General features: G+C 38.9%; 2 protein-coding genes across 4 annotated transcripts in view; one reads left to right on the forward strand and one right to left on the reverse strand.

Annotated features, from left to right (window-relative positions):
- atrnl1a (attractin-like 1a) overlaps positions 1-715 on the forward strand; it is a 410,176-nt gene extending 409,461 nt beyond the window's left edge. For all 3 annotated transcript variants that reach the window (XM_012872822.3, XM_021321643.2, XM_036126662.1), the window contains one exon: positions 559-715. In XM_012872822.3, the coding sequence (XP_012728276.2) occupies positions 559-680 (122 nt within the window). In that variant the 3' untranslated portion in view covers positions 681-715. The remainder of the gene's footprint in view (positions 1-558) is intronic.
- A 20,735-nt stretch (positions 716-21,450) lies between these two features.
- On the reverse strand, positions 21,451-58,799 carry LOC105933297 (GDNF family receptor alpha-1-like; the record flags this gene model as incomplete). Its single annotated transcript, XM_036126255.1, is given in 7 exon segments — positions 21,451-26,019; positions 29,364-29,405; positions 35,621-35,802; positions 50,448-50,582; positions 51,286-51,395; positions 55,128-55,300; positions 58,621-58,799. Coding segments are annotated over 7 exon segments (962 nt in total), but the record flags the coding sequence as incomplete, so codon positions are not given.
- Positions 58,800-62,619: the final 3,820 nt, after the last annotated feature.

Raw genomic sequence — 62,619 nt, forward strand, 5'->3', positions numbered from 1 at the left:
TCCAATTGATTCAAGGATCTCAGCAGAGAGAAAATAACATAAAAACAGCAAAGCTTGTGGGCAAAAAGATAGATATGTCTTGTTTTAAGATTCTTCTTTTGAAGTAAGAAAGAAAGTAGTTTTCATATAGAACATACAGACTTAAAACCACTATATGGAGAGTCAGACCGGGACTGGATTATTCTTCACTCACTAGTGCTCTTTCTCAATCCAATCTAAATGGAGACGAGGCAGGAACAGTCTGTGGGCTCATCAGCTGTGGAGTTTAAAGCACAGTTTGTGATTTAAAATCATTTTACTCTCTTTGTGAAAGCATCGGTTCTCTTATTTCTTTTGCTAAAACATTGTTCAAATCAAATTTCTTCTTGCGAACCAAACATCGTGTTTCGTCAAGTCGCATTAGCAATGCTGCGCCACTGCAAGTGAATGTCCAAATCTTTATGTTTCCACGTAATACGAAATTGACAACATGTTTGTGTTTTTATACCTAAAGGCTAAAAGCTCGTAAACAGAAACACAGGAATATTTTATTTGTTTTTCTTTTCTTCTGTATTGCAGGTATTGCCATAGCGAGTGCCCTGGTGGATACATCTCAGCAGCGGGTAGTGGACTTTAAAGAACGAGGCCTCGGTCTGAAACATCGCAAACACATCATACACCATCAGGGTACCTGTGTATGAAAGAGGTGACCCCCCCCCCCACCACCACCACCACCACCACCACCACCACCTGAGGGGTTAGCTTCGGACTATCTGCTACAGAATATTGATAAGAACGTGAGAATAGACTGGAACTCCTGGATTATTGGGATAAAATGTACTTTCTGTCCCTTTTTCCCTGCTATGGTTACATCTATTTATGCAAGAAAGGGCAGTTATTGTTTGTTTTTTTATCAGTAAACCAAACTAGATGTCTCAAGAGCTTTGGTGAAATGGTAAAAACCCTCCTTGACTCTTTGGAGCTTTATTAGAAGACAAAATAAACTGACATGATGAGGATTTTTAAAGTCCATTATTATTGTTGAAGAACTGCATTTTTTTTAAATCTGGGTTCATGGATGTAATTGTTGGAATTCCTCTCCTGTTTGATCTACATGTGTTATGTTTTTTTTTCTTTTCCATTTTCAAGTTGTAGATTTTGATAACTGCTCAGGTCCTCTGTGATCGAGAGGCTCCATGTGAATGCACTGAGACTGAAACGCTTTATCCATCCTCCCTCTGAGGGATTCTTTTATGCAAACATGAAGCAACGGAACCGGGCGTTTCTGTCAACTAAACCACTGATGACATTCACGTGACTTTTCATTTATCACTGTGAAGCAACACACAGCTTTCTCCTTTATGTTTATTTGATTTTAACATATCAAGACATTAACTATTTATTAATTATGCAAAATTCAATGTAAACAATTGAGCAGGTTTTACAATTGCACTTTTTTTACTTACAATCTAAAACTGATTTTATGGAATCTGTACAGTTTACCTTTTATGCTCGAACCCTCTGCCTCTTTATCAACTTCATAAATAAATGTTGTATGCAAATCCCAGCAGGATTTGTATGATGTCAAAGTTTTTTTTGTTGTTGTTTTTTTTAACGAAGCTTGTTTAGCTTCCATTTAATGTTATAAAGTCACTTAAGAACTGCAGAAATGCTGTAAAGTTACACCTGTATTGTCTGGATGTAATTTTGCACCGGATTGTTGCTGAGAATTGGATTTACAAATGGCAGCTCACAGAACTGTTTTTGTCCATCTGAGCAAAAAAGAAAAGAAAAGAAAACTAAATTAAAACCTTTTGAAGCTTCTTTGTATCTGAATTTGATGTTATGTGTGCAGTTTCAACACTTTTGACAACCAAATGTCTGAGTTACTGTTGTCATAATGGCAAAAGACAAACTCAACCTGCAACTGGATGAACTAAAACTAAACACTGGGTAAGTCCAACACACACAACAAGGCAACACGGGATATGTAGACCCCAAGAAAGAGATATGACATTTTCACTACTGGGGCCAAACTAAAGCTCCCTCCCTTCCTAAATAGCAATGTTTTAATAAGTCGAATCAGAAATGAATAAACCTTTCCACTTTTAACGAGTTCATTGGGTTTTACGCTCGCCTATTCACAATGACAGAAACCATTGCAAAGGATTTTTGTGTAAGAAGCTGGAAAGAAGGTTTCATGAACCTCAAACTCTTTTAAAGAATCACTGTTCACTAGAATTATCCAGTTCAGGTTGTATTTTAGATTTTCAACTAGAAATGATACAGCCAAAACCCATTTAAAAATGCACGGCAGCCCCTTAGTTTTGTGCTGACAGTTAGCAGGCATTGACATCAGCATTGACTTTTGACTTTAGCATTATCAACTTTAGCATCAGTAATTCTGAGGATCTTCAAAAATAATTGAATCTTGTGTAATTTATCTTGTACAGATTAACCAATATGGTCCCATATAAAAGGTTTAAACGTGCTGGAGGCATCTTACGTGCTTTAGTACCTAAGGGCGGCCAGCCACTTGATCTACAGTATTTGTCAATTCTTTCAGGTCAACAGGTCAACAGGTCCACCCAACGACTACTTCTATTCCCACTTCCAAATATAAGTCTCAAACCAGTTTATGGCACGCACATTCACATCCAGGGCCCAAAATAATAACTCACCGTTACTTCAAATGAACTCTTTTATACTTGGGCACCGGATAGCAGTAGTCAGGTGTTAAATACAGTGATGGGAAAATGTTTTTGCCCCCCTTGGGATTATTATTTTATTTATTTTTTTGCATGTTGGTCAAACTTAACTTAGCTGTAGTGCGGCAAGAGCTCCTGCTGGCATGGAGGAGGTGAACAGCAGCAAGAAGGAGTCAGAGCAGGAACCATATATGAGGAAAAAACACACCTGCAGGTTCTGAGGTTGTGCTAGTGGTGGCGTGGCCTGGGATGGTATAAAAATTCCCAGCCTGAATCATTATCCCAGTCTGCCGATGGATGGATGGATGGATGGATGAATGGATGGATGGATGGATGGAAGGAGTAACATCTATCCATAAAACTTTAACAGCCTGCCTGCTTCTGTTTTCTTTATGGATGGAATGGAAAAAAGTGAGCTATGGCTGTAATGATTAACTAGAGATCCAATGTGGTTTGCATGATCAGCAAAAAAAAAAACAATGATTCTTTGCATCTTCCAACAAAAGTCTAAGAAAAAGAATTCCTCTTGTTGGACTTATTCTTTTTTAGGAATGTCGATATGCATCATAGACAGCTGAGGTAGGTCTACATTCTAGAAACAAGGAGATTTTTTTTTTCCACTGCTATTTTCTTTTTCTACAAATTCCATCATCTCATTTCCATCTAAAGCCAGAAAGAACGCCCACCTGTTCAACATGCTGAAACTGAAGAAAACTGTTCTTACTTTTACAAAAAAAGAACAAACAGTTTATCTGGAAAATGAAAAAAAAAATTCCACCATTTTGTCTCCATTGTCGCTGTAAAGAAACCGGTGAAACAACACTCTTTGTCTAAGTCCATGCATTTATGTTCCCAGTGCTGCATACAACCACGTTAACGCTTACTTTAAAATACTGGTCAATAAACACCGTTTTACACGTTGTTTGCCTGACTTTTGCTTTTAACTCCTTCCTTTAAAGGCATCGGATTCCTCGGAGCATTAGTTGAGGTCAACACAGCTGCTGTCACCACCATTAGTGACCAGGAGGAGATAAGTGCTCCTTGTTGCGCTCCCAGCTCTCTGTATTTTCTCCTCAAGATAAAAAGGCTGCCTTTTTTTTAACATTAAGTGGATTGCTGGCAACTTAGCTCTGCTCGATACCTGCAAGTAAGTGGAAGCAGGAAGTCCTCCCCTTTCATCACCATCTTAGATGTTTTTGGAGCAGTCCAGAAGATAAAAGAAGCTGTATGTTTTAGTAGCAACGTCGATGGAAGGAGTTCAATGAAGGAGCACAAAGGACTAATACGCGGACACTAAATGGGAAGAAGGGGAAAAAGGGAACCCTGACTCAATAAAGTGAAGACATTGTCCTATTAGAATAAAGCTACCTCATGTCCATCAGGGCCTGCAAAGCTTTCCTCTTTGGATTTTCATGTTGCCATTGCTGAGGTTTGACGGACTTTAATCGTCTCAAGCTCTACATGGGGTTTATACCATGTTGCTGCATGTTTGTGCGCTATGGATTGTTATTCATTTTGAAGCCTACAAAATCGATAATTTTTCATTAACGTGCTTTTTTTGTTCCAATCCTGTGATGAACTAACCTGACTCGTAGCTGTATGTCGCTCCGCCTAGCTTCACTCACATACATCTGGGACATCTCCCATAGAAAGTGATTTCTTCAACCAATTTTATTGTCTGGCCAATCAGGACGCAGGGCTGCAATTTCATAGATGTGACGTAGTGGAGATGCGACCGTGACGTGAGACTGTTTTGATAGCAATGGCGGCTCTTTGAGGAAGCAAGCAAATAACATTGATGCTGCTATTTCTTCCGTGTTGTCCAATCTACCTAATATTGTTTCATTAAAAGAACATCAGAGAACGCCTCTGAAGGCTTTTGATGGTGGAAACCATGTTTTCGCCCTTCTCCCGACTGGATTTGGCAAGTTTTGTTTTCCGGGGCGCGTCCGCGTCTGCAGCAGTTAGTGATTAGCACGAACCATGTTAGGAGGCCTTTAGTCCTCAACGCGGTCGCTTTGCCGCCTGTCTTCCCCCCTCATCCTGTCAGCTCACTGTCAATAAAATGCGTGCCACTAGAGCCACAAACACATTAAAAAAAAAGTTTTGTTTTTTCCTGCGTCGCTCTTACAGCGTCACGGGTTGGCTTCGGTGTGACTGGTTGAAATAGCACGTCGATAAAGATGACAGACAAGTGGCTTATCCAATCATATGCAAGGAGTTTTGATAAGGCCCAGCCTTCAATAAAGGCAATTCCTATGGTGGTGTCCCAGATGTATGTGAGTGGAGCTAGGCGGATCGACATATAGCTGGCAGAGTCAAGTTAGTGATGAACATACTATTACTAACAACTGAGCTCTCTCTAGTGTTACACTGAAGGAGTTTTAATATGTTCTAACTCAATGGTCTTCAACCTTGGTCCTCAGGACCCGCTGTCCTGCATGTTTTAAGCATTTCCCTGCCTCCTCACACCTGACTTAAACACACTGGTGGGGAAGAGGCCTCTGTAGCCCTTGAAGGCTGCTGAGGAGGTAATGCTATCATTTGGTTCAGGTTTGCTGGAGCCGAGTCCGATCTAAAACATGTAGGAAAATTCCTGTTTGAAAACATACAGAGAATTGAACGTGGAAATGTTTGCCCAAGTGCGATGACTACGAGCAATACTGTTGTCTTCATCCTCAAGGCTTTTCTGATGTCTTCATCACTTGGGATGGCCACATCGATCACAACGGCTGTCCTCTGCTGCTTATCAACGATCACATTGTGTGGTTGATTGGCCATTAACATTGTGTCTGTATCTGGAAGTCCCACAGGATCTTAGCTCAGTCATTCTCTATTACCTTGGGAGGTGACTCCCATTTTGACTTTTTATTATGCGTGTTGGTCAATAAACTCTGTGCTTTAAGAGAGCTGATGGACACTTATGCAGCTACTTAACTTTTTTTGAAAGAGAAACTGAGTTTCTGAGACTGGTAAAGAAGATAGACGGAGCTGACCGAATCTCCAAGAGCGGAACTGCGGCTTCCTCAGTGTTCCACTGTGGATTACATGTTGATGCGGCCGCGGGACAGGTTTCATATTTTGTATCAGAAGCGCTGACGAAGCAACCGGCAAACTTTTTTGAACATTCATTAACCGAAAACGATGCAGAACGCTTTGGGCTCGCAGCTGAAGAGCGTTAACATGAACGCATTGTGCAATTTCCTAACTGCTGCTGTACAGCACTGCACTATGGGAAAAAAATTACCAGGACACTGAACTTGTTTCCAATTCTGTATCAGGACAAGAAACTCTTCTCTGTGACTTTTGTTTTTCCTCTGTGGTTGCCATTTCACCATGAATAAAAAGCTGACTTACGCTATGCAGCTTTAAAAAGGTGTGGTTTTTCCTTAAATGTGAAAATAAGATGATGTAAATGTATTAACATGTAATTAATTTTACTGATTGTATAGACAGCCATCTTGAGGTATTTAGCAGCCCTTGCAACTGCTAACCTGGGAGTTCCTAGAGCTCCTGAAACTACACAAGACAGGCTTATAAATGCAGCAATTGTACGCATCACAAGTAAACCCAACCACAAAGTTCTAGTATTCCAGCTGTTTTATGTCTGGCGTCAGGTTACATATTATGCACACTGTCACTGTTTGTTAGGAGATCAACTCTTTCCCATGATTGCTTGTGAGCAAGCTTCAAACTTCTCCTAAGTGCATATAAGATCCATTGGTCTTAGTTGGAGGTGATTGCTAAGGGCCTCATTTAACCTTAGCTTGGCCCTGAGTCTAGACGTCAGTGGCTGTTTTTATCATGAACAACATGGAAAGCTGCTTGGGGCAATGTTAGAATATATAACACATAAGCACTACTGAAAAAGTGAGTCTTTTCATCTGAACAGCTCAGCGTGATCGAAGACCAACCGTTATTAATTAAATAAACCAATCTGCAGCAACTTTAAGAGCCTCGTATCAGAACATTTACTCACGTCAATCAACTCTGCGGTCACCTCTGAGCCTCGGCAGGTTCAGCGTCCGCTTCAGTGAACACCGACGGTCGTACTGTATTCCCAGCAACATTCTAGTCTTTTCCCTCTTCTAATCATATTTATTTACGCTTTTTTTCACTGGACCTTGGACCATTCCTCATTGTTTCTTCGGGAGATGCTAATAGCCGTTAGCCGTAAAATAACTCTCAAACATGCCACCTGAGAAATGTCAGTTTACCTTTCTGTATCTGAAATGTGTCTAATTTGCTCATTTATGCCACTGCTACATACGGAGAAAGGGGCTTTCTCAACATTTGTCTAAAAGAAGAAACAAATAAATGTCCAATGTCCTTTATACATTGTTTTTAGAACTAAAATTGATCAGACATGGTAACAGAGCTCCTTTTACATGCATCCTCTATATCTCTCGGCTGTCCTCACAGCCTCGTCCTCCTTTAACTCATCTCCCTCTGGTTGAGGACTCGGGGTCAGATGAGCCACGTCCTCGTGATTGATGCCCCGTCCAGACCTCAATCTTTATGCCATTATGGGCCAATTGTGGTGGGTTAATTTGGGCCACAGTATGAGGACAACTGACCCAAGTCAGATGGACGGGGGGGGCTCGGGAGCACAGGACTACAAAGCATACAACTGTCCTCCACCCCTCCTTCGCAAACACAATGAAACCTGCCTCAGCGAGTGTGAAGAATGACGGCCCTGTCAGTGATGCCCTCTATGTAATCCCAGCATGCACTGCCTGGTCATCAGGGGCCTTCTCCGCTGACAAAGACGCCTGCTGTCCTTTTCCTTTCTGCGTATGAAGAAGGATGTGAAGGATAAAGTAAAGAAGGGGAAGCCTGCGTTACATTGTCAAGTCCAGATTTAACCAAAGAGAAGTTCCAAAGAAGTTTCCAAACAGAAGGAAACATTTTGCTTAACAGTAATCTGTTATAATTCTCATGTTTGGGTTGGCAGTAGGAGTATTAAGATACATCCATCGCATGAGATGATGCACAATACTGGGTTCATGAGTAGAGACAATGTTTAGGCAATGTATTAATATTTTTTTTTTTTTACAAAGAGGACTAAAGCATTGAAAGATTTAAAAGCTTTGTACATGTAAAAAAATGGGGTAACGGTTTTCTAAGTTTCTTACTGTGTTTCCAAGATTGTTAATTGTACAGTGATCCAGTTTAGGTCTAATCATTGTAAGTCTATTTTCTACTAGAAATGGGAAAACGCAGCACATAGTACTTAAAAAAATTGTGAATGATTCCTTTAGTTTGGTGTTGGAGAGCAGTTAGCTGCTACAGTACGTTTGGTGTTGTTTGCAGCTAACGCACAGCCAGTCTCTGTATTACCACACTGATTAAAAGTTGTTGCTCTCTTACTCTGGTTCCATTTCTTTTTCTAACCAAAATGCTCTGGATCTGACCTACAGTCACCACTGCAAGCATTTCATTTGAAATCCTGCCAAAGTTATATATATTTTTTTATGTCAGTATTGTTTCATCGTGTTTTATTTCTACTGTTTCTTACTGCTTTCCTAATGGCTACACTTCACTTCTGTTTTCGTTTATTTGATTAAATATCGCAAACGTTAATTAGCAAAGGGAGCTGTTGTTTACGACAGGGGTGAACTTTTAATGGGTTAGGGGATGGCTGAATAACCAACTTGTTTTACAAAGAAACACTTGCTTAAAATTAGACCAACCCTGTTGCTTTATATTCATGGCTCCTAATGTGCCAGGGAAGTACTTCTAAGGCAGGATTTAAATAAGACACGTTGACTGATGTCCGTACTTAATTAAAGGCATCTAAAGTGTCATGGGGTGACTGAAGAGGGAACTAAGTTTAGAGTGTATGTTACGCGTCCCAACAGTGGTACCGTGGTAACAAAATTAACAAGTGTGTAAAAAATACAGAAAAGCGCAATGAACAAATGATGAGTAGAGGTTTTCATCCAACCTGTTTATTTATACAAACATTTCCCTGAGCTTCAGTTACCTTACTTCAGCTTCTGATAACTGAAATGTTAGTGCAATAACATGTCCATACGTTCCATCGTCTTCAAATAAACTTACTCATGCAATCCCCATTTCCAGTCTTGTATCACATGACCACCAACCCAGCGCTGAACAGCCAGCGCAGCGTGCTGCGTTGAACGCTTCCTAACTGCGTCATCAGTAGAGAAAACTGTGTCACCTCCGGGGTGCTATCTGGTAGATATGTGCCAATCTTTGGGTTGGTGCTATCTAAGTGTGTCATTCAGCTCCTACGTCAAGCCGGTCACTCCACTGACCCAGCTGATATCTTACCAATGCTGCTCGCATTTCTGATGCTATTTCCCCACACAATTAAAACAGCGTGTAAAGTCCATTAGAAAAATAAGAAATTTATCCTAATTTTGACAAACAACAAAAAAGAGTGGTCACGTAATCATTTTAGGTGTACCACAACTTAGGGTCATGGAGCACAGGTGAAAAACAGGTGATGTAACCGAACAACTGAAGAGCAATCATTCATTTAGCTTCAGCTGACTGGGCAAACGAGTTGATCGTAAATCCACCAGAATGAATTCCAAACTCCGAGGTCTGGAAAAGGAGATGAACAGACCATCACTGATGCTGCTGAAAAAAATAACAGCATGTCCCACAATCCCAAAGATTGCTCCACTCTTGGTACACATGAATTCACAGCCACATGCCTAGAGGTGATAAACTCTTTTTTTAGGGATCTGAGTTATTCTGAGTCACTCACTAAAGGAACTTGGTTTGCTTGAGGTACTATTTTGTCTCTGACATCCCCCAAATAAAGCATGGCTACAGTGGATTGTAGGGGGTGTACAGATTTATCTGCCTTACATTCTCGATCCCTGATTCAGTGCAAATATTCAAATTATTCACCTAGGTAATTCTGGGACAAGAGACTTTTAGATGCTACTGCAGGTAAGATAAACTATTTGTTTTTCTCTGTATTTTTTTCAAAACAAATATGTATACTCTTTTTCAATATTCAGTGGAAAATGCTTTATTGGCATTACACAATTCAAACCCAGCTTTTTTCCATCTGTCCACTGATTTGTTTTTGAGCTCCAATTCTTTGAGGTTGGAAGGCCGCCATGCCATCACCCTAATCTATAGCTCCCTCCACAGATTCACAGATTGCTGGGCCCCTTCAAAGAATCAATATGACTTCCATCCAGAGGAAACAAAATATTATTTTCAATTTAAATCTTCTCAGGGTGTGAATGGTTTTGGGTCTACCTGTTAATCATTTCTTTGTGCTAGCAGCAGTCACAGAGAAAAAAAAATTAGTCAGATTCAAACAAGTGACAAAGCAAAAGAATAATGAATATTACAATAAAAACATGCCTTAAAAAGAAAACAAATGGCTAGAAAGGGCTTGATTTTCAAAATGTTACAAAGCATAACTGGAAACTGTCACGTTCTGGTTTATGTTTAAGGTATTTTGCCCTCCTTCCTTAGGTTCTCTGGTTGCTTTGAGTTTTGTCTTGTCTAGGTTCTTGTTTACGGTTAGTTTATCCTGTTTTGTCATCAGTTTTAGTCTTAGCTTTATTTTCTGTTTTAGGTTTGTACTTCAGGGTTGTTTTGTTCTTTATTAGATTGTGTGTGTGTAGTTTGTTTCTGTCAGCTATTTATATTTGTCTGATCTGTTCTTGTTTTGAGCCTCAGCACTGATGTCTGGTCTAATTACTTATTCTGCACACCTGCCTAACTCCACCCCTGCTGCAATCACTTCTCACCGGTTTCACCTGCTTCCACCTCCATATAAACTGTTGAGACCAGACATCAGTGCCAGGTCGTCTGTTTGAGTATGGGTGAGTCTCCTGCTGCAAGTTTCTGTTCATTGGTTTAATTTTGGATTTTTGACCCCTTGTCCCCAGAGATCTGAGCCACCCTGTTTCTGTCTGTTCCTGCCTTGTCTGCCCAACTGGACTGTTTGTTTCTCTGCCCTTTCTGGTTTTTGGATTTTGTTAATAAATATTATTTTACTGAACCTCTGCTGGTCTGGCTGAATTCTGGGTCCTCTGCTCCGATTCGTGACAGAAACGTTGTCTTTGTGAACACATGAAACCATTTGCCAGAAACCCTTACAACACTGACTGTACAAAAGTACAAAATGCGTGATTTCTTTTCAAAACAAATTAATTTAGCCATTTTTACAATGCCGGAGATATTTCACAAACATCTACAAAGATTCTTCTTTGTAGAGGAGGAGAGGTTCTCCGTTTTGTTTTGAAAGGGGGCGGTGGTTGGTTTAAATGTACATTTTAGGCACAATTATAAAAATACTTTACTGTTATACCTGCAAAAAAAATAACAAATCAGTATTAATTTCAGAATTTGATTCAAGCACTAGAGAATAAACATGAGAAATGGCTGTTCTACTACCACCGTCTCAGAACTCCTGTTATACTTTCAGCAAAAATATCAATTCCTGACTTTCTGCTTCCCGTCAGTTTGGTAAACCTTCAGTGAGAGATATAAACCACCTGCGTTATTAAACTGTGATTATAAAGAACAAAAGACGATTACAACAAGAACATCCATTAGTATTCATAACCTCTTTGTCACTGTGACATGAAATGGCTGCACAGGAGTTTACAGCGCTGCTCAGCAATTCCCCGTTGAAGCATTAATAGTTGTTAATTCATGCTGGTGTCAGGAGAACCAATGTGTTTATGTGAAGTTTTATGGTCTCCTCTTATAAACTGTCCATTAATGAATAGAGCGCAGGTATTGATGAACAATAAAAATATATCAGGAAGCTTGTTATGAGACAGAGCGGATGAGACCTCGGGATGGCGGTCAATTGTAATGACAAGTCTGCTTCTGGTTTATTCCGGTTGTTATTCAAATGCACTCATTGCCTTGACGCTGGAGTCGAGGTGTTTACGGTGTCGCAAATCTTTTTCATATGTTCAAGGATGCAGCCCCACGGAAGTAACCGCAAACCATAATGAGCAAAAACATTAATGATCTGTTAGTTCTTCGTCAAACAATCCCCTGTAAGGTATGCAGCCTCACTGTGCAATTCAAACAGTCAGAAGCTGCAATCTCAGGTTTTCTCTATGCATGAAGACAATGACCCGTCCAGTTAAAAGGCATGTTTATTCATACAGGTGGAATTCAGAAACTCTGAATCATGAACATTATTCACTATCTAGGAATGAATCTGACTGGAGAGTAGAGTAAGAGGAAACCTGTTGTGTTTTTTTTTTTGCATGAATTACTGCATCAGTGCGGTGTGGCATGGAGGCATTCAGCCATGACATGATGAAAAGCTCTGCTTGCTTTAACGTCAGCCCTGATCACGTCCGCATTGCTGGCTCTGGAGATCCCGCTCAACTTTCACAGTTGTGACACATTTTTTAAAAGACTGGGCTAGCAGACTGGTTTTTGATTGATGACTGCGACCGGGGATCACACAGAAACTCCATTGAGAGCGACTGTAGGGACGAATATCCCACTAGGTGGTAGCAATAAGAAATATTCTCAGAGTTTGGCCAGGTTATATTTCTCTGTTCTTTGTTCTACTCATGTTGAGAGTTTATAAAATGTCTTTGAATGACTGCAAATGTTGGTTTGGACATTTGGGAGCGGAACCCATCTGATGCCAGCTCCACCTCACAAAATTCAAACATCTTTGCATCATAATTCTTGGGACTTTGGTTTTATGCTTTGCTTTATTTATGGGATTTGTCATTCTTTGCTTCTCATGTTCACTTCATGCCTTAGTTTTATGATTCCTTGTGATGGTGAAATGAAGGTTTCTGAAGCCTTTAGAAGCTTGTATTGGAAAAAAAGGTTAATTGCTCAAAGTTCTTGTTTTGTTGTATTTGGTGGTCAAAATAAAAGCAGCTAGAACGTGCAATTCAAAAACAGCTGCTTCATTATGAGTGCACACATTATGGTGTTCAATTGATAATTTCTATTTGATAATTTCTCTCATAACGCGCCATTATTGTGGTGCTTTGTACATGGTTCTGTTTGGATGGAAAAAGAATGTTATGCCTGTTTTTTTAATAAATATTTTTGATGAGTTGACATGAGGGCCGCACATTTTCTCGTTACGTTTTTTTTTCTTTTCTAGATCCCATCTTTTTTTTTTTGAAAAGTGACGTATGCACATTTCAGAACCGATTTTGTGCACACACGAGATTTATAAATAAGACCCCCTGTCTGTGTTGGGAACAGCGGAAGTCGATGAGGTTTCCAATCAAAGTAATCAAGAAAATCTATAACTTGGTCAAAAACGACATAGGGTAGGCAAGGAACGCTAAACATCTACTCACCCAAAGGCTTTCAAATATTCTAGCAACACGAGGCTGAGGGATCCTGGAATATAAAGGCAGGTAAACAGGTGCAGGCGGTAAACTTGATTGAGCTGTGGAGCAGAGCTTACAGGTGCATAAAATTATTCATAATTATCATGGTGCTGAAGAAGAGCGGGAAAGCAGGCAGACAGGCAGGCCATAATCATAACAAAATCTCACTTTTCCCAAGATGATGGTCGAAATAATGGATCATTACTTTTTCCTCCAGTTGTGACATCCAATGCTGGCTCCTGCATCTCTTCCTTCTCAGCTCGCGGGGAATATCAAGTCGTTCAGTGGGAGGCCGCACTGTGGCGCTACCAAGAGCTGTGCCTTAGCTATGTCAAGTTATGTACAAATGTCATAAAACATAATAACATTTCTGTCCACGAAACATTCAGCTTCATAATATCTACCAGCAGCGTTAGTGGTAACCATTGAGCTTTACTAAAGAATTCTTTCTTTTAAAAACTAAACTCACACTTGAAGGTAAAATTACTAACTAATGATGATTAAATGTTGCAGGTTTCATATTTATTGAATCTGGCCATATTGTATTATGGAAGAAGTTACATGCAGTTGGGGTTGAATCTGAATTTGATGGTTTTGGATAGAGTTACATTAGAATAAACTGAATTCTACATATTTAAGAAGAATTTGGTCAAGTTTTGTATAATGCTTTGAAATGATTTACTCTGACCTGATGCTATATAACTCATCTGAACTAACCTGACCAAAAACAGCCTCATTAACTAAAGTTAATGTGCTTCATTTGTTCTGCTCAACACATGCAGCCAGCTGGATTACCATGTATTGTGAGACTACTCAATACCGCAGGGATCAATGCCATATAATCTCACTGTAGCGTTACAGTCACAGACGGACAATGAATTTTTATTCATTGTCTACTATAAATAGTTATGTGCTGTGAGTAAAATTGAGGAATTTGAAAAGAAGAGCTTTCAGATTAACTGGGGCCCTCAGGTTATTTATAAACCCCAGCAGAAGCAAAAAACCCTTTGACCCAAACTGTGATTATGCAACACATTGGTTGAAGCAAATCACAAAAATCAAGAGACTTTTGAAAACTGATGACTGTCTGTAAGATGTAGTTTGAGAATGACACTTGTCTAAAGTTAGGAATGAAACACACAGGAATGATAAAAATATATTTAGTTTTACAGAACCAAATCTTATTTTTTTAACATACAGAAAAAAGATTAAGTGGATGTATTAAAAAAGAACAATCAGCTGCCTTTTTCATTTTTTTTTTTTTACTAAAAGAAGAGATGCCTACCTGCACTGAAGTTTCAAGATTGCACACTGGCAAACACTAAAGTAAGCAAAATGAACATTAATGACCCTTAATAGGCTGCGTCTCTGCAAGCACTTCGCTACCTGCTTATTTTTTCAATAGCTTTCTTCACTGCCCCCAGGGTTTAATTTTACATATTTGTGTGACACTATTAGGTTCATTTTCCAGTGTGGAGGAAAACTGTGGCCATGTTGGGCTATGTTTAGTTTACTTGACCTAACATTTGCCCTTGCTAGTGAAACAACATAAGATTTATCTGAAAGGTAGTAAATAGAGTTTTGGAGCCTCTCCGTGGCTCTGTACAGGTAAAAAAGACTTAAGAATCCATGGCACAGCTTTCGAAATCTCCCACTGAGAAGCGATGCAGATTGACCAATAATGACTCCAACACTGACTGAGACCAAAAGAAGCTCTCTATAGATGTACTGCAAGTTAACTTGTGTTAACAGAAGGCGATATAGACACCTGGGGTCCGTTCTTCGTACGTTGCTTAAAACATCCGAGATCAAATGACACATCCAAGATGATTTCATCCGGCTAATCATGATCCGGCTAAGTGGGTTCTTCAAACACACCTGTTGTTTACGATTAGTATGGCTGGATTGAGTTATCTGAGACAACTGCGCGTTCATGCGTTTGTTTAAAAGGGGAAATGTATCGATAGTAGAAACAATGATCAGCAGTGCTGCTATTGGCTGTTCAGCATGGCCAAAGAACGCCCACAGTTTTTCTCCCAGCAGAACACGAGCTTTTAATGGAAGGTTATGCCGAATTTGAGTCATTAATTAAAACACCTCAAAATCTGTTAAAGCCAGGAGAGAGGGCTGGCAAAAAGCAGCAGACAAATTAATGCGTAAATACTGTCCATGGTAGAAGTTTCTAACACTTTCTACGGCATGAATTTTTGCCTTTTAATAATTTGATATTTACTTTGTTCTTTTATATCAGAGCCTCCACGGGACCCACTAGAACATGGAGACAAGTAAAAGTGAAATACAAAAATATTCTACAAAATGGTAGCCTTTAATTATTACACTTTATTTTAAAAAGGCACTTGTTATGTCAAAAGATCCAAATTTCAGTGTCATTCCTTAGACGCTGGAAGTAAAGGACACGTGCAAACTGGGAATTTTACCAAAAAAAAACTTTATCCATAAAAAACGAAAATCTTCCTTTTCCAAGTCATACACAGTTTACACGGTAAAACTGTATTGCTCCGTGTCTAAATAATCCATCCATAGTTTTTTCTAATACAATATACGGCTCGACAGGAAGCAAGCCTTTCAAAGTAAACTAAACTTCACAATAAAATGGCCCGAACAAATCTTCTTAATGAATATGATAAAAATAAAAAGCAAACTATCATACAAATAACTTAAATATTTTAGATTTATGGCTCCAACACCACTTTTTCCTCTTTAAAAGCCACTGTTAAATGATGTGTTTGTCTGTTTATAACAGCCACGAAAAAAATAAATAAATCTCTCTACAATTACACTGTTGCGCTGCGCTAAAGGATCCTGTCTATTGCGCAATATGCGATTAATTCGAAAAACTCTGCAAATTATTCTTCCACCTTCCGCAACAGGTTGCTGTCGTAAAAATGGACATGGCTACGGCAGACTTCCCTATCTCCTCCGCTTCTAAAGCTGCGATCTAATACTGTTTACATGAAATAAGCCTGCTCTGGAGCAGGCTTAAGCTGGCGCACATGTTGCTATGACAACAAGTGCAGGAAGTCTTTCGAAGAACCAAACGATCCAAGATCATGCCAAATCGTCAACAATGAAATCCTGCTAACTGAGTTAGCGACGTACGAAGAACGGACCCCTGGAGACATCTGAAAGTAAATACTTTCAGATGGAGAGAGAAGACGAAACTTCTCTGATTGCCCCCGACAGATATAATTTTATGCTGATGTGGATTCAATAAGTGGGCTATAAGGAAATATGTCTATAAATAAGGTTACATTTTGCAACATTTGGTTTCTAAAGTTGTTTTCAAAATTTAAGTTTATGGTGTGTTCTTTCTGACAAAGCTACTCTGGACTGAAATGCATTTTAGTTAGTGACTGTATAATTTAACCAGTTTATTTCCAGACAAGAATAACAACTGAGCAATGACTCAGTTGGAACAGGTGTTAAACCATCGCCGCATACTTTAGCGAACTCCTGTTTTATAAAATGGTTACACTGAACTGAAACAAAGCAGTGCTCTGTATTAGAGCAGGAGGACATGCAGTACAGATGATGGATGAGTCAGATAATGAATGACGATGAGAAGAAAAAATAAACCCTCAAATGTCAGACTAATCTTCTGGCATTTGATGGAGACGCACACGTCAGATCATTTTTTTTTTCATTTTCATCCATAAAGCTAAAAATGTGTTTGCAGATGTCCTTTTCTGACACACAGAACCTAGAAGAACAGCTTCAGGTCCAGCTTTTGCCCCTTCAATGAGTCCAAAGGGCCCTACAGTAACTTGCTACCGTTATCAGGCTTTAAGCTCTGCAGGTTGTCAATTTTAACAACAATTCAACAACATATGATTTGGTATGTTAAAGCTTTTTACTTTTTTCACAAAGAGAAGACAAAATATGCAGGAGAAGAGGAGAGAGTTGCACATGTTAAGTTGTCTGTCACATGAACACAACAGGCTTCACCAAACCTGGATACAGAACTAAATATGAACGCATGTTTGCTGCACTGCAGCTGGTGCACCAATATTTAACACTTCTAAACTGGTTTAAACTACAAAAAATTGAATCGGATTCAGCCACCAACAAGAAATCTGTGGACAAAAAACAAATCTGCTGAGTCTCTTTAGGTTCAGCATGTGTTCAATTTTTATTTCATCACCTGTTGGAAGGCTGAGAAAGGAGCTTCTGGGCTTTTTATGTCATAAAAATGTCCAGATTTATTTATTTTTTTAACAATGCTAACAAAACAAAACAAAAACAGCTTGATCTTTGGACCAATTTTTAAACAATATGAATTCATAATATTTAAACACCTAAATTATTAAAAGTAAATTATGCAATTTGTTTAGGCATATGTTTCTGCAGAATTTTCTGTGCATAATTTAGGATGCTGTTCTTGTCTTAATTTTGATCCGGAATGCTTGATCTAACGGTCATATGCAAATTGTGAATGGATTTATATTTTTCAATTTTGCTAAGGTGACTAATTATAGGTTAGGTATATGGTCCATTTGTTTGCTAAAACAAAATGACAGCTTGTCAACCAAAATTTGCCTCCTTATTAGAATTGGTATCTGAGAATGACGGGATTTAACTCAAACATAACTGTTCCAGCTGCACAGTAAGGAGCTCACAGACAAGGCTAAGTACTATTAGCATCACAAGCTGATAGCTATGCACCTCTTCACATTTTATGCATTCAAATACTCAAGGAACATGTTATCGAAAGGCTGTTGAATAGGACTACATAAGCAACATGTTTAAAGCAGCACCATGTAAATATTATCTTAATTTCAGATGTATCATATGATTTTTCAGGTCAAATATAGTTGCTTCATGTGTTCTGCTTTACTCAAAAAAACACCTATGTAACTTGAGAGGGTCAGATCTGTCGCTAAATGGGTAACCAAGAAGTGGCTTTCTAGGTGACATGACCCATTCTAGGTTAGGCTGAGCACAGATTGCCGTTATAACAAAAGAAAACAGATATGAGACTTACTGGACATATCCTTCATTCTCTGTTGTAGGATTTAATCTGACTTTTCAATCAGTTTATCCAAACTGGTCTGCTATCAGGGAGATTGTTTAATTTTGAGATAGTGCATTGTTGCCAGGGGCCTTTCCAAACACTAATCCTGGAAGTTACAGGTATAGGGCCTCTAGTGGCTAAAAGTTAAATGGTGCTACTTTAAGGTCTCAAAAAAAAAATTGTAAAAGTAAATCTGAGATTTAAGTATGAGGCAGCCATTTTGTCTCTGGTAGAGACAGGGTACATCACACTGGATAAGAAGAAAAAAATGATGTTCTCGCATGGATGAGTTGGCAGAGGCAGGTATAGGTAAGCAGGTGAACAGGTGACCAGAGTTGAATGTAATTAGTGGCAACAGGTGGAAATGATCTAGAATAGGGTGGTGGCTGGAGGGAGACTGATCTGATTGGATAGTGGCTGGTGGCTGAGAGGTGACAGGCTAAATAAGAAGTCCAGATAAGTCAAAAGGCAAAATAAACAAAACCCCACATCTTAACAGGTAAAAGTCGGGGCAAAGAGCTGAGAGGAACGAATTCCAGCGTCAATGACCAGTTTCCAAAGGAAATCCTTGATCGAAGGCGCGTTTTATTCCCAGTAAGGAAGAAATACATGGCAGAGGGCACCAGGGCTACTGTGGCTGTAGATGAGCTTTATGTTAATGGACAGCTGTTCAGGGATCAGGAGGTCACTCTGTGGCTCTATTAGCAACACAACAGGTGAATTTACAGCATGTGACACTTGTTAAAAGAGAATACAGCTGAACACAGTGACATATTAAATGTATGCACAGCTTAGGAGGACGTTAGCATGGTAAGTAGGTTTGTCACGGCTGGGTCTCTTTCCTAGGTCTCTTGTTCTTCCAGGCTCAGAGACAGAAAGTGCATGAGATCCAACCGTTAGATGATTGTTCAACAGCTTTGCTGTCACCTTCTATAAAGAAACTAAAGCATGGATAATTATAGGCGTATGCAGTAACAGATGAGTGCACCCAACTTTGATGGCTGAGTCCGGGTGTAAAGACGGGGAGCAACAAGCCCGCTACTTTATCCATGCATGTGTCTGTATTCTGTTTTAACTGTCTGCGTGTGTTTGTCACGGCTGGGTCTTTGTTATGGATCATCACCCTTTTTCTTTCACCCCTTCTCGCTCTCTGCACCTTCTTAGTTCTTACTTTATCTTATTCATCTGCTTCTTTTCTGATGATCAGACAACCACAAGTACTTTATATGATGTCCCCTGTGTCTATGTATATCGATATATATTTCTGTGGAGAAATGCACTTTCCAACTTCAGCTTTCCACTTATGGTGAATCTAAAATTTGTGACATGGAATGTGCATGGAGCTAGCACCAGAGAGAAAAAGTTGAAAATGTTTAACCAGCTTAAAAGATTAAAGGCAGATGTTGTCTTATTGCAAGAAATTCATAAATCAGCGACAACTGAAAAATTATCTTTACACACCTGAGTTCCCTAATGTGTTTGCTGCCTGCTATAACTCTAGACAAAGAGGAGCTGCTAATTTAATCCACAAAAACGTTAGTTTAACAATATTAGGCAGAATTATAGCTCCTGAGGGTAGATTCATAATAATAAAAATATCTATTCATAACCAGAAGTTATGTATTGTCAGTATATATGGCCCAAATAGTGATTAACCCTCATTCTTTCACAAACTCTGCAGTGCTCTGTGCACTGTGAATGTGACTGTCTACCTGGTTTTCTGTTGTCTTTATGTCAGGTTGGGACTGCCCCCTCTCCTGTGACTTCCTAGGTCTCTACTAGGTGGGGAGCCCATCCCCCTAGTCCTGCTCCCCTCGCTGGCTGGTGCCTAGACCCGCTGGTGGGTTGGGGGTCCTCTGTGTCCGGGACTGGGTGTTTGCGTTGTGCTGGTTCACTTCTGGCGGCTGCTTCGTGGGACCTGGGTGGGGCATCTGGGTCTCTGGGCTCATTGATGGATCCACTCCGGCATACCTGGCTGCCGGCAGAGCCTGTGGGCTCATCGCTGAGCTTCAGCAGTGTGGTGATTAGGGGTTTCCTCAGGCTCCTCTCTGCTCTTCCCTGGGATGGGGGAAGCAGCTTTCCCTGTGTTTGTCCCCCTTTCGGGCATCTGTGGTCTTGGTTTCCTCAGAGTCTGCCTCGGCACTCTGGGGGGACTGGTCTTTGGCTTCTCACAACCACTTTTGAGAATTTGTCTTATGGGTAAACCTTACATATGCAAGTGCACTCTCGCAAACACCTACATCTCCTTGGATTCAGATGCTTACAGATTCACTTTTATACAGAAAACCCCTATTATTAGCTTAGCTGTCACTTTATACATCTCCTATTAAATAATAGTGTATTTTTCAGTGATGTTATCAAGGCATTGGTTGTTTGAACCTGCAATACTTTATCGGTTTGTTTTGCTTTTTGCTTATCTCTCTTTGCAGGTGAAGAAGCAGACTCCACGGATATTATCATGTTCTCCCCTTTTCTGCTCTATTTTTTTCACCTTTTCTCCCTTTTTAGCATTCTCATCTTTTTCTCTTCTTTCTTTCTCATCTACCTTTCCATTTGTGTGTCCATTGAACATGAAATAGTCCCAAAGTAAAATCCAATGAAGTTTTATGCATATATACATCAAACGGAGTACTATAATGAAAGCAGTAATGCTCCAATTGTGAAAGTAAAATCTGTTGGGCTCTCTTTGGCATTAAGACAGCCTTTCTTAATGCTACACTGCCAGACAAGACAGGTAAAAAACAACAACAACCTATATATGTATCAGCATCTGTTCCAGGATATCAAATGGAAAAAGAAACACTACAATACACATCCACTTAGCTGCTTGTTTGTGAGAATACTTTTTATCAATTATAAAGGTTTTCAGAAAGATTTTATGTTGTACATCTTTTGTTTTATAGGAAACAAACAAAATCTGAACCCTGAGTGAAAAAAGGGAAAAAATATGGGGGTGTGAGACAAATTTTGGTTTTATTTATTTTCTGTACTTTTAGACTGATGGAAGATTTGAACATTTATGGGATTTTAAAATGTTCAAAACAGCACTTTGAATTCATATGGCGCATTTTTAATCATATTGGCCATTTTACACTAGAGCCACATTTGATTCGGTTACACTCAGATTCTTAATTGAAATGTACTTCGTTTGGTAACTTGGGATTAGGCGTCTTGCCCAGGGGCACATCAAAATGTGAGGGGATTGGAAACAGGCATCAAACTCACAATTGTGTCATGGTAAAACATATTACTCTTCCCGCAGTTTTGAGAAACAAACATGGAAAGTCTCCAAAATCTCTGGAAATGATTAACCCTCACATCTTATTGGACTGTATATGTCACCTCTACGTGTCTTTCAATCAGTCTCTAGTGAAATATAAAGAAAAAACATCACACACAATTTGAGTGAAGTAACAGTTTTTAATTAGAAGTTTTGTACAATAAATTTTACATTTTCACAAGCTAGGAAGTTAATGATGCCGGACAGTCAAGGGAGTCATCGTCTTGAAAGTAGCAACTTCTGGTCATTCCAGGCGACGGATGGGATGGTGATAAACAGCAAACATGTTTAGCCATCTTCAGTTAATCAGCTCCTCAGAGCTCAGATGAACCATTTTTAAAAATAGTTTAATCTTACCTTCCATAATCTGGGAGGATACATTAGGATTCATATAGAAAATAAAAGAAACCTTCTCAGAATTGTTTCTGAGTGAGAAGTTTAACATGGGACAGCTTTTTTGCTCAATATTTTCCATCCAAACTTCTCACCATCACCTTATGAGGAGTCTCCATGTTAAATCTGGGTACACTATGGAATGGTCTTCTATTGATTTACTCCCTTTTTAACATCAAAGTTTTTCCTTTTGCCCATCATCATGAATGTAATTAGTTGAAACCAAAAATAATTACAATATCGGCCTGAAGCAGGCATAGAAAACACAGGGTCCGTCTCATTCCCTTCAGCTCATCGAAATAAAAACAAATCAGTAAATAAAAGATAGAAAAATAAGTGTCAATCTCAGCCAGAAAGAAATGAACTGCTCATTCCAGCAACTTCATAAATGGGATTTATCATACAAACAATATGTTTTAACTACAAGGAGAGGGTTTTCCTCTTTCTCAGATGCAGTAATATTCCATAATCATATACATAAAGAGAGAAATATACATTAAGGTTGGCATACAAAAAAAAAAAAAAAAAAAACGATATCCTGGCTTATGTCTTCTACTCTAAGCTGGATTTGAAAGTTGAAATAGTTCACAATGCTCCAAAATAGAATATTATTAGACATTAACTTGCCTGATTCAAATGTTTCAGCCAAGTACATACAGTGCATATACCGTGTTTATGCTCGGTAAATAACATTGAGGTTCTACTATACATTAGCTGTGGTCTGAGAAGCTACACGAACCTAAGCAGCGAGTCTTAAATGCTCCCGTCGTAGTTTGACCGGTTGAAGAGAGAAGCTCAACATGCCGAGGTGACATCCTGGTCACAAGCTGGGCGGAGGTCTGACATGGAAAAGGTTCGATTTCCTCTGGGAGGAATCAGAGACTGTGTGTGTGTTCTGCAGAGTTCCAAAAAGGTGCCGCCACTTAAAGCGCTGCTTGTGATGACGTGATGCTTTTCAAATAGATTTCTCTTTTTAAACGTCCTGCAAATCTCATGTTAACGACACAAGTTGACAAAAAGAAAACGGAGGATGAAGGTGAAAGTTTACTAGTTGCTCAGCTCCAGCTAAAGGCAGCGACAGACCAGTCAAAGCTCAGCAGATGTAACCGGGTAAGATGGAAGAATGCTTTGGTTATAAGGGCTGTTTTATTCATGTGGTTGGTCATTTCCTGATTGGCAGGATGTTGTTTTTCTGCAGTCAATACAAATTCATACATTAATATGCTTTTTCACGAACTGAGCCAAGGATAAAATGTTCCATCAAAAAACATAATTAACACAATAATATTATAGATCATCCTCTATGTTTTGGTCTCAATACTGAATGAATAGTGTGTAGAACCACTAACTTCCCTACTGCCGTGTAAACTGGACAATGGTATTGTTTTCTCAACAACAAAAAATGTATTCTGGTGTCTCAGAGTATTTGCATTGTTAGCGTCTAAGTGAAGTTTCTAAGCAGGAAACAGCTACTAAATTTAAAATGCCTATAATTGAAACGCACCTTAACTTTGCAGAGGGATTGCACCGTGTAAAAATCAATCTTTATGCTAAAAAGACTTGAAACCTAATCTGAGTGAGCTCAAAGTGACTTTTACAGAGACACGTACTGAGCAGACTACAGTGTAGTCATCAAACGTTTTGCCATTTAGATACGGTTCCTAATGAGCCTTGTTACCTTGCTACAAGTCTTCACACCCCTTGAACCTATGCCCACTGTGATTTACAGAGGCGGCAGCATCATGCTTTGGGAATGCTTTTCTTTAGCAGCGAATAATGGACATTAATCCAGAGATAGAGGTTCACTTTTAAGCAAAATAATCTAGGGCTATTAAAATGGTGGCATTAACTATTTGCATAATTTTATACATTTTTTTACTTTGCTGCATTAAAATAATTCGAAAATTCACTTCTGCATTGCTGTACGCTTCCATTTGTTCAGTCAAGCTAGTGATGAAAAGGATCATTCATCTGCAGGGCAAACGTTAAGGTCCAGAATGGAGACATTGAAAAACCAGAAAGCAACGACGCAAAGCCTGTTAAATATGTCCTCTCATATGTCCCTCTCACGTGCGATCATTGGACTTCTGCTACCAATGATAATATGATATACTGAGCGCCAGTATGCACAGGCAGGTGCCCAGCACATCTAGGCTGTCACACAAGAATGGACGACGGAGAAAAAGTTTACAGCACTTGGGACAGACAGTGCTTGAAACATGACAGCAGCTGGAACAACACGACAGCAGCTGCAAGACTTCCATGTAAACATCTGCCTTACACTGCACACGCTTTACAGTGAGCAGTCACTGTGACTGAGTGACAGTGGATGACGCTGTTTTAACCAAATGTCAAACACAGCCAATCTACTGTTTTATTTCACAGCTTTTCAAAAGTATATCAAAGGTAAAAAACAACATTAAAAGTAATTTTTTGTTGAGCTGATGGCTTAATTGATGAGCTAAATTATCTATTAAAAGCTGACTCGAAATGTTTTAACAGATTTGTGAGTAATTTGTACGTTTTATGACAACTACACAATGAATAGGCCTGTTAGAAAATGGATGGATGGATAGTAAATTTTATTTAACAGATTAATAGCCCTATAATAAACCCAAACATACTAGCTAAGGGTGAAAATGGAATGGTTTAGATCAAATAATGTTTTAGAGTGGCCTAGTTGAAAATCCAATCCAAGTCAAATTAAGAATCTTTGACCAAACTGAAGAATTACTGTTTGCAGATGCTCCACAACCAACTAAACTGAGCTTAGGCCATTCGGAAAAACTGAAGAAGAAATTAATTCTGTTAAAACCGGGTATACTTTTTCTTGACTTCACAATTATGCATGACTATGTGCCTGTCTGTCACATGACATACAGTAATGTTTACTGGTGTAATGTGGAAAAATGTTAAATAGTTCAAGGGGTGGAACTACTTTTTGCAAGGCACCGTAAAAACTGGTTATGGTCATTATTTGACCAGAGAAAATATAACACCGCCTAACAAACTGAGATTCTGGTCGGAAATCCTTGTTTGTTGTGTTTCCCAGTTTGCACAGGGTGTGGGGCTGAAAGCTTTCATTAAATGGTCAATTAAAACGCTCTGAGACAGTAAGGAAGCGCAGACTTTTGGGGGGGATTAAGGCAAGAGAGTCGGACATGGTTGACAACTTTAAGCCTATTTATTTGGCATCTCTTGTTCTCCCAGGCTCAGAGACAGAAAGTGCATGCGATCCAACCGTTAGATGATTGTTCAGCAGCTTTGCTGTCACCTTCTATAAAGAAACTAAAGCATGGAGAATTATAGGCATATGCAGTAACAGATGAGTGCACCCAACTTTGACCAATGGCTGAGTCCAGGTGTAAAGACGGGGAGCAACAGGCCCGCTACTTTATCCATGCATGTGTCCGTATTCTGCTTTAACTGTCTGCGTGTGTAATGTGTGTAATGCTTGTGGGACTTTGCCATGTGTGCTTATATCAGATGACATTAGTGTTCAGTATGAGCTACAGTAAAGACATATTGGGCACGAATGATAAAACTCTTGGGATGTCTTTAAGCAGGTAATGTGCATTGGAATCTGTCATTAAGCTCATAAAAATGTAAAATACCAGAGCACATCATTATCAAAACATACACAAACCACATAAGAGACTGAACAACACCAAAAAGGCTGCCCGAGTGATAAGTTGTAGCTTTTACTGAACGTACTGTGACTCTTAAGCAAACAATCCCACCGATAGCCTCAACACACAAACAGACATGGGTGAAACTTCAATGGACAACTCTGAAAACGGATTTTAATTTACATTGTGTTCCAAGGGTCTTTGCTTGTCCATTAGTGAATCGTGGTCCTCAGAGTATTTTTGTCACATCTGCCTGCACAAGCAGTTTCATAGTGGCTTTGAATCCACATGTCTAACTAACAGCCAAAATGAAGTTAAAACGCCTAATAATTCACCCTTTAAGCACTAAGCCGCAATGCAAAAACAACAGATGGGGGGAAAAAAGTGTAAATCAAAAGATCCAGGGTCAACCAAAGTACAACAGAAGTTACTGGGGGGGAAAAAAAGGATATCATTTCTTGTTTTGCTTTCTTTTATACAAATATGAGTTTCTTAGTCCATAATTTGTAGATTTTAAGGAGCAGGGCTACAAGTAGCCTCGTGCTCCAAAGTAGAGCAGCAGGGGCAGCAGGGAGGTGACGCCCACGGACTGTCTGCAGACGGCTGAGTCTCTCAGGATGGCGTTGGATGCGCTTGGACCATCTACCTTCGGAGCCTGTGGATCAGACTACAAGCAAAGATAGCAAATGTTTAATGATTCTGAAGGACTCATGATGCAAAAAACTTCAGTCAGCATCTAAGTCCTAATAGAGTAATACTGGCTACTGACGAATGGGAGGCCTACTTTTGTTCTGTTAGTTTTACCATAGATCCTTCCACATGTATGCTGTATAGACAGGAGCATTGGCCACTATTTGATGTGTATTTGTGTTTTCACTTTATACAATGTAGTGTTTCGATGTGTTTATGATGTTTTTCCTGTTTTCATGATGTAAAGCACTTTGAACCACTTTGCTGCTGAAATGTGCCATACAAATAAACTTCACTTGTGTCCCCTAGAAGTATTGTGAGCAACTGCTAACAGGACTTTCGTTCTTGCAATAATGGCTTTCTTTACAGGCGCTCTTACATAACGTGGAAAGATTGTTCCGCCTGAGCTGCAGATCTCTGGCCCTCATCTAGAGTTAAAACAGTCCTTAAATACTCTCCTTTTGTGGTCAGGTCAGCCTAGGTGGAATTTTGAAAGGTATGCATCAATGTCCTTCCAATGCTCAGTTAAGTCCTAACGCATGTCTGTCTATCTTATACAATACAGAGAAAGCAGTGTAACATTGTGGTTGCAACAGGAAGCTGGATAGTGGTGCAGTGATTAGTTGCCTACTGTTGCCGTGCAGCTAAAACATTCCGGGTTCAAATCCCACCTGGGCTTTAAGCATGTTCTCCCTGTGCATGCGTGGGTTCTCTCTGTGTTCTTCTGTGTTCTTCTTCAAAAAAACATGCTAGTTTAATTAGTCTCTGTATAGTCTCTAATGTATGAGTTAATAGGCATAGTTGTTGCTTGTGTGCCCAATGAATGCTGGCAACTTGTCCAGGGTGTACCAAATCTCTCGCCTGATTCGAACCTAGATATAACACAGAGCAATCGGTTCGGTGGGACAATCAGTAAAACGTTTTCTAGTTAAGGAAAACCCAACTATTTGGATTGGGTCATTAACTTTGCAGCAATCCCTCCTCTTGAATAAGCAGGTTGTAGCAGTGCATATGTGTTTGCATCAAGCCTTTATCCTCGCAGCAATCCCTCATACAGAGCATGCATGTGAAAGAGGAAATGAAATCTCTCTTTTATCAAGAAGGAACGCCCAGCAGAACCAGAGTCAGTGTGGGCATCCATTTCCTGTGAATGCCAGAACACTTGTTTAATATTTCCTAGTGAGTAAAACTAACTGCAGTGAAAGTTGTGTGTCCAAAGGTAAGCAGTGCACCTGGCCTGCATGTTCACACTGCGGAATTAAACCAGCAACTGCAACCATGGAAGCCACTGAAAATCATCTGGTGCCCATGTCCCAGACTTTGCATCAGACGTTGGTCAAAACTAAAAACAATAACATAAAAGCTGGACACATTGAATTCTGTGCATCCAATGAAAAACCTATTTAATTTAGTTCTGTGCCTAAATTTTATTAAATGTAATTTAATACATTTTGAGACATATTTTTATAGGTAATAATCTCACTCAAACAACCTGCTTTTGCAAACATCACCGCTACATACTTCACAAAATGATCAAAGTTTGTTTTCATAACTAAAAAAGGACTTTTAGTCAAAAATTGGTCCAAATCCATTGATTTCTTGGCTGATAAAAACTTGTTTTTATCAGTTTAAGCATCAATATTGTACCGTTGAAGTAATCTTTTTTTTACTCCCATTTACTAAAATGTTTTTTATGTGCCAGCATTTATTTTAATCATGTGATTATTTTTTCGCCCTGTTGCTGTATTCATCAGAGTTGATCTTCTGAGTTACACTGATGTTAATGTAAACGTAGGCTTTGGTATAAATTCATAACTTTTTATTATCCAGTCATTGTGCTACAGTTTAAGTGCTGATGATTCATAATGTTTTTAGATTATTGCGCAAAGCACACATTATTTAATTACATACATCCTAATTAGAAGAGTTTACATCACATCCAAATCTAACTTTCCTTGGGTTATTGTCAAAACAAAATTCAAGCTTACTTTAGTTTAACTCCCAAAGTACAGGAGAAGTTAAGTTCATCTTAAATATTCAACAATTTGGAGTCAGATACATGAAAGAGCAGCAGATGTAGCTGAAGTCATTGCATTCTAGTGTTACCAGCCCCGCATCAAAAATCATCTGTTCTATAGGAACTTAGTGTTAATAAATTTGCAACTGAAAGAATAATAATAAGGACTGTTTACAGGCCACTGCCTTAAGACACTGCAGTTATTATAGTTTGTGTTGTAGAAAAATTATACGAAATATTGTATATTTAGTTTTTTCCCCTCAAAATAAATGTAGAAGTGACGCATTTATTCTAAACTCTAAAGAAGTTTCAGCAAGTTTTTTTTTTTTTTTTTAGAAATGGCTTAATCACACTTTTATTCAGATATAGGCTTAAAGGTTTACATTACACGTTGACCTAATCTAATACATTTATCCAGTGTGACAGAAGTACAAGGAAAGGTTGTTTCTGTAACTATAACAGCATGATGTGAAATAAAGTCATATGTGAAGGTATTTGAATTTGCATGGGCCACCATCCAGAAGTATGTGTGTGTTCTGCTTCACTGCTTATAATGCTGCGAGCCAACGGCTGGGTCATCTCCCAGCGACCCGGTTCTGCCTCCACTAAATGTCAGTCCAGTGCATAACAGTGGCTTATTATTGCAGAATGACATTTACAGTGAACTTTAAAAGCCAAGAGATAAGCAACGATCCCATTTCAGCCTCAAAGGAACTACAAAGACCAAGAGTTTACAGAGGAGGCAGGAAAGATTGCTCTGGCAATCACAGTCAGAGGAAGGTCAGACACCTCCAGCAGTGAGGTCGGATTGGACCCTGTGATGATTTGATCACTCAGCCGATTGCTTGGTATTCCTAAATAAAACTGTTTTCCTGAAGAAAAGGCTGAAACTGTTAGATATTTCATGTGTTCAGGGTTTCTAAGTGGTAGGCTTTGGCAGCGTTCTAAAATTTAGGGACAAAAATATGTCAATTTCAAACAAAAAATAGGCTCTAAATATTGTATCTTATAAGAAATGATCACAAGATCCAAACTGGCCAACAGAGGTACTTGTGTAGCATTACTTTCATCCTATATTATCCAAATATTTCAGTATCGTAAATGAACATACTTTTTTTAAACTCTTTTAATAGCATGATAATTTTTAATTTTAAGTTAAACTTAAAATTATAGAGCAATAAAACAACAAATCTTCAAAATAGGATTCTTGTTGGCAATACAACTCGCTAAGATTTTAGTTATTTGGTGCTACACTTATTTTCCAATTTATTCAGAATGTATGAATTCATAGGCAATGATCTTACCGAACAGACGTCAACAGTGGCGTTTGAATGCAGCTTCTGAGCCTGCAATGAGACAAAAGACAAAAAAATAAGATTCATAATCCAAATACAATGTAGAGTTAAGTCCCAAATTATTAACAATCCTGAAAGACACCTAAAATAACCTTTAAACTTTACATGTTTCTTCTGACTGAATGTAAGATTTGTGTTTTAAAGTCCCGCCTTGTCTCTGATAGAGAATCTGTGGAGAAAACTAAACAACAAAATGTGTCATCTGCACCAGCTGCGATAAACAGCTTAAATGTTAATGATGTTTAAAGGCTGGTGTGTCATAACGATAAAGTGTGTTGAGTGCAGACTGCAAATATACCACAGCTAGAGGAAATGTCTTTGTTTCAACCTATAATTGCCTAAACGAATCTGGACAAAGGGAACATTTCACATTGACATAACAGGTAAGAAACATAATCACTGCTCAAAACAGTTCTGCACCTGGAAGGAGTCCAATCCAGGTGTGAAGTGGTACAAATGCAGATGTTGCCCAAATGCCCGTAAGTCAGTCAAAATGGTGATCGTGTTTACCAGTCATAGAGGACGCCTTGCAGACAAATTATTGCCCAGTGATTCATGATGAGTCCTCAGACAGCGAGACGTATCATCTGTATAGAGAAAGTCTGCTGCCTTTTTCTGTTACCATGGCTGTTTTCAGATTTACATTGAAGCTTTTTTAATTTTAAGTTTGTGTAAAAACAAACCAGTGACAAATCTATCGTTATCTATTGTCTAACATATTTTGATAGAATGTTTTACATGTCGCTCAGCCCTGCCTCAACCATTAGTTTATGTTTCCATTAAAAGAACTGCTGGATGCAATCATCCAATAACAACACATGCTAGTTCTGAATCACCAGTGTTGACCAACGTTTGAGCAGTCAGTGCCATTGAAGGGAGAGGATCAAACTTACTAGAAATGTAGGGAAATCTGGCCTGCAATTCTTTGGAGAATTTACATACAACATTTTACAAATAAAATATTCAGATTCTAATATGGAGCAATATCAACTACAAGAAATCATATAGTAATGTCATGGCACCTTTAAAGTAATTGGTGTTGGAAAGGTTTATTGAGGCTGGCCTGTAGAAATTAGGTGGCATTGACGAGGGCAGCAAAACTGTTTCCTGCCATCTACAGACATATCTCTCTGTGACAGCTGTTGCCGTCAACAGACAATGGAACAACAGGACAATGGAAAGTCGAAGAGATTACAGCACCTGGATCATCATTGATTGATAATATGTGACTGCACTGTAACTCTACCTATTCCTAAAGCAAAAACCAGGAAACCTTAATAGGACTATACTTTATTGCCAGGGTCTGTTCTTAAATGACTTGAATTGGAAATTTAAAAAATCCTGATCAGGGCATCCTGATGTTACATCACTACACCGCTGACATCTTATCCCCTCACCAGGCAGAGGCCTGGTACAGTCCTTTAGCAAAGCAGCGCCCACAGAGGCACAACCTCTGCGACTATGGACAGCTTGCATCATGTTTGGTCCTCAGGTCAGACTGATAAAGGTCCTCCCGATCTCTCCTCAGTAGAACATCTGTGGACCAGCTCAGACGTCAACTCTGACTCAGTGCCCATCTGCCGGATCTCGAGCGTCAATTACAACAGTTATGGGCTGACTCAGTTCCGCATCACACCACTGTCTACATCCAGGATGGGATGGATTGCATGTCCTTCCGACAGCAGTGGGCCTGCAACGCCAAAGCCATTATCCATCTGATCTGATATTACATTGGTTGCGATGCAAACTGTGCAGTTCTGTTTTATGTCCACATGGAGTTTAGGGTCCTTAAATGTTTTGTCAGTTAGAAGGACTGAAATCATCTTGGCTTTCTACCTAAAATGCACTTTGATGATATTGTGATAAATTCCTCTCAGCTATTCCCCATGAATCTCATTAAACGGAAAATGTATGAACCCTCTTAATCCTGTACAATACACAAGAGTAATGTTCCGTATCCACCATCACAAGCACCTGAAGAATAGCTTTACGAGCTATCCTGCATTACTCCTAGATTTATATTAGAATGAAATTGTTTGCTATTACAAATATGCAACTTTAATTTCTTTTTGGGATATAATGAAAACTTTCCCTTATACTTCAACTGCAGGTTGCCATCTACCACTGTTACCTCCCCTTCGTTACATAAAGGTCACACTGTATCTTACATCTGTTCTCCGCCTGGATGGAGATCACGGAGTGAGCAATCATCCAACAAAGAAGTAATTCCTTCAGATCATTGGTCGTGAGAATGAAAGCAGAACATAGAGCAGGATTCATGGTGGGTAGAGCATAACTTGTACAACTTCTAATAGGTTGCTGCAGATATTGGACCGCCTCTAACTGTTACTGTTTGCTGCTTAAGAACCTATACTTACCTTTTTCCCCATAAAAGGAATTTCTGAAGATATAATAACTTAAACAATTGGTAAGAATTTGGATGGCCATATAGGTTAATTAATTACTGCCCCAGGAGACCATTTCCCCAGGCCCTTTTTCTACTTTATTTGTTAGAAAAAAAGTAAACTTTCATTATGGAGCAAAGAATAAGGACGAATTGGATCCTTTTTCTCTTTCCTGCATATTGCATCAACCTTCCTATTCTAAATTTACATCCACAAAATCAATAAGACTATGTGGGAGGAATGCCTGTTCTTCCCAACAGAGGATTGCTGTCATTTAATTTAATGACTTTTCATATTCTTTCAACAACTTCTTTATGGTTAGCTCCAACTCAGTCTCCAAACTGCAGTAAAAATACAAAAAGATTTTTTTTGTTGCATTAACACTTTAATGACTAATATTGCCTAGGTAGACGTTGACAGCTGAGAAAAATGTTAATGTGAATTGGAGAGATAAAAAACATGAAATGCTGCTATTTTTTATGTATTGTGTGTAATGTACACACAAACAATACAGAAAATGTAAATATAAATATACCAGATAACCAGCAGATTTAAAATGCGGGTTTTTGAGCTAAAATCATAAGAGCTCCACATAACTTTAAAAAACGGTTGAGTCTGATGACTTGGTGTGCAGTTTTGTGCAGTAAACGCCAGATAATTTGAATTGTCCTGTTACTGAAATTTGCTATTCAAATAACTTGACTTGCCTTGCTTATTTAGTGCTGTGGTTTCAAACTTCAGTCCTTGAGAGCCTTAAGGTATCCCACAATCCTTTGCGTGACATGACGTATCTACACAGCCCTCTCACGTAAATCAATGAAAATGTCCGTAGAGAACATTTTCTAAAGTGTTCAAACCTGATGTACTGTTCCCTATTTTGCCAGGTTGCAAACACAAATATATAAAATACAAGGGTACATAATCTGCTTGATGAAATATCAAAAAGTTGAACCTTATTTGACCAAAGCACGTAGCACAAAGTCAAGGCTCAACAGTAAGACAGAAAATACTTTTTCTTACTTTGATGTAGACATAATCTAATGATTGTTATGGAGACACGGGGAGCTCAAGATTCCAGTCTTTGCTGCAGCTGCCTAGCATTAAGCTGTGTACTTCTTATTTATTTACTTCCTCCCTTACCCTCCTTCAAATCCTGCCTTATTTGTTACAGTTGATTTTGTCCTAAACTTTGTAATGAGTGAGCAGAGTGGCTGGCTGAATGTCATGTCATTTATTCATACTGCGGGAAAACAGAGAGCCACTGATTTCTAATCAGAAAACCCTGGAAACTGATCAAAATACAGTAATTTACCTTTTTCTTCATTCATAACCTTTATTTTTACGGATGTGTCTCATTGAAAGACACAGTCTCATTTTCATCATAGACCTGATCCCTGGTAATGTTACTGTAAGAATGGTTATGGGCACAACTTTGGGTGAGCGTTGCAGTAAAATGGTTTGTTTTGGTCGCTAACTAAACATAACGAGCAGTATTTTTCATGTAACTGGTTAAACGTTAAGCAATTTTTTTATGTCTGTTTCAAAAATGGCACGGTTACCAACCTGTCCCTACACAGCTGCTGCACGTCCGAGTATTAATGACTACTGCGTCCTCACTGTAAATGGATGAGGCTGGACTCATGGCTTCAGCAAGTGTGTGTTAAACATGTGCTCAAAGTGAAACAGGATAACATGTCATTGCTGTTTGGGTTTTGGATAACAAAAGGCAACGAATCAAGACAAATGTGTCTGACACATCTAAATATGAAGTGACCACAGGGGGCCCTTCTTCTTAGCAACTTTTAGTTGGTCAACAGTAAGCCAACAGAGGAAGTTTGTTAATGAAAGAGCAGAATGTTGGCCCATATCTGGTGAAGTGTGGTGCTTAGGCTCTGACCGGACTTAATATGTGCTTTAAGGCAAAAGAGGATGAACCTGGCTAGCTTCAATAAAACACAACCAACTTGTTTACAGGAAGTTGCTGATGCACTAAAAAATTTAATTAAAATATTTGATGATTTACACCAAGTTCTCAAGTGGTGTTCTACGTTCATATTTCCATTTATGTGGCAGCAGGAAATGATTGACAGATTTGTGCATTCAGTTTTTATCTCATCAGACAATAAATTCAAAACATGTTACTGGTTCCGCAGGTTCTTGACCCGATAAAGAACTATTATACCATCTCTCACATGCTAATGTCTACTTGAATACTTGAGCTTCCATGGACATGCTCATTTAGACATTCATGCATATTAAAGTTCTTTAACTGTAAGTATTTCTGTTGACTTTGCTTTTGAAAAGCCAACGTTTTTTATAACTATCTTTATGAGTATAGCAGATTAAAACTCAAAGAATCTTAATTGTCTTTAAGTAGGATGAAAGTCTTAAAACCTAGATATTCCAGGAAATATGTGTTTTTTTTCTTGAAATACATGAATATATTTACATGTTTTCAAAATATCTGATCATACACAACCACCAAACTGTCTGGAGAACAAAGATTTAAAGGTCAGCGGATTAAAATACATATACAGGCCTCATGTTTGTGCGCTCCAGATATGCTTAATTTTGACCATTCTATAAAAGTCACATTAGCATGAGGTATACATATTTATCCATAGCAGTTCCTACTTGCATAAAACAAAAAAGATATTTTCATGAAACTACATTCGATGACTGGTTCTAATGGATAAAAGAAGATGATGGCAGATTTAGTGTTTTCCTGTTTCCTCTAACCTAGCCGGCATCTTCCAGTTTTGTCAGATATATCTGACGTTGTTAAAAAAGAATGATGCATTCACCACCTTTCTTGTATCACCCTGACAGAGGTTTTTTTTTCTTTTTATTGGAACATCTAGGATATTTATCCTAATGAGTTGACAGACATTTGCTCTTTATTGGGCTCCTCTGTTAAAAGATCCCAAATAGGAATTTTGTGATTCTCAAAGAAGAAAAACACAAGCTGTCCCTTTAATGCAAAAGCAAACACGCCTTGTGAAGTTGGCTGGACACTTGTTGGCTTTTGGAGTCCCGGGTTAATTATTAGCGTGTGTGTTATGTTTGTGAAAACAAGGAGAGATCAACAAGGAAGCTCGACTTTCTGACAGGTCCGTCCCCGGAGTGCATCGGTTCTGACAACATTGCTCTTGATGTTGGCATATGAAGCGCTTAAGCGCAGCAGCAGCTCTCTCTGACTTGTGGCTGGCACGCTATCAGAGCAGCGCGCTGGAAGCACGCACGCATCACTGCACCACCAAAGCTCATTATCAGGACGGACAGTGTTGGCGTGTGTCACTGAGAGCACTGGTTTATATTTGTACGTGCAAGGCTGGTGACTCTAAACGAGTCCATCTGCTCACTGTATGGTTGCACAATGGCTCTTTCCACAAATCAAAGAGACTTTAAGCGTTCCAAGGAAAAGTCATTCAGGAAACCAAGCAAAACATCTGAATCTGTCTTTTGATCCATCAGAGCGAAGCGGCTAAATAACAACAGTAACTACACATGTATGCTGTGAAGGTTTTAGGAAATTACACTTTAGAAAGTTGGAAATGTTACATATGTAAAGGCTTTAAAATTTAATCTAGAGTTAATGCTCAGACCCATTTAATGACTTTTTACATATGCCAACACACATGGCAAGGTCAGAGATAAAACGTGAACATATATGCTTGTAAGATGTTTTTTTTTTTTTTTAAGTTCATCACATTGACCAATCAGATACAACCAAAACCAGCTTTAACTATTGAGCAATCAGAGCTGTCTCCTCAGACTCCAGCTTTAACCCCCTTGTCTCACCTGTAAGTTGCCACAGAAGTGGTAGAGGCTGGAGTCAGCATTAATGTGGTTGTCTATGTTGTTGGAGTTGCGGTCACGGTTTCTTTGGTAGGGTGTGGTGATGGAGGTGGTGGTCTGGATGGGGGATATTGGCGGCCACATCCCGATGTCTGTTCCATTCCCAAAGGCCTGGATGGCGTTACCTACGGAAGAAATGGCAGCAAGAAAACCCAGTCATCAATATGGCGATCTGAAAAGTTTATCCCTCCGCTGCAACTGTCTCTAGTTACTTTGGATCACTTTAGATGAGTCAGTGCTAGATAAGCTGAGCTGGTAAAGCAGACGTCCAGCGCATCAGGATTTCTATGGCGTCAGTTTAGCACCAACCTGAGTCATATCGCGGATCCCGAGCTTGTTATTCCCCATGTTCAAATAAAACTTTATGTTGCAACCACAATTAAAGGAGAGTTAGAAGGTACTTAGGTTTTGTTATCACTTCCTTACATTATAAATTCACCACACCGTCAAAAACCTCAGTGCTGATGTGACTTTTTACCATTAGAGTCCATTAGCGGCCCTATTAATAGGCTACTGTGGCTTTGATGTACAACACAAACGCACACATCAGAAGAATAGCTGAGCTTTACAGAGCTGCTGTTTGAATATAATGATATGCGTCCCTCTAACAGTGAATTATGACCCTGATGCTGCAGTAAAGGAGGGGCGGGTTGATCTGCATAACAGGTCTGTAACCCCACAAAAATGTTCATACATACAGTACATATGTCAAATGTCGTGCAATCGCGTCTAATGAGGAATTGTATCTTGCCGTTAATTTGTCCAAAGATAAGTGAACGCTGTTCTAAGTGTAATCGTTTAATTTTTATTCTGTGACCTGCAAAAATGCAACGATAATGCTGTGTACAACCCCCCCCCCCCCCCAAAAAAAAAAAACTGTAATCAAATAAAAAGATATAGTTTAAAAATACACTAAATATAGCTTTGATAAATCTAGGTCTCCAACTTAGTTCAGCAGGTTGGGGTAACTAGGTAGAGATGAAACTGGGCACGTGGGTGACAGGAAGCCATGTTATCAGATGATTAAAAGGGATTATGGGGAAGGAAGATGGAGGAAAGAGGTTTATGACTTTTATAATGAAATATAACTGGTAACAAATGAGGAGAAACCCAGAGCCACTTGTTCTTCTCTTAGTGGGCAAAAAATAAATAAATAAATAAAACTTCAATCAAGGTCTAAACAACAATGTAAGAAAAATTTCAAGAAATATTTCCTCCATGCATTGAAATCCAACAGAGCCTCTGGTGCACTTTGGTCATAATAAAATTAGGTCATATGCATGCATACAGCGTACAAGCTGACAATGGCTATGTCAGCTAATGTTGGGGCGAAAAGGGGTCAAATCCTTAAAGACCGCCTCTTTTTGTCTTCTGAAAGCTGGTGGTGACATCAATGCGGTAGACTGCATGAGCACTTCTGTAACATTTGTCCAACATAATTGATTTTTAAATCAAGCCTTTTTTTAAGCAATGCTTGATTTGATTGCTATTACCGACATGTAGCTCTGTATGCAAATACCTTATTTGGATTTTGAATGGGATGGTATTTTAAAGTAATTTTGTGTTTGCCTGTTCAGCTGCAGAAAGTCATATTGTGAAAGGAGGATAACTGTGACCTGATGTATAGGAATTGCAAATTGCTCAAACCCTCTGAATCTGATGGGCAGTTCTTTGTTGGTATATATAGGTTCATAGACACATTTACAATAATGATATGAAAATGTATAGAATACACAATATATTATACTTATGCAATAATTATTGTGTTACTTCATGAGATTCCACTATTTATTTTCCCCCCCAAAACTCTAATTGTCTGATATACAGAATTTTGGCATTTCACTATCTGTAGGCCGTAATTATGAAAATTACAAGAAATAACGGCTTGAACTAATTCACTCTGTGTATAATGGATCTGTACTATATATTAGTTTCACTTTCAGAGGGACCAAAAATAATGAACTTTTTCACAATGTTCAGGTTTTTTCGAGATGTAACTCGCAAGCCAGATTTTTAAGAATCAAGAATCTTTCTTGTCGCCATGTGTTACCACGGTAACACTTTTTGGGTCAGACACCAGCTCAGGATGTACACAGATAACATAACACGCAGGCACAACAGACATATTTACACACTTTTTTATATAGATGAAATCAGTTGATTGCACTGACCAAACACACATCCTGAGAAGCTCAAAGAGAGGAAATAGCCTTAAGGGTCTGCTAACACTCGTAATAAGTCCAAAAATCCAATATCTGGTCCCTTTTTTGTAGGATTTACTGTGTTGTTGCATGAACTACACATTCAACACACTCTCATTGATACACTCATGCCCACAGTAAATATTGTGCAGTAATCTTAAGCCTTCATTTACAGAACTATGTAATCAGACATGAGAAATTAGAGTGTGCAAAGTGGCATTACCAGTGGTGTGTTTGTAACATGATCCAGACAACAACCTTCTCAGCAGGAGGTGATAGCCATAACAGCTTTTGAAAAGAAGCTGTTTTTGAGTCTATAGCGCTCTCCCATCAAATCCGTTTAGGGAAAGGAGGGATATTCACCAGAACCTTCTCAGCTGATTGGGCAAAGCGACACCTAGTGCCCGCCTACCACGGTATCAAATGAGAATACTGTAAGAGGCAGGCACCACGAGTAACCACAACAGGTCACGCTGGTCAAGGCACTTTTTGCTGTTTTTCTCTCAAAGAAGAAACAAAACAGACGTGATAGCAGCTACGTCTGCGTCCTCCTGTGCTGCCATGTTTATTTTGGTTCGCCTGTGAGCTCGCCAGCTCTGGCTTTCATCACAGCTGTATGTCCCGACTTAAACAATGATAGTGCAACATGATTTGCCCGAACGATTTTTGGTTCAGTTCTGAATGGTTGAGGCAGGAGCGGGATTCAATCCAGCTTGCGGGCAAAGTTACCTTTTTTTGTGAAACAGAAGTTAAATAGGAGCAAATAGCTGGCGGAACTCTTGGACAAAACATTCAGTACCACTGTCAGGATTTGGGTTTTGTTTTGGCTGTTTGTTAATTTTGATTTATTAGTTAACTCTAATAATTAAAATCAGTTTTGGTTTGGGGTTCTTTCTTGTTTGGTTTCTATTATAGCTTGTGTTTTGTTTAGTCTGTTCTGTTTTGGTTTATGGAGTAGTTTGTTATTAAGTCACTTGGCCTGCTCAGTTCACTTCTTTGTATCCAGCCTTTAATCAGTCACTCAGTTCACCTGCCAGCCATCTGCCAGCTCACCTCGTAGACAACACCCCGTCCTCTTCTCCAGTCACCATCCAATCAGTTTCAGTTACTTCCAGTCACTTCCCTGTTCCCGATTAGCTCCACCCATGTCAGTAATTAGTTTTCACTCCATTCACCTGCTCACTCCCCTACTTATACCTGCCTCTTCCTCCTGCAATCTGCCAGATCATTTCGAGCCACTTGGTGAGTCTTATCCAGCGTTGAATTCTGACAGCACTGTTGATACCGACCCGATTGCCTTTTTGATTCTGAGCCAGCCTGATCCCTGAGCCTGATTTTCTTGCCCTGTATGATTGCTTACCTGTTTTTCTGACCTGGACCTGCCTTGGGATATTTTGAGTTTTGCCTTGTCCTTGTCTGTACTTTTGCCTGTTTTGGACTGCCTTTCGTGTACCGGATTTTGGACTGCCTTTTTGACCATTGAGCCTTGCCTGTCCCTGTTTATTAATAAATCCTGTTTTTTTGCTTATACCTCTCTTGTCTGGCTGAATACTGGGTCCTCAAATCTCTTGTTCGTGACAACCACATGTAGCACATTGTTATTGGATCTGAGTCGCTTTCTAGAGTGAATTTTACTGCAGGGACATTTGTATTCACCTTATCTATCAAGCAATCAATATAGTGGTATGTCATCAGAATAATATAAATTGACCAAATTTAGATAGTTCTAACGTATTTTACAAGTTAAAAGTTAGAAATCAAAAGCTCTCAAGGAGGAACTGTAGACTTCAAGGACATCTAACCAGTTCTGTTCTGGCCTTCTCCTGCTCATTCAGTTTTTCTCCTGATCCTGGGCCTTGGTATAAAATATTGCAAAAATCCCCTGATTATTGGAAAAATCACAGCTGGAAAATATGAACATGCATGAGGGTTAACCCTCATCCTTACTGAACCTCAAATTTCAGTCTGGATCTGCTCATCTCATCCTTTTCGATACCAACGTCGCAAAGGTCTACAACTTGAGCTTTAATTTTACTTCAATTTAGCTTTAATTAAGTGTGGATGGTGACAATGTATGCAACACCTGAAGAGGTCTGAGTTATTCTCAATGTCCCTGAGCAGCTTAATGTCTAACAGATTTTATAGACTGCCATATTCATTTAGAACTTCATCAATAAGCAGGTTAACATTATCTGACACTAAACTTTATTCAGGTGGATATTTAGACATTATATCAAGTGCCCTTCAAGAACAAACATCTGGGTATTGATTGGACATGTATTTAAAGAGGCAAGCTGGTCAGAACTAAGTCTTATTGCTTCCCGTCTTTCCTTGCTCTTCCTCTTGTGGAAATGGCTTCTGATTAAACTCACTCTGACCTACAAAGAACCTTTCAGTTAGTTCCACTCAGCTAATTTAATACCGTGACTGAACCAAGTCAATTTGGAGGAGAGTGGACACATCCTTAAAAAGTCCGTCCTATCACACAGAAAAACATTCGCAATTGCGTTCCGTCGGCCTGTGTGAAAAATCCCAGATTACAAGCAGAAAATGACTGCACTAATTGGGTTTTATGCTGATTGAAAAACTGCCGGGCAGGTTAACTGATAATGTTGTTTTCGCACCATTGTTTTTCCTCTTTTTTTTCTTTTTGTCCTAATCATTTTCGGAGCAAAGAATTTAATCAAAAACATGCTGGTGTTCATTTCTGCGATGAAATATTCAGTACAGAAGTTGTTTTTTTTAGTATCCTAATGGCCAGATTGGATGCAATTTTGCTAAAGAGAGCATGTGCATACTTTGTTTTTGCTTATCTGCATCTGACTGAGTAGCTGGAAGCTTTATGTCGAGACAGCAGAAGGCTGATGAGCACATTGTGAGTATTGATGGGCTCTTTTCTGTCTTGTCTGTCTCCTCACCTAAAGTCTAATTACAGTAGGCTGTGTAGACAGAGAATTCTGTGTGCCTGAGTGCCCTTTTTGCACATTTAATGTTCCTTCTGTTTCCCCTGATTAAACGAGTTTCTTTTGCCAGAATAACACAATATATGACTACTACAATGACAAATTAGCCATCTTTAACTTCCAAATCCAGATTTACAAGGCTGTTACAAGCTAGAATCAAATCCCCAGTAAAATAGTTAGCCCTATTTGTATGATTTCACCTCAACATAAGGCCATACCTTTATTTTGTGTATGTGTGCTCCTTTTGTCAAGTGGGGAAAATCAAGAAGACACGCAGGATAGAGTTTTTGGGCTCCACAACAAACAAACTGCACTTACATGATAATAAGACAGAACCTGACACAGAAATGAAGAGTTTCGGAAAAATACAAAGAGTGCTAACATTAGATTGACGGAGGACTGAGAGGGAGAGAACTGTTACAATGATCAACCATCTAAAGTCAAGACAATAAACAGGAGTACGATTTTAGATTCCTTTTAGTAAAATATCAAAAAGTGGAGGTTGCCTTGTTTTAAAAGAGTGTCAACCAGGCACATTACAGCTACTGATGAAGTTGTAATCCCGATCTCTCATGAGTTTGTATTTGTGGGTTCTCCCTGCATAGATTTAACTTGATAGTTGACAAACGAGGTAGACTGCATTTTTCTTCATTATAAAATAAGCTGTCAGTTATTGCTCTACTAAAATGCTTTTACGGTTCCTTTTCTGAATTTAAAAATAGAATCTTAAGTAATAATGTGGTTATCAAATTTCACCAAAACTACCGTGCAATGTTAATGGATTTATTTACATACAATGATCCATATCTTTAATTAAATACAGCTCAACTGAGCAAAGCCAGGCTCCCAGATACTTTTTGTGCATGTTGAAAAGTTCTGCAGCATGATTGTCTTATCTTGCAGTTATAACATCCAATGCAAATGGCATGAAAAAAAATAGCAAATACGCAGCAAATATAACAGCAATGTCCTGATAGTCAAATTCCTTGGTCTCATTCCACACCACGCAGACACTCTGTCTGCACTGATTCATTCTGAATGGTTCAAATGACTCCAACAATAGCACAGTCTGACCTAATTTTGTTTATCTTTTTATTTCAGCTTTCCATTGTTCAACCTCTTGGGGGCATTTACAGTATAAGACTGTTTACAGGCCAGTGAACTTTCACCCTGACATGGTCCCTTGATAAATAAATATAAGAAAAGAAAAAAAGACACAAATATGTGCATGTTAGTTACTGAGGTTGGGTGCATGTGGCCCCTGTGCAAAGTGCTTTGAGTGGTAAGTATGACTAGAAGGTGCTATTTAATTAGTGAGTTTCTCATTTCAGTTTTAATAAAGTGTGCTTCAGTTCTATGGGTAGAGACCAGCGAAAAACGTGTTTTTGGGATGTAAAGAAACATTGTGACAACAGCTTCCAAAAAAATAGCTTCTATAAAGTTGAAACGTATTTACAATAATCTTATTTGAGAGGTGTTGCTTGAATTTTTGTCTTTCTCCGAACGGGGGCATGCCGGAAAAAGATCCACTGGTTTAACCTGACCTCTTACAGATTAAATTTCAACACTTGAAAGTATTAATATAAGGGTGTAGCAGTAATCCTCCAGTGCATTTGCATAATAAACTCTGAGATGGAGCGTTTGGCTTTCCACAGGAGAGGGAGCAGTATTTCTGTTCCTGTTCAGTCAGGAGACATAAAACCAGTTTACAGTCACTGCTCACTGAGTAGAGACTAATGAACAAAAATATAACAAGTCAATAAATACAGTGCCTTGCAAAAGTATTCACCCACTTGCCCTTTCACCTAGCTTGTTACCTTCCAATTTGTAATTTGAATGTTTGTTTTATTCTTAATTTATGTAATGGACTAGGAAAAATATCCTAAGTTGGTTAAGTGAATTGAGAAAAAACCTATATACAAAAGTAAGAAATGAGACTTGGCGTGGAGAGGTACACACTCACCTTGCAATGAAGCCCCTAAAAACCTCTGGTGCAACCAATCACCTTTGAAAGTCACATAATTAGTCAAATGAAGTCTACCTGTGTGTAATCTAAGGGTCACGTGATCTGTCAGTATAAACACACCTATTAGGAAAGGTATAATTTCTCCCATTCGTTGTTTGCTTCACAACAAAAAAGGACATTCTCAAAGTTGTAGGCAAATTCTAAAATGAAAAGGTACAAACTCTCCAAAAATTCATTTTAATTTCAGGCTGTGAAGCAACAAAAGTTAAAAAATACCAAGGGGGTATTTTTCAAGGTACTGTATTTCCCCATAGATATTATATTTAAAAGTTCTTAACTGACTTCTTTTTTTTTACAAAACCGCGTTACCATCACAAACAGATAATTTGGATTTTATATCTATGGTTTTTAAATCAGTGAAAAAATTTATTCCATGAAGTTTTTACCAATGTTCTTCTCAAATTATGGCAACACATGAGCAGAAATATACTCAGAAATGAGTAAATTACAGGCAAGAACAAGTATGGGGATAGTATATCTCTTCTCTACACTAGTGCTCTGCTCTGCAGGCTGGAACGGTCTTTTCAGCGGTACGATTTCCTACGTAAATTGCAAACAGAGGCACTGCTATGGCTTCCTATCCTTGTGTGTGTAAAGTCCTGGAACATTTTCCACTGTATGTACATGTTCCTTAGTGAAGTTCAACTCATGTAAAAATCAATGACCCGAAGAATGAATAAACCTGGTAATGTGGCTATACTAACCATTTCAGTGCGAAATCAACACTAATACTGAATATATCTAGTTTCATGTGTTTTTTTTTTCTTCAAAAAGCACCAATTCTAGTACAACAAAAGTGGTTCAATCAGATAACCAACTAATTGGTTAATTAATCAAAAGGAAATAACTATTTTGTTTGGCTGGAGGAAGGATTATGCAGACCAACAGCCAATCAAATTGTTATGTGTGTTTAAACATATTTAAAACCCCAGAGTTGAAAATTTCATTAATGGTGAAAACAATAAAATTAATTAAAAGGTACGAGTACCATATTTTTCAGACTATAAGGTGCACCGGATTATAAGGCGCACTGTGAATTTAGGTATCTATGCGTGTCTTTGTCCACATATAAAACGCACCGGATTACACGGTGCATTACATATTCCTCCCAAGTGTGTAATATCACTCCGCCCCTCCGGTAGGGTGACCAGATACGTAACGTAAGTAGTGCTGTTTACGGGCATGTTTTTAAAAGTGTACATTTATACCAGATGCTGAAAGTACGCTACACAGTGACGTGATTCTGTGGAGAGAAGAACTTTTGTCATAGGTAAATAACTAAAGAAAGATAAATTACCAGTAATGTATGGGGAAGGTATTAAATTATCAGTAATATAGCCTATGCTTTGATGACCTAAAAGTCCGTGTCTTGACCTTATCTGATTGGAAATCAATTATTTTAGTTTCTTAGGTTGTTAGCTTGTCACAACTACATCATCCATGGTGCTTTACTTTTGACGACTCTTATTTTGGGATACTTCCGCGATGTATAAGCGTCTGAAATTAGAACTTCAGTCTAATTTATCTGTTGCGTAGCGTTATGCTATTGGTGTACATTTATTGATTCATTCATTGATTAAAATGAAAAGCTAACCTCAGTGTAAACCCCGCCTTCTGCGGAGCTGGCGGCCATCAATAATTTGCGATCAGAGTTGTAAATATTTCGGTCTTAACTTTAATCAGTGATTATTTGTACATTTGGGGTCTGTTTCACTTGATCCATTCATACAGATCTATCTAGAAACAAAACATGTTTTCCAAGAATAAAGCAGACAGCTGGAATGGACTCAGGAAGGTGGAACTTCTGTTGCAGCAGACAGAATTTCTGGAGATGAGTGACGATCAGAGCAAAATGGATTTTCGTCATAAATCTGGAAACGATCACACTTGTTGAGAAGGTGCACTATCGGACGCAAATGAATGGGGTTTAAACAGTCGTAGTTCTCCTGATATAAGGCAGGCTTGGTATGTTGAAACAATAACGGAGAACAGTCGTTTGTTTCTTTTTCTGTTTTAACCCACTAACTGAACAATGAAGTGTCGACACTCCTCTTTCACTTTTTAACAAAAGTAAAACATCGCTACTTCCATGTCTAGTTGATTAAAAATTAGACTGGATTCACTCTTCCAGCGTCACTACCGAAGCAGGCGGTACAAATGACAGCGAAACGCCCCCAGACAGCAAAGCAGAGCGCCTACCAACCAACAACCCCCCACTCCAAAAAAATAAACTAATCTCACGTTGAACTTTCCATAGCGGTTAAGAGGTCTGCATAATGTATTGACTACAGTCAGGATGTAAGGACCATTTCACCCAGTATTACAAAAAGGTTTTCTGTACAGGATGTGTAACGTTCTGTTGTGGTTCAGGTTATTTTTTCAGTTTAGCCACTTTTCTGTCTTAGGATTCATTTCTGTTTCTTGTTTTGTATTGGATTTCTGTTTAGCCTGTTTTAGTTGGCTGGTCTTTGTTATTAGTTTTTTATTTCAGCTCGTGTTTGTTTAGTATTTTTCTTGTTCTCTACCTTAGGCTTATTGTCTATTAGTCTGTATGCTCCTTTTATCACCTCCACCTGTTTTGGTTAATTAGTCCCGCCCTGCTCTCCTGTTTTCCGTTCGCCTATTTAAGCTCGCCTTAGTTTTCTGTTTGTTGCCAGGATGTCTTGCTTAGCCTCTACTTACTCCGTCAGTCCTTCAGCGCCTGTTTTTCAGTCTGTTTACCTGCCCGTTACCCATTCTGATCTGTTTCTGTTTTTGAGTTTGCCCAAGCCTTTTGTGTCAACTTGGATGCCAGCTCCGTACCTTTGTGCTTTTGTTTTTGCCTGGATTACCCACCTTCTCCTTTAATACATTTTTTGCATCAGCTCCGTGTCTGGCTCATATAGGATTCCTCCTAATTCATCACAGGATGACCAACTATAGCTTAAAGTAGTTGCTTTAGTTTAATGTAAAAGTTTAACCAGTTTGTCTGTTGGTTTGTTGGTAATGTAGCTCCTAAATTTGGGTTATCTGATAAATAGGTTTTCCTATTGTTTGTAAATTATATATATAAAAAAAAAAACATTGACAGGACTTTTATGGTTGCAGATCGTAGAAGAATCGTCAATCCACTCAACCATAGTTGAGTTCACGTTATATGCAAAACGTTGAATCATGTTAGTTAAAAAGAATGACCCAGTTTTAAATTGCAAACACAGGAGCCAAACACTCATGTCCTGTCTACCAGCAGAAACCAGACAGTGAATTTCAACAAACATGATATGATCTTCCCACCGCAGCAGATACTACCATTTGGAGAACGGCTCTCACACGGACGCCTGCATTATCACGTTATATCTCGCTTTACACAAACAAGGGTTGTTGTAAAGATGGAATCCAGTTGCCTTCTGTGACCTTTGCATATCCAGAGAGCGAGCAATGGAAAAAGCCGTGAATACATTAAAGCATCTGTGTCACGTTGAGAGTATTAAAGCAGCAGATACAAATCTCAGCTGAAGAGTCGCACTGCAACGCTGATAAACTGTAAGACAAATTACAGGGCAGAAATGGATTTGCTATCTTCTCACCAGATATTCTCTGCGCTTCTATCAAGTTAAGAGAAAAACCGCATGAGGAAAATATAAATCGCAGACTCTACTGGCTTTATTTTTAATAGGGTCAGAAGCCAAAGAAGGTTACACACTTCAGAATTAAAGGCTGACGAATTCAAATCTGTCTTAATTAAGGAAATTATAACTCTTCACAATAAGGAGTTCTAAACTGGGGCGCATGGACAAGAAATCCTCTTTCTGTCTTTCCCCCCCCTCTTCCTGTCTTTCTCTCTTGTCATGACCCCGTAGCTGGTGTGTGTCAGGATCTTTAGAGATGTCAGTTCCAGTTACTGCTGAGCAAGCTTAATGAGAGCAGAACGAGGCCGGGCATGAAAGGACGACAATTGAGACCAGAAACGAAAGGATGAGCGCCACGAAGTGAGATGGAAGCGGAAGGAGGACGGGTAACGAGTAAAGTGAATACGGAGCGATCGAAAAAATATGGAAGCAGTGAAAAAAGAACGAGAAAACTGAACTGAGAATCATAATTAAAAGTGACAAGACACTGAATAGCATTAAATAACAGACTGAGATATTTGATTAACCTACATTGACCTTCTTTTCTCTTACGAATCCCATTTTGAGACTTTAGCGCGCTAAATCTGGACACTATGTAGAACATATGCAGTCTGATTTACACAAGCTGTCCTAATACCAGGAACAGAAACTTGTTTTGTCCATGCCGGACTAACTTTTTAAATGCAGAATTGTAAAACAACGATAAAACCTAAAAAAGGAGAAGGGTGAAATAAAGAATAATGGAAGTGGAGAAGATAAATGGAAGGGGGTTGGTGAAAACGAGGCTGCATCTTGTCAGCATTTTCTCATCTGCTCGCTGTCATTCTGACTGGAGAAAACCAAACCATCCACTTTGCTCCTGCAGAGCAGAAAAACAGGCAGTAGCTCATTCCCCTTGTTGTCACTAAAGCTCATTATTTTTACCGTCTGTGATTTCCTAAAGTACACAGTGATTTAGGAGCGCAGTGATTAACAGGCTGCTTGTCACAGGTGTCTTCTGGTTCATTGTTTTATTTTATAGATTGAATCCATAAAAGATGAATTAACAATGCAATCGTACCTTTTGGCAGATTTGACCAATTTTCAAACTGGTGTAACCAGAAAACAATGTTAGGATCTTTCTTTTAACATTACTGAAACCTATGCAGACTGCATAGGTTTTGTAATCCATTTGATGATTCCTTGTTTATTGCCCTTTAAACCAAAAACGATGGACAAAGTGGTTGGGATTTTTGTTTCGATGGGAAAGAGTGTGTTGGTTTCCTCATTTGTCTATGTGTCAGTAAATGGACAAGAGCAGTATCGCAGTGGGAAAACCTCATATTGTGATATTATTGTGACATTATTTAAGTATCTTATGCTATATTACAATATACTAAATTATTATACAATACTAACTTATTATCATGAAACTATATTATGATGCAACTGAGTCTGCTTTGCTCTCTACACAACCCCCTTGGCTGATTTTACTCTTACCTTTCTGGTTTCACTCAGTTCATTCAACTAAAGTCCTTTACTTCCCATCCAGCCATCCATCCACTGTCAAAACTGGAGTGCCCCAGGGCTCTGCCTTGGGACCCTACTTTTCATTACTTTTCACTTTGTCTTCCTGTCCTTGGCAATATGTTTCTATGAAATGTAACATCCTCTCTCGCCTCCTGCCTATCCAAAATAAAATCTTGGTTGAGCACTAACTTCTTAAAACTAAACAGTAACAAAATTGAGATGCCCTTTGTAGGAACCAAATTTGTACCATCCAAAGCTGAGAGTTTATCTCTCTCAGCTGGCTCTACAGTCTCCCCTTCACCTGAGCTCAAGAGTCTGGCTGTCATCCTCGATAGCATTCTATCACTCACCTCTCACATCAATACCATCACCCGGTCTACATATATTCATTTGCGGAATATTAATTGTCTTCGTTTCATCCTCTTCCCTCACTCTGCATCAGTTTTTATCCATAGCCTTGTCACCTCCTGTATTGATTACTGTAACTTTCTTTTCTTTGGCCTCCTTCAAAAATCACTCCATAAGCTTCAAGTGGTTCAGAATTCAGCTCCTCACATTATTTTCAAACCCCCCTCATTTCATCACATTACCCCAGTCCTACAGCAGCTCCACTGGCTCCTGGTTTGATTCAAAAGAGAATAAGAAATTCCTCTGTACACATTCAAGGCCATCCACCACCATTGCACTCTTGAGTATCTTTTCTACGCATCGATTATTGTCTCATCCTTAATTTGATCTCCAGTTAAGCCAGGCCGTCATAAAAGGAGACAAACCTTTTGTACTGCACAGAGGCTCCACTACAAATTTAAAAAAATAAAGTTATATAATCTCATTCCAAACTATGCAGATATTTAGTCTGCACTGATGAAGATTCACTCATCTTGGCAGGTCAAATGGATTGAGTCTTTAAAATAAAGAATTAATCAGAAAATTGGTAGGACTAACCTAAGGACTAACCTTTTAACAGCGTCCGAAAAGTTCTCTGTTGCTGATTATACATCAACTCGCCGTATTTTTACTTCCATGTTGCTACTGGAATAGATGAAATATAAGGCTTTCAAAATGAAATTAATTTATTGATCCAGCCTATACATATTAAGTGACAAATCTGCATCCTTGTTTGGTGAAAAAACAGTAGTTTGCGTCCAATATTTAAATAAAACCATCAACTTTATTGGGAATATTTAAAAAAGATGTTTCCATTTGTAGTTGCCAATCTCCCGTTACCCTATTTTACTTGGACAAACCTGATGTTGTAAGCCTTCTGTTTCCTGTTTGATAGGATTGCAATTGTGGAGCTTGACCTGGCTAGAGTCCAACGGACCGGAACGCATCAGAAAATTGGACTCGCTCCGTACTTTGACGGTGGACGACGGAGAGCTGGTCCACTGACGGAGAAGTCATGGAGAATGTGGAACAGTTCTCATTAATTAAAATAAAAACGAGTTTTCTGAAATGAAAGGTTTACGCAATATTTTACATAATTATACAGCTTTAAACTAAAATTTTAATACTTCAAAATTTTTGTGGTAAAGTTAAAAAGCTTAAATAAAAAAAAACACTCCCCAGAAAGTCAATACCTCTTTCTCTTATTGATGAGTAAATGGCTGTTACCTATTATGGGGGCTGTATATCTTTGTTCAGTTTCTAAAGTGTAGAATTTGAGGCCAGGGGCTGCACAGGTGCCTTTCAGCAAGACAGCCCTGGGGTTTAAATTTTAGCAGATGGTCTTTCTGCATGGAGTTGGCCATTCTCCTTGTGCCTGTGCAAGCTTTCACAGGGTACTCCAACTTTATCGCACTCTGTTAGGTGAGCTGGTTCTTCTTCATTAGTTACAAGTATGTGTGAATGCTTGAATTCCATGTTGCACTGTGATGGACTGGCGAACTGTCCATAGTGTACCCCACCTCTTTCTAATTGACCAATAGAGTTAGGCACCAGCCACCTGTGACCTTGCAAGAAAGGGCATTGGATGGATGGATGGATGAATGGATATTGAATATAAACATAACAATTTGATTAGATTTAGGGCACCAGTGGTTTGTTTAACATATACAGAAAATGGTGGGGATTTACAAGTGTGCCTACAATTTTTTTCCAAAACAGAATTAGTTTGTGTATAAAATGTATTAGATAAAAAAAAAAATTTCTGCATGTGGAAAACCATGAAAGGCATTCAGAACAGCTTTAAGGCACACAAACAGGAGCACAGGAGTAAAAAAACACAAAGAGAGACACGGCGATGCAGTCAGACTGGTTTCTCCGTGCTGTGGGATAAATAACACAACCTCTGCAAAGGCATATTTTTGGTTTGGAGGAGAAAATAAGAGAATGGATATGAGCGCATAGCAGGATAAAGACCAAGGGAGAGGAGTGGATGAAAATAGAAAACACCATAAAGCGACAGTCAGGTTTAAAACTGAATACAAGTGAATGGCAGTTTGAGAAGGAGGCAAAACGTACGGAGGCAGGTGTTCTCTGTGAAAAACTCAGTGAACTTGTCGCAGTCGTCTTTGTTGTTGCCGCTGTTGCTGCAGTCGCAGTAGGGAGAGACGCTGATTTTGGGGGAGCGCAGGTAGTTGGGGGTCATCACGGTGCCTGCAGCAGGTGGAAACAAGGATTCCTTGAAGGATTCAGGCATGGCAATAAATGTGACGACGAACAATGGTTCTGACCGAAGTCAAAACGCAATGCGCTGCTGAGTGTCAAAAACAAGCATTTCCAACAGTTCTAAAGACTTTCTCATTTGGTGTTCAATAATAAATGAATAACAAAGTTATTCATTGCTACATTCATTTCTTTTAACTTCATGTTTGAGGGTAACAACCAGAGGAAGCAGAATGCAGAGAGGCTGAAGTGAAGAATAGCCTTTTCTCTCAGCGAGGGAAAGCAAATAGCTTCAGTCAGTGATTTCTCACTCCCCCAATGGATTGTTCCCTTGAGCTGGATGCTGACCAATAAGGGCTTTTTTGTTTTGCAGTAGGCAGAATAAATTGGCACTGTGTGGAAATATATATATATATATATATATATATATATATATATATATATATATATATATATATATATATATATATATTCTGGGGCTTGGTGTGGTCACTTGTAGGAAATGCTAAATTATTTGACAGTTTGCATTGATTCAAAGGAGGTTTAACCTCAACAAATTTCCAGTTATGTTTGCTGTCGGAAGCATAGAGAAGTCAGTCAAACTGAGACATTAATTAACTTGACTACTTGACACAGAACACAGACCGCGACCATCAACGAAAAAGGTGAAATTAGCTATAACGTGTAGACTCACCAATAAGGCCAGAGTAAGCCAGGAGGCAGTCAGCGTAGTTCTCCTTCAGACAGCCTGACAGCGAGCGAGGCTCTGACATGCAGTTAACAAAGAAGTCAGCCAGTCGGGACCTAAAAAAAAAAAACACACATCCAGAAACAATCAGAGATCCAACGAGATTTCCACATGGCCCATAGGAGAGTTAAGAGTAAGATGACCATCTTCCGTTTGCTTTGGCTGAGTTATTTCCTGAAATTACTTACAAATAACAAACAAGCAAAGATCCATGCCTTTCCTGATTTGAAAACGAGGAAAGAGGATTGTAAATGCACCATATATATATATATATATATATATATATATATATATATATATATATATATATATATATATATATATATAAACTTATTTATAAGTTTATATATTGCCAGTGTATGCCAGTGGCCCCCAGAAGAACGTTTCTATTGGTTTTATGCATGCACGGTCAATGAGGATTTTGTATCACCAGGCGATGGTGCCCCCCATTTTCCTTCCAGAAAATCGAGAGATTAGGATGTGTTTTCTACCAGTAACAAAAGCTACGCTCAGTTTTTTGTTTTACGTTTGCGTCATCAAAATGCTATGGAGGAGAAAATGAAAGTTTCAATGATTATTCAATTAAAGTTTCTTTCGAAGAGAAAGATTCTGCTTCGGATGAATTCCTTAGAAGTTTACTGATCCATAAAGGCAACATTGAAAATGCACGATGTAGTGTTTGTGTGTAACACTACATTTTGTGTGTAACACTACATCAAGGCAGCCAACGGCACAATTATTCAACCACTAGATACTATTGTCTGTTTTGTTTTTAATACCAGTGATGGTATCAAGGTGTGTTGCAGTCCTGGAAAAAAAAACACAAAGGAGCTTCCAGAAAAACTGAGAAAGGAGATTATTTCATTACACCTGAAGGGCTTTGGATATAAGAAGATTTCCAAAAGATTTAATATTTTAAGACCATTGGGAGCCTTATAAGAAATTTGAAACCTTATGATCGGCAGCAAATCTGCCTGGCCGTAGAAGAAAGCCCAAACTTTCACAGAGAGATCATAGCTATTTAGTCGGGACAGCTAAGAAAAACCCTTGTGGGAGTGCAAGGCACCTACAGGATGACATGACGGAGGCTGGTACTAGTGCTTCAGTGGCAACCCTAAGGCATGCACAGCTTAAAAAAAAGGACTTCATAGTTAAACTCCTAGACGCACTCCACTCTTGGCCAAAAGGAACATGAGGTCGAGTAGAACAAGCAAAGATGGAATTTGGATAGGACTACAGAGTTTTGGGGAACCAAACAGGAATTGTTTGGACATATGGACCAGTGGTGTGTTAGCCGTGTGAACGACCAGGCTTAGGATTGGCAGAAGAGCAGCCCTGCAGTCAAGCATGGAGGTGGATCATTGATGATGTGGGGCTGTCTGTGGCAGGAACTGGCAATCTCGACCTTCTGCATGGGCATCACGGCATTTTGAAGAGGAACATGTGAACTTCTGTCAACAAAATAAACCTTTTTTGAAAAAAAAAAAAAAAAACACAAACAAATTAAACCTCTGTGATCACTGGACTTTCCAGCAAGACGGCCATCCCAAGCACACCTCTAAGTAAAAAAAAAAAAAAAAAAAAAAAAAAAAAAGCGTGTTTAAAAAGAAAAACATCAAGGAGTGTCCTGGAGGGCCCTTGTCCTTCACCAGATTCAAATCCAATTGAACATCTTTGGCGGGATTTAAAGAATGCAGCTGCAACAAGGAACCCATCAAACGTCAACAAGCTAGAAGCTTTTATGAGTGAAGAATGGGCAGACATTCCTGTCAAGAGGTGCGGGAAGCTTGTCAGCACTTCTCAAAACCATTTGTTGGAAGTTATAAAACTTAAAGGATGCTCCACAAAATACTAAAGTTGAGGTTTGGATGATACTGCGCACGCACGTGTTAGGGGTTATATATTTAATTTCAATTTTAAAGATTTTGATGTCAAAATAACTTAAATATGTCTCAATAAAAAAAAAAATTGTTGTTCAATAAGGTGTTTTAGTAATTTATTGTCACCCACGCCACTAAAATGTCTGTCGAGGCTGATAGCGTTGGATATTTTTGATTGCAACTCTATATATAAACAATGCTCAGAAAGCAAAAGTCACTTTAAACAAAACTGTTATAAACTGTGGCTACTTAGAAGCAAAATAAAAGCATAGTCAACTCTTTTCTGCATGATTATAATCACATATTTTTACTTTTTTTTTTTTTTACAAAGCTGCAGGAGCAATCAGCTGTAAGTATAGACCAGATCATCCAGCATGATGCATCTAATCCCACCAATCTGGAGCAGAGCAGAGGAGTGTTTAGTGAGCGTAACAGCAGCCAGTATAGCAGACCTGACATATGCTGCGGGAGCCTGTGGAAATGCATGGCTTTAATCTATCCCTGCTAACTGACAAATGGACTGGGAGGAAGCTGCATTGCGGTGAGACCTGTTGTTCAGCCCTCAGCATATGTCTGATGGATCGAGAGCGCCATGGAGAGAGAGAGAGAGAGAGAGACAGAGAAAAAAAAAAGCCAAAGATTGAGAGAAGAGTGAAAAATTTTGCAATGGGAATTTATGGCTGTCATGCTGCCTGCTGTTAAGAAGACAGAGAGGCAAGAAGGGGAGGGAAAACCAGAGGCTGCAGTCTGAACAGAGATCATTTCTGATGTCTAATGCTTCCCTTTAATCCAACAGACCCACGTTAGGATTGAACGTGGCCCCCGTAGAGCATGCGTCAACATTCATACACAATCCAGGGAGGGTGATGTCAGATACCCATCACTGAATTACTCTTTCCTGCCTCGTACTACAGGATAATGACTGCTGTGTTGCGCAGCGACAGGTGTGACTCTGAGAATTAAGATCTAAGTTAAGCACTAAGGAGACAGGTTATTTCTGCTGTCTAAGGTAAAGAGGGGTATAATTGCGTAATTACTGAATGCAGTGTTGACGTATCAGATCCTAACTGGTCTTTACTTTCAATGCTGCAATTTAGGCATGAACGGACATTCCTAAAAAAGTTTCCATATTCGACATTAAGTGCTAATTTCAGGCCTAAATTTATTTTAACATGAAGCATGCTAGCAATATTGATCTGCTGCTGTATCACATCCGAGTTACTGTTATTAGCACCTGTAAGCAGGGATTGTAGTACCATTGATAGCAATGACAGGTCTAAATAAATAAATAAAATAAAAATTCCTAATTTGGATTAAAATCAGCAATTTAAAATTATTCAGTATCAACTCACATCCTGCTTAAGGGAAATTAACTATGTAACAAAAGTGGGGGTGTTCGGCCCCACACTGCAGAAAGCTTAAAGACAAGGTTTTCTCCCTTTACCGTTCTTTTTTAATGCCAGAGAACTACAAGGCAGAACACCTAAAACATCTAATTTCCTCCTGACTCGTATTAGTGAGAATCCTGACACAGGGGTGGTGATTTAAAGTGCATAAATTGTAAAATAACTTCAACCAAAGCATGTCAGTTTTGAGAGAAACAACTTGTCCAAACAAATGTTAGTAGGGAATGAAATTTAATTGAATTGAAAAAAGCACAACAGCAGAGTTTGTGTCAATCAGAGTGCTGTTTAAAGATTTTTACCTCATTCTTGCTTATGGGACCAACTGCTGCTTTATCTTAAAATGCAAAATAAAGCAATCCAGTGAAGGAAAAGACAGACACTTATGTTTGGAACAAAGGAACACCATATCAGTGTCAAAACCAGTTGCCTGTTGCATCTTTCCCTCCATGCCATCACTAACCAAAGTAATCCTTAAAGCATAAGCAGAATTCTTGTTTCCAACCTGCAGATGTAGTTGGTCTTGCAGGAGGCCTGCAGTTCCAGGCAGTTTGGCGTCTGCTTTTCCTCGTACGAGCAGACAGGGACAATGGTTTGACGCCTGCGTTCAGAGCATGCTGTCTGGTCGCTGACAGGGCATGAGCAGAACAGCATGCCGTAGCTGTGCTTTGGAGGAACCTGCGTGGCAAAAGAAAAACGGTTTTATTTTTAGTTGACTAACAGTATTTCCATGAGGTTTCTGCTTCACAGGCTGTGTTCTGGTAGGCATTTATATTTTTCTTTGGATTATCCTATAAAGTCTTTTTTTATAATGGAGAAATTAAAAATATACCATATAATTTACTTAAACTGCAGTCACCCTGATTGTAGGTCTAAACATGACTACATGAAACAGGTTATATGGAACATCTTTCAAGTATCTGTCTTGCGTTTGTTCCCAAAAAAATAATTCTACTTGTGTATCAGAATGAAGGGTGTGGGATTCAGCATCAAACTGAGTCAGGAAGGAGTACGTCACTGTTGCTATGATGTCATTGTCTCATTGTTGCTATTTTTCTAAGAATCTTTGCACAACTGGAGAGTGATTAGCTATTTTTCGGCCAAACTAATCAGAATGTACGTCATGCCGTCATGTTTTAATATGGGTTTCAAGTATCTGGCATGCAGAGGTGAGTAAACCATCTTTGGATATTTACAACTTCTATGCATATATCCAGTGCTGTGACACTGGTATTATATACACTCATAACAAGCGTGAGGTCAGAACAATCTGCAGCTATTGAGAAACTAATTGGAACGTTCTTATATCATAATGGAATTATTCTGCAAATTACAATTTAAATTGTTTTTTTGCGGACTAGACAATATTGTGAATTTTCTTTACTCCAGACAGTCTTGAACAAAAAGGTACACCACAATGAATGTTTGGTTAAATGTCCCCTGACAAGTTGGAGATAAACCACACGTTTTGTAGCCATCCACAATCCTCTTGCAGGGTATTTGATCGCTCTTTGTATTAGAAATGGTAAAGCTTCTTCAATTGGTTCATTTACTGCCACAGACCCTGTTGTTAAAAAGCACTTCATAAATTGCCAGTATGATAGGGTTAATCTCAGACTTTCATCTATCCCAAAACAAGGCTTGATGAGAGTCTGTGGTCATTGTGCCATGCGAAAATCTAGCTATGTGTAAGTCTGACAAAATATTAATTTAAGTTGAAGTTTGTTTCTGTATTCCATCTACAGTATACACTGGTATTAAAACAATACCAGGGCACAAGGTTACCACCACCATACTTGATAACAATTTTTTCATAGGTTCAAATGTCCCTCCTTAAATCCATCTATTGTCTTCCACTTATCCAAGATTGGTGTGCTGGTATGATTGGTCAACTAAGGGAACCAAGACTTCCCTCTACACAGTGACACTCTCCAGCTCATTCTGGAGGAGACATTCCCAGGACAGAATAGATATATAGTCCCTTTAGCGCGTTCTAGGTTTACCTTGGGGTCTTCTCCCAGGGGAAAGTGGCTAGAAAACCTCGAAAGGGAGGCACCCAAAAGGCATCCTGATCAAATGGGAAAATCACCTCAACTTCTTTCATTATGGATATGAAGTGGCTCTACCTTAGGCTGCTCCAGGATGATACAGCTTCTCACCCTATTTCCCGGGCACAGTCAGGACACCTAATGCATGAAGCTAATTTCAGCCGCTTGTATCCAGGATCCCATTCTTTGAATTGCGATATATCTTATCTTATGAACTTACGTGGCTCAGCTCTTTCTTCACTACAACAACATGATCCATCTATACACTTGATACCCTTGATTTGAGGCACAGGCTGATCTCCATCCCAAAAGGACCAATCCATCTTTTTGCCAGTCAAGACACCATGGCCACAGATTTAGAGGTGCTAACGCTCAGCCCAGCTGCTTCACACTGATATGGGTTTAGTTCATCCTGAAGGCCATGGCTTGAATAAGTAAAAAGACGAACATCATCTGCCAAAAGACAAGATGAGGCTCCTAGGTTCCAAAACCAGACGCCTTCCTCCTAACAACTACACTTTGGAGGGGGCAAGCATGGTGGAGTCCAACCAGCATTGGAAACAAGTTTGACTTTGTGTGTAGTCTATACATTGATCAGATATGGGGTATCCCCATAATGCTAGTGAACCTTAGACAACAAACATACTTTTTCTAACTCTAGCCAAAAAGCTATTTTTTGTGTTATTTGAAAATAAAGCTTATATTTTCAATGTTGGTAGCTTCTCAGTCCCTATTTATGTAAAGATCACTACACTATCCACAGTGACACTGGAGTTAAAGCATCTGCTAGGAAGTTCCTGGATTGACCCAGGACATTCTGACAAATTTACTTTCATGTATATCAGTTTGGGTCAGATGATTAAAAGTTGGACACGAGCGTTCCCACCGGACAATAATCCAAAACAATCAAGAATAGTAGTGGAATGAACAATGTCAGTTAACCCTAAGCTTTACAAAGGGTATGCCGAAAGACAAAACCTCAATGTCTTCTAAATGTTGTGTGCTATTCTTCAAAGCTGAGTCCATGCTAGGAGCCCCACACATACCCACTTGTATGACCCCCACGAAGATAAGCAGGCATAAACAATAGGTTGCTGCTTATTTATTTCAAACTCTTTGTGGGTTGTTAAACTAAACCTGAGTGGGAGTGAATATTTGGGCGTTTGTAATTTTTTACTACAGCAGAATATAAGAAAATCCATAATAAATTCAAATGTGTGCAACCAGTTCTTATATCTGTTTTGCTGAATGATTTAAACGCTATCCGCCCCTTGAAAGGAACAGCTCAAAGATAAAACTAAAACCTCAAAATAAAGACATCCATATAGATGGATGTGTGTAAACCTCTTGCTGGCACTGTATATAGCTTTATCAATCGGGTAAAATCACTTTATACATCAGTTGTAATAACTGAACAAAAATATTTTTTGTTAATATGCTCATGTTTTAAACAACTTCAACCAAAAAAAACCCAACATAAATGAGCTAAGGTAGAAATGTAATGTAGACAGCAACAGCGACGGAACACAAACAGTATTGATCAGTTGCTAAATCAAAAAACAGATGCTCTTTAGGTTTGATAAATCACAGAAATAATAAAAAATACCCCAGTCTAACATTACCAACATTGTGCATTCTTTGCAGCTTTTTTTTTTAATTTAGGATCAGCAAGTTTATCCTGCTGAACATCAAGGAGGCTGGACTGGCAATACAAAGCTCCTCGTCACTTTAGAAAATGAAAAAGAAAGCAAAAATGTTGCGCTTGAAAATCACAGCCTTACCAAACAAAAGAAGGCCTGCAGTTCAATTTAAGTTTTGACAGGCTCTCTAATTTATCTACTTGAAGAAGATTCTTCTTTTTTAAAAAAAAAAAAAAACATTTCTTGGTGGTGGACATCAAACTTTTGTTCCATAACCGTTGGCCTGCATTTAGTGTCAGAAACGGCTTGCCTTGTCAAAGAACTGACGCAGGGCCTTGTGGCACTTCCTTTTGTTGCAGATTTCGGCAGTGGAGACGCGACTGGTGCAGGGGCTGATGTAGGCCGACCGGTACTTCTTGCACGTGTCGTTGAGGTTGCAGGCTTTAGCGGCTGTCAGGCAGTTGTTCTCCCGGGCCACCGCCGGCTCACCTGCAGGCACGAGGAGACAATAGGATCACAATGACGATCTGATGCAAACGACTGTTTTACATATTTAGATTTTTACAAGAAACATTCGTTTTTTTAAATACATTATTTAAACGAGTTAGATACACAGCCTTCAGAGAATGTGGCAAACCACAGATCCTTTCTTAACAGAACAAAAGCAGTAAAGAAACCCAAAGCTGTAAAGTACAGTGGAAAAAGACAGAGAGAATTAAACAGCAGCATAATGATTCTTTGTCCATGCACCAAAAAAACTCAAAAAGTCTAAACTTCACCCCACCCCCACACCCCAAACTCCCATCTGTATTGTTATGTTTGCAAATCACTTAAAGTGATGCGTCACCGTAGAGCTCCTATAGTCATCAGCATCCCGAACACAGCCCTGCTTATCTGTCAGCTAGCACTAATTGCCTGTGTTCTCCCCAATCCACCATTAATTAACATTTTCATAGACTACTCCCACTCCTGAAGTTGTGTTTTTTTTTTTTTTTTCCGTGTAAGTGGAGCGAAAACGAGCATCAATTAAATTGGGGAAAGCTCGGCATGACAAACATGCAGAAGGAGGGCAGCAGACGGCCGAGGCGTAAACCGCAAGCTCTTGTAGTTGAGCTACCTAACGGGAGCGACGTGTTAGACTGAGCTGGCTGTTGATACAAAACAATGTATTGACGAGAGGAGGAAAGAGTTAAGAGGATTGATGACGGTTTGGATGCAGTATGCTTTGTGAGACAGAAGATCCAAAGCCACCTACTCATATTGTAGCTTTCTTTTCTTTCCATAAGAATTCGGTTTGTTCTCGAGTCCTGAGGCTTCAGAAATACACAACTTTGTATCATACTATTTCAGAGGTTTGTGCTTGTCTAAACACAAGAATTACTGTTCTGACCAGTTAATGTGAGCGGCCCATCAGCTGTATACAATGGCAAAAATGGGGTCATCTTTGAGGTTCGTCGCCTTTTAAAGAAATTATAATCGGTTTAAAAACGAGACACACTGGTATGAAGGATCAAGTCTTCCATATTTAGAAATAAAAACAGAAATAAATAAATGCTCAATAAAGAAATACTTGAAGAATAGTAATTAATAAATAAAGTTGAAGATTATAACGGACAACAAATAAATAAAGTCATTATTACAAAGGCGAATAAATAAAGAAGCTAATTAAAAGAGATATATACATTTATGTCCACTGTATAATTTAATTTCACCTTACATTTATCCAATTTGGTGGCAATTAATTGTATGCTTATTCATTATTGAGCATTTATTTATTTCTGTATTTATTTTTAAATATGGAAGACTTGGTCCTCCATACACTAGAGGCCTTAGCTCAGCATTGTTACATCCACTAAAACTTGCAATATCTTGAAAACACCTGTCGGCTTTATGTGTCCTACTAACGCGATGTAGTGTAGGTTCATGTGGGTTGTGCAGAGGTGGGTAATCCAGGTTCGGTAAGTACAAATCCTGTGCAGAGATTAGTTTCAGCCATTTCCATTCCACAGCATAGAGAGAGATAGTATCAGACCAGGATATAAGCTACAACGGTCCTGGTGCAGCTTCTGTTAAATACAATAGCAGGACTTTTGATCACACCAAAACTGTTTTCATAGGTTATTCTCTGCCACGCGTACGTGCAGTTATTCAGAAAGGGGACTGGGCGTTTCTTACCTAGATTTCTGGAAAAAATATTCACTCTACCTTTAAGCAAAGCCCAGGCTTCTTAAAAAGTCCAGCCCTCAGGCCAGGACCCTTTTCCTTTGAAAGTAAAGCCAGGGTAAATGTAGTATGGAAATATAAGGGCCTATTGTGAGTCTCAAGACCATCAATCCATGTTATGGGACATTTACTTTCTAATTTTGTAACGTGTCGGAGAATGCATCCCTCAAGCAGAAGGACCCCCACAGTGTGCCATAAAGAAACAGTATTGTTTTTTTTTTTTATTTAAATTAATTGAATGCATTACGTTTATCTTATTGAGTCTGATGGAAGAGTAAGGGATGGTAAAATTCAGGACTCAGCATCATTCACTTAAACTTCTATAGTCTTGTTGTTTTTGTACACTGCTTTACTTTTATAAGAGATAATGTTTACCGCATATTCATTAACTTTGCTGTCCATACAGCTTTCGCAGATTTCGACTTTAAAAAAACGTCCGACGCAAATGTGAAAGGGAGTTTGAAGTTTACAGAATCTGTTTGCATGAACTGCTGTGACATTTGGGATTGAAGTTGTTTTTAAATAGCAGAAGTGCTGTTCTGTCCCACCTCTGACTAGTCATTCACTGGAATATCCCCACAGCGAGATATCTGCCTGGTCCCCAATCCTCAACAGACATCTATTTTAAAAAAGGGAATTATGTCTCACAGAGGTTGTCATAATGACAAAATCCATTATGTGTCCATACCTAGCCACAGGTTTGATCTTATCCTAGATCCTAGGTTTGATTTGGAGAGCCCTGCATGGCCAGACACCCATCTACATCTCTGAACTATTACATCCCTGCTCTCTTTTTAGGGCCTTGAGATCTAGTGATCAAGACCTGCAGATTGTCCCCTATACAAAGTTGAAAACTAAAGGAGACAGAGCTTTCTCTTCTGGGGCTCCAAGACTCTGGAATTCCCTTCCTCTGTCACTGAGATCAGCAGACTAAGTGGTTCCTTTGAAGGCCAGCTACGAGATATGCTAATATAAATAAAGTTTTACTTACTTATTGTCCTCCCAAACACCTTCCATCATTGTGCCTGATAATCTAATTTTTCACACCACATGTTGGAACATGCATCAAACATGGAGGAGGAACCATTGTTTTGGCTTTTTTCTTTCACTAGCATGGTTTTCTACAAAGAAAATTTGTGAAATTCACCAATTTACATTTCATGCATGTATCTAAACAATTCTGTACTAATAAAAAAAAAAAACAATTTCATAATCTTTGTATTTCAAACAATTTTTGTGAGGAAATGTTTTATTTTATGTGTGTACTTTCTGTGAAGGTTGCGTTTAAGGGATGTCAGTCTTAAGGGCTTAAATAAATGGGTAAGTCTCTGATTTCCATCTCTGGTCAGTTTTGAAATAAGATGATTTAAGAAACGCAGTCTTTACCTGAGATGACAACGTGTAGATAAAAGGAAGTTCTAAAATGTCATGGATGATCTCAGGCAGTCTAATTAAGCCTTTTAGTGGTTGAACTGTCTGCACCTTTTGCACATCTTTTGACTCACGGGAAGACAGAATAGGCTTATTTTACCATAAAACATTGTTTAAAATGAACAAGAATAACGGCCCTTCACTCTTAGACTAACATTTCTACAGACAGTTGCGTTATTAGAACTTAAAGATTACTTCATTGGTTATATTCATATGACAGTGGGAGGATCAAAGGAGGCTCTAAGTAAAAAGAGCCGTAAAAGTAGATTAATGTTGACAATTCTAGAAAACTACACGTTGCCGTTACTTCATGGAACACAGACTATGATCACAAGTTGATCTAGCACTATGAACACTTCATTTGAAACCTGACTTTGGATTTTAATCATTGTGACAAACACTTGGTAACTTTAAGTAAATTAGGTTTAGTGGATTTCTTCTTGGGAGCCAGAACCATGGGAGTACCAGCCGTAGCCTTAACATCCCATATATCTTTTCAGGGACGAAAAGATATATGGGATATGCTAAACAAAGAGAGTGTTCTTCTTCCAGTGCTGTTTAGCATTAGAACCATCTAGATTAGGACACACAATATAAGTACAGGTCCAAAATGGGCTAAATTATTCCTCACTGAATCCTCATTGTCTAAGAGACA

Source organism: Fundulus heteroclitus, chromosome 22, assembly GCF_011125445.2.
Source record: "Fundulus heteroclitus isolate FHET01 chromosome 22, MU-UCD_Fhet_4.1, whole genome shotgun sequence".
Lineage (NCBI taxonomy): Eukaryota > Metazoa > Chordata > Actinopteri > Cyprinodontiformes > Fundulidae > Fundulus > Fundulus heteroclitus.